This window comes from Triticum aestivum, chromosome 4D (assembly GCF_018294505.1).
Source record: "Triticum aestivum cultivar Chinese Spring chromosome 4D, IWGSC CS RefSeq v2.1, whole genome shotgun sequence".
In the NCBI taxonomy this organism is placed as follows: domain Eukaryota; kingdom Viridiplantae; phylum Streptophyta; class Magnoliopsida; order Poales; family Poaceae; genus Triticum; species Triticum aestivum.
This window is the reverse complement of record NC_057805.1, coordinates 1,198,180-1,269,124: the sequence shown is the minus strand read 5'-3', so window position 1 is coordinate 1,269,124 and position 70,945 is coordinate 1,198,180. Positions and strand designations below refer to the sequence as shown.

General features: G+C 44.7%; 6 protein-coding genes across 13 annotated transcripts; all 6 read right to left on the bottom strand.

Moving 5' to 3' along the window:
- Positions 1–14,814: 14,814 nt before the first annotated feature.
- On the bottom strand, positions 14,815–19,655 carry LOC123095560 (protein SOSEKI 3). 7 transcript variants are annotated; one of them, XM_044517061.1, is made up of 8 exons: positions 19,014–19,648; positions 17,326–17,816; positions 16,959–17,218; positions 16,789–16,858; positions 16,583–16,713; positions 15,541–16,501; positions 15,259–15,421; positions 14,815–15,169 (listed from the first exon to the last, which is right to left on the bottom strand). In XM_044517061.1, the coding sequence occupies exons 2-7, from the start codon at positions 17,553–17,555 to the stop codon at positions 15,295–15,297; spliced, it is 1,779 nt and encodes a 592-aa protein (XP_044372996.1). In that variant the 5' UTR covers positions 17,556–17,816; positions 19,014–19,648; the 3' UTR covers positions 14,815–15,169; positions 15,259–15,294. The 7 variants fall into 7 exon arrangements, with proteins under 7 accessions (XP_044372996.1, XP_044372994.1, XP_044372998.1 ...); XM_044517059.1 differs by having other exon boundaries at positions 15,271–15,421; positions 19,014–19,646; XM_044517063.1 differs by having other exon boundaries at positions 14,815–15,421; positions 17,326–17,463; positions 17,545–17,816; positions 19,014–19,644.
- Positions 19,656–26,355: 6,700 nt separating this feature from the next.
- On the bottom strand, positions 26,356–29,316 carry LOC123099285 (uncharacterized protein At1g76660). Its single transcript, XM_044521469.1, has 2 exons — positions 28,866–29,316; positions 26,356–27,325 (listed from the first exon to the last, which is right to left on the bottom strand). Exons 1-2 carry the CDS (start codon positions 29,040–29,042, stop codon positions 26,516–26,518), a joined length of 987 nt encoding a protein of 328 aa, XP_044377404.1. The 5' UTR covers positions 29,043–29,316; the 3' UTR covers positions 26,356–26,515.
- Positions 29,317–31,072: 1,756 nt separating this feature from the next.
- On the bottom strand, positions 31,073–33,293 carry LOC123095559 (ATG8-interacting protein 2). Its single transcript, XM_044517056.1, has 3 exons — positions 33,114–33,293; positions 32,250–32,999; positions 31,073–31,462 (listed from the first exon to the last, which is right to left on the bottom strand). The coding sequence occupies exons 2-3, from the start codon at positions 32,976–32,978 to the stop codon at positions 31,376–31,378; spliced, it is 816 nt and encodes a 271-aa protein (XP_044372991.1). The 5' UTR covers positions 32,979–32,999; positions 33,114–33,293; the 3' UTR covers positions 31,073–31,375.
- Positions 33,294–34,053: 760 nt separating this feature from the next.
- On the bottom strand, positions 34,054–35,895 carry LOC123095558 (spidroin-2). Its single transcript, XM_044517055.1, has one exon. It carries the CDS (start codon positions 35,467–35,469, stop codon positions 34,426–34,428), a length of 1,044 nt encoding a protein of 347 aa, XP_044372990.1. The 5' UTR covers positions 35,470–35,895; the 3' UTR covers positions 34,054–34,425.
- Positions 35,896–42,604: 6,709 nt separating this feature from the next.
- LOC123095556 (AT-hook motif nuclear-localized protein 20) lies at positions 42,605–44,323 on the bottom strand. Of its 2 annotated transcripts, none has more exons than XM_044517053.1 (2): positions 44,109–44,323; positions 42,605–43,835 (listed from the first exon to the last, which is right to left on the bottom strand). In XM_044517053.1, exon 2 carries the CDS (start codon positions 43,718–43,720, stop codon positions 42,863–42,865), a length of 858 nt encoding a protein of 285 aa, XP_044372988.1. In that variant the 5' UTR covers positions 43,721–43,835; positions 44,109–44,323; the 3' UTR covers positions 42,605–42,862. The 2 variants fall into 2 exon arrangements, with proteins under 2 accessions (XP_044372988.1, XP_044372989.1); XM_044517054.1 differs by lacking the exon at positions 44,109–44,323 and adding an exon at positions 43,924–44,084.
- A 23,440-nt stretch (positions 44,324–67,763) lies between these two features.
- Positions 67,764–68,735, bottom strand: LOC123095554 (LOB domain-containing protein 14). Its single transcript, XM_044517051.1, has 2 exons — positions 68,432–68,735; positions 67,764–68,295 (listed from the first exon to the last, which is right to left on the bottom strand). The coding sequence occupies exons 1-2, from the start codon at positions 68,708–68,710 to the stop codon at positions 67,921–67,923; spliced, it is 654 nt and encodes a 217-aa protein (XP_044372986.1). The 5' UTR covers positions 68,711–68,735; the 3' UTR covers positions 67,764–67,920.
- Positions 68,736–70,945: the final 2,210 nt, after the last annotated feature.

Below are 70,945 nucleotides of genomic sequence, written 5' to 3'. Positions count from 1 at the left end.
CTAAGAGTGCTAACAAAGTATGCAAGCTCCAGCGCTCAATTTATGGGCTGGTGCAAGCATCTCGGAGTTGGAACATTCGCTTTGATGAGATGATCAAAGCGTTTGGGTTTACACAGACTTATGGAGAAGCCTGTGTTTACAAGAAAGTGAGTGGGAGCTCTGTAGCATTTCTCTTATTATATGTGGATGACATATTATTGATGGGAAATGATATAGAATTCTTGGAAAGTATAAAGGCCTATTTGAATAAGTGTTTTTCAATGAAGGACCTTGGAGAAGCTGCTTATATATTAGGCATCAAGATCTATAGAGATAGATCAAGACGCCTCATTGGTCTTTCACAAAGTACATACCTTGAAAAGATATTGAAGAAGTTCAATATGGATCAGTCCAAGAAGGGGTTCTTGACTGTATTGCAAGGTGTGCAGTTGAGCACGGCTCAATGCCCGACCACGGCAGAAGATAGAGAAAAGATGAGTGTCATCCCCTATGCCTCGGCCATAGGGTCTATTATGTATGCCATGCTGTGTACCAGACCTGATGTAAACCTTGTCGTAAGTTTGGTAGGAAGGTACCAAAGTAATCCCGGCATGGAACACTGGACAGCGGTCAAGAACATCCTAAAGTACCTGAAGAGGACTAAGGATATGTTTCTCGTTTATGGAGGTGACGAAGAGCTCGTCGTAAAGGGTTACGTCGATGCTAGCTTCGACACAGATCTGGATGACTCGAAGTCACAAACCGGATATGTGTATATTTTGAATGGAGGAGCAGTAAGCTGGTGCAGTTGCAAGCAAAGCGTCGTGGCGGGATCTACATGTGAAGCGGAATACATGGCAGCCTCGGAGGCAGCACAGGAAGCAGTCTGGATGAAGGAGTTCATTACCGACCTAGGGGTGATTCCCAATGCGTCGGGCCCGATGACTCTCTTCTGTGACAACACTGGAGCTATTGCCCTTGCGAAGGAGCCCAGGTTTCACAGGAAGACCAGGCATATCAAGCGTCGCTTCAACTCCATTCGTGAAAGTGTTCAAAATGGAGACATAGATATTTGTAAAGTACATACGGACCTGAAAGTAGCAGATCCGTTGACTAAACCTCTCCCTAGGGAAAAACATGATCAACACCAGGACGCAATGGGTGTTCGATTCATCACAATGTAACTAGATTATTGACTCTAGTGCAAGTGGGAGACTGTTGGAAATATGCCCTAGAGGCAATAATAAATGGTTATTATTATATTTCTTTGTTCATGGTAATTGTCTATTGTTCATGCTATAACTGTATTGTCCGGAAATCGTAATACATGTGTGAATACATAGACCACAACGTGTCCCTAGTAAGCCTCTAGTTGACTAGCTCGTTGATCAACAGATAGTCATGGTTTCCTGACTATGGACATTGGATGTCATTGATAACGGGATCACATCATTAGGAGAATGATGTGATGGACAAGACCCAATCCTAAGCATAGCATAAAAGATCGTGTAGTTTCGTTTGCTAGAGCTTTTCCAATGTCAAGTATCTTTTCCTTAGACCATGAGATCGTGCAACTCCCGGATACCGTAGGAGTGCTTTGGGTGTGCCAAACGTCACAACGTAACTGGGTGACTATAAAGGTGCACTACGGGTATCTCCGAAAGTGTCTGTTGGGTTGGCACGGATCGAGATTGGGATTCAATGTGACTAAGGCGTTAGTCACGGGATCATGCATTGCGGTACGAGTAAAGAGACTTGCCGGTAACGAGATTGAACAAGGTATTGGGATACCGATGATCGAATCTCGGGCAAGTAACATACCGATTGACAAAGGGAATTGCATACGGGATTGATTGAATCCTCGACACCGTGGTTCATCCGATGAGATCATCGTGGAACATGTGGGAGCCAACATGGGTATCCAGATCCCGCTGTTGGTTATTGACCGGAGAGGCGTCTCGGTCATGTCTGCATGTCTCCCGAACCCGTAGGGTCTACACACTTAAGGTTCGGTGACGCTAGGGTTGTAGAGATATATGTATGCGGAAACCCGAAAGTTGTTCGGAGTCCCGGATGAGATCCCGGACGTCACGAGAGGTTCCGGAATGGTCCGGAGGTGAAGAATTATATATAGGAAGTCCAGTTTCGGCCACCGGGAAAGTTTCGGGGGTTACCGGTATTGTACCGGGACCACCGGAAGGGTCCCGGGGGTCCACCGGGTGGGGCCACCTATCCTGAAGGGCCCCGTGGGCTGAAAGTGGAAGGGAACCAGCCCCTAGTGGGCTGGGCACCCCCCATGGGCCTCCCCCCATGCGCCTAGGGTTGGGAACCCTAGGGTGGGGGGGGGCTTCCCCCTTGCCTTGGGGGGCAAGGCAACCCTTTCCCCCCTTTGGCCGCCGCCCCCCCTTGAGATCCCATCTCCAGGGGCTGGCGCCCCCCCAGGGGGCCTATATAAAGGGGGGGAGGGAGGGCAGCAACACACAGCCTTGGGCGCCTCCCTCCTCCCCTGCAACACCTCTCTCTCTCTCGCAGAAGCTCGGCGAAGCCCTGTCGGAGACCCGCTACATCCACCACCACGCCGTCGTGCTGCTGGATCTCCATCAACCTCTCCTTCCCCCTTGCTGGATCAAGAAGGAGGAGACGTCTCTGCACCGTACGTGTGTTGAACGCGGAGGTGCCGTCCGTTCGGCACTCGGTGATCGGTGATTTGGATCACGGCGAGTACGACTCCGTCATCCACGTTCATTGGAACGCTTCCGCTCGCGATCTACAAGGGTATGTAGATGCACTCCTTTCCCCTCGTTGCTAGTAGACTCCATAGATGCATCTTGGTGAGCGTAGGAAAATTTTAAATTATGCTACGATTCCCAACAGAGAAGTGTCTTGGCAGTAAAACCAAGTCTGGTTCCAGTCTTTGGGATGACTGGGAAGCTTGGCCGTAGGGAAAACTGCATCTCTTCGACGCCGAATAGAAATCCCACCAAGTTCTAGGCTGGGACCATCTGTGAACTCATTCTGGCGGTTCAAATAAAAATACTCTCTGAAGAGGTCAACGTTGGGTTCTTCTTGAAGGTACGCTTCACAAAAAACTTGGAAATTGCAGATGTTAGACACAAATTGGGTCCAATGTCTTGAGGATGGAGCTGAAGGAAATGTAACACATCGCGGAAGAATTTTGACCCAGGCAGGGAGAAGCCCCGATTTATATGGTCAGCAAATACTATGACCTCATTTTCCTTAGGTTGAGGTTTGGCTACGCCCGGTTCTGGGGCACGCCAGTGGATGACCTCTTTGGCGGCTAAGATGCCAGTGTCAACATACTCCATAAGTGTCTGCTCCGTTACAATGGAAGGAACCCAGTTGCAGGAGGTGATAGTATTGGTCATTTTTGGCCTAAAAAAGATATAACGGCGAATGATAAGCCGCCCAGTTCAGATGAAGAATTATTATGAAAGTTAAGAAAGCATTTTAAGACGGCAAGGTGTGGCCGGGTCTCGATAACATTGATGAACATTGGCGGTTTAAAAAATTCAGATTTAAGCCGGTGTAAATCTTGCGGGTTACGTATTACTACTTAAACCGTCGTGGAGGGCTAATGGTTATGAGCCTATGAGTAAATTTTTGCTAAGTGTTGGACAAACAGGTTTTACAGATTAGTTCTATTGCTTTGGATCTACAACAGTTAAGAAAAATAAAATAAATGGTAAACCTAACGTTGCGACAGCAGAAAGGATTCAGGTGATGAGCCTATGAGTAAATTTTTGCTAAGTGTTGGACAAACAGGTTTTACAGATTAGTTCTATTGCTTTGGATCTACAGCAGTTCAGAAAAATAAAATAAATGGTAAACCTAACGTTGCGACAGCAGAAAGGATTCAGGTGCTCAGATGGGATCTTGTACATAGAAGGTGTTTACTATGATTGAAAAGGGGCTAGAAACTACTACCGCATAATGACAGTACCATATTCAGATCAAGTTACACGATTTGGGAGAGGAAGATGAAGAGAAGTGATGAACTTCAACGAACTAGGGCAAACCCTAATGGAGATCTGACACAAGAGGAGTTGGAGTACTTACTGATGTTGTTGAACGAGCGGAGAAGCGCAGCAATTTCTGGTCGGTTCAGGTTGATGCAGCGGCCGGAGTTGAGGCAGTCGACGAAGGACGGCGGTGGCGGAGCTCGGGCACGTGAGGGTGTTGCGAGGAGGAAGACAAAGACGAGGAGGCAAGGGGGGAAACTGAAAAGGACCCATGTCCTATTTATAAGGAGATGGATAAAAGCATGCGCGGGAATCGAGGAGGCTGAAAAATGATTATGTGGTTGCACGGATGCCTTGATTTTTGGGAGGTCCATTAAAGATGAAGATATAGTGAGATGATTGGGCTTCGTGTGAGATTAATGCGAGATGACGTCATGGCGGGTTAATACAATTCTGCGAGCTGACGTCATGGCGGGTTATAAGATTTCTTAAAGATTGATGATGGAGGATTTTTCTAAATCAGGTACTGAAGATTGATATGAACAATTTCAAATCAACCTGGGGCCTAATGTTAGGGATATAACTATTAGGTATGACCCGCCCAAGAGGGGCCGGGTCATACACTCACGACTCATGATGAGAAGGCCCAAGAAGATGTTAAAGATGGCGGTTGTTAAAGCAAGCTTACTAAAGGCCCAAGACCTGGAGGTGACTTGAGGCCCATGGGTATAAACAGCCATATGTTTAACTTGTATGTTAAGGCAAGCTTAGTTTGGTCATCGAGCCGGACACGTTGTGTATGAGCCGGCCGGGACTCTGTAAGCCGTCGGGTGTCAACCTATGTATATAAAGGGGTGATCCGGCGGCGGGTCAACTCAAGAAACAACAGATCGAGAACTAGGTCAAGGGTATTCGTTCCCTAGTAATCGAAACCCAAGCAATACAATCTAAAGTAGGAGTAAACTTTTACCTCGTTGAGAGGGGCCGAACCTGGGTAAAACTCTCTGTGTCCTTTGTCCCGTTTTAACCCCTTCAAGTTAACCTAGCGGTGACGGCTCCACACCTAAGTCCTCTTGCTAGGGCATCTGCTATGTTAAGTCCACGACAGTCTTTCCTCCTACATATGGCATGCACAATACTTTCCACAGGTGAGAGTGACATGGGGTGCAGTATGTACCGTGTATATATTGCAAAGCGGCGATGGGGACTGAAGACTGTAGCTCGGCTTTGTCCCCGGTAAGTAAGCAAACACGTGCCACAACACAACAAGTCAAGCGCAAAGTGAAGAGAGAGGTTGAAAAAACAGGCAACCCAAAAGATCCACATCGCTGTCTGCCTTGATCTCTTTTTATGGTGGTGGTGGCATTTCTTAAATTTACCACTAGTAGTTGTGAGAGTACCACGTACAAGAAAAATGAGCCCCATCCATTTGGTACAAACAATTGAGCGGTCCATTTGGTATCAGTCCATATCTGTGTCCCTATCAGTCGGGTTGGGATGCTCTGCGGTAACGTATCGTGTAATACGGTTGTTGTATGGATCGAAACCTATGTGTCGTTGACATTACAACACCGTACAATACTATAGAGGATCTCAACCCGTCCCTGTCACAGAGGCACCACACGTCGTTGTCGTCGGATCCATGGTTCGATTGCTCCAAGGGTGTGGGTGTGGGTGTGGCGATCAAATCCCAACTACACACATGTACTGCTACTACCTCATCTTTATATTTTACATTTTGTCACCCATTTCATGATCATGTTTAATTTAGCTGACTCTTTTTACTAATCCCTCCGTTCCAAAATATTAGATCATTTTTAAGCTATATTAGCTTGAGAAACGATCTTATATTGTGTGTGTGTGTGTGTGGGTGGGGGGGGGGGGAGTATCATCCATGAGTTACATACATAATATAGAGACAGACCAGCAGCTCAGCCAAGCCAGGTTTTATTTATTTGTCCAGGAGCCAGTGGCCAGTTTTTGTTCTATCTGCAATTAACCATGCAATCATTCTGTTGTCTTCTCATTGTAAGGATGAAGGACACAAACAATACAATCGTTGTTTTTTAATCATTGCAAAAGGGATCCAAAGGGTATATTTTTATAGACAAATTAAAGAGCGGAGAAGCAAATTCAGAGCCACTGTATTTCATCCTCCATAATATTTTGCGTACTTGAATATGTACCGTGTGTAGCCTCCTTTCTGCCAAATAATCAAACACGTGACACACCGGCCCACACGACAACAAGTCAAGCAGTAGATCACAAGCCGTCCTTCTTCTCCATTTTAGGTTGAAAAATCAAACCACCATTGCAGTGCAATGCACAGTGCCCCCAAACCAAGTCTATCATATGAAAATTCACATTGCTGTCTGCCTTTGATTTGTGCTGCTTTTTATTTTTATATGCTGGGGGTGGTTGCATTTCTTAATTTTACCACTAGTACTAGTACTGCTACTACTTGTACCACCATGTACTTTTTTTATATATAATTCTAGCTAACGTCCACCCAGCCACGATGTACAAACAATTGAAGTCCGTCTATTTGGTATCCATCTAATCTAATCCATGTCCTTGTCTCGAGCGTCGTGGATACTTCTCCCTCCATGGATCCCTCCATGGCCGCGCGTGTGTGGCGACCTAATCCGAACTACACATGCCGCTCTACGTCATCTTCTAACGTTATGTTTCGTCATCATCATATGAGTTTCTTTTTTGTGAAAATGACTCTTATTTATTTTAAAAAGCTCACCAAAAACATAAAATAAAATTTAAAAATAACATCATCAAACGACCACTTATACAAGGGCTACTAACAGCTAGCTGGTTTATTTTATCAAGGAACCGACCACCAGTTTTGTCCGGGCAACAATTAGCAAAGAAGAAGATCGACAGGGCAGTGAGTGAGTGAGCGAGTGAGAAAACACGGAAGAGACATATACAGTGAGTGAGTGAGTGAGTGAGTGATGAAATACTCCACTGGTTGAGTAGAGCAGTGAGTGAGTGAGCGAGTGATGGCTGTCAGATCTGAATCTCAGCTACCATTCCGTGTATTTGGATACATACACCACCAAAGTCCAAAGAGTAACCACTTATTAGCTACCAGGAGTAGCTAACTAACTAAATACACGACCAAAGAATAACTCACTTTGCCTCACTTGCTTCCTTCATCTCAAAGCGATCTTCTCTTGTTACTACCCCTGCACAACATTGTCATAATTTTTATTATCTTCACAACCAAGGTACTGCATTCTGTAACAACCAACTACATAACTACAAATCAATCAAGGACATGTGGTTATTTCCGCCGCACTAAATTGGCAGCTGAGTCACAAAAGGAACCCCGCCAAGTTTCATAGCACTATCACCCAAACAAGGTACTGAGTTTCTTGGAGCAACTCATAAGCTGGTCTGTGGTGCTAGTTCATGATGAACTATGCAAACGTGTACAGAGATACACAAAAGATTTAATCTTATACTCCATCCGTAAAAAAAATATAAGAGTGTTTAGATCACTAAAGTAGGGAGTACCATTTATGCAATCCAATTCAGAACAGTAACACCATAAAAAAACTCATTTTTTTTCTTGAAAGATGTTTGAGTGCAGGATGTGCGTAGAAAATTTCATCTCATTTGAACATCTGTGGAGCTCGTGGCAAAAAAAAAAGAAAAACGGCCAAAACAGTGCGTGAACAGTGATCTTACTTAGAGAGCCGAACAGTGCGTGAATAGATACTATTCCCTCCATTGGGCATGGGTAGACCCTGTTAGGAATAAGCAACTTGTATTCCCATGAGGCCATAGGCCGATATATATACATGTACAGGTGTGGGACATATGCAGGAAACCCCTTATACAACGGGATAAATACAAAGGGGTACATGACTTATAGTATAACTCTAACACCCCCCCTCAAACTCATGATGGAGGAACAACACTGAGTTTGGAGAGATAAAAACCATGTTGTGCTCTAGTCTGGGCCTTCGTCAGGAAATCCGCCAACTGTAACTCGGAAGGCACATACTGAAGAGCAATAACCTGATCCTGCACACCAGCGCGCACATAGAAAGCATCAACACCAATATGCTTGGTGAGCTCATGCTTCACTGGATCACGCGCAATGCTAATAGCACCTGTACTGTCAGATAAGAGCAGAGTCGGTGTAGTGACAGAAACACCAAAATCCTGAAGTAACCACCGTAACCAAGTCACCTCTGCCGTCAAAAGAGCCATGACTCGCAACTCAGCCTCAGCACTCGAACGGGAAACTGCAATCTGTTTCTTCGTCTTCCAGGCAATGAGAGAACCGCCAAGAAAAACACAGTAAGCAGAAAGTGAACGGCGATCAGAAGGATCACTAGCCCACGTAGCATCCGAATAGGCCTGAAGCTGTAAAGAACTAGAGCTAGGAAAGAATAGACGGTGAGAGATCGTGCCCCGAAGATATCGAAGAACACGAAGGAGATGACTATAGTGAACCGATGTGGGAGCAGAGACAAACTGACTCAGAATATGAACCGGATAAGAGATGTCCGGACGAGTGACAGCTAGATAGACAAGATTGCCAACGAGATGACGATAACGCGTCGGGTCAGGGAGAGGATCACCATCAGTAGCACGGAGGTGAACATTGAGCTCCATAGGAGTCACAATGCGCTCGTCAGTAAGAGCAGCACGAGCAAGAAGATCCTGGATATACTTTTCCTGGGATATAAAAAAACCATCAGAGGTAGAAGAGACTTCAATCCCAAGAAAGTAGCGAAGAGGTCCAAGATCAGACAGAAGAAATTGCTCACTAAGACGGGCCTTTACAAAGGCAATATACTCGGGGTCATCCCCAGTGATGATCATGTCATCAACATAGAGAAGAAGAAGAGTCCGACCACGAGGAGAAAGGTGAATAAACAATGCTGGATCATGAGCACTTGCTGAAAAACCAGCAGTAGTGACCACAGAGGCAAAACGCTCAAACCAGGCGCGAGGGGCTTGCTTAAGGCCATAGAGAGAGCGATGAAGACGACATACCATGCCATCAGGAACAGAATACCCAGGTGGTGGCTGCATGTACACCTCCTCACGCAGCTCACCATTAAGAAAGGAATTCTTAACATCAAGCTGAGATATAGACCAGTGGCGTGCAGAGGCAACGGCAAGAAGTGTACGAACAGTGGTCATATGGGCCACAGGAGCAAAAGTCTCGTCATAATCACGACCATGCTCCTGCTGAAAACCACGAGCCACAAGACGAGCTTTGCGACGCTCAAGAGAACCATCGGAGCGAGTCTTAACCTTGTAGACCCACTTACAAGTGATGGGACGGACTCCGGGAGGAAGAGAAACAAGATCCCAGGTACCAGTGCGTTCAAGAGCAGCAATCTCCTCTGCCATCGCAAACTGCCATTCAGGATGAACAACAGCCTGACGATAAGAAGTCGGCTCAAGAACAGCAGCACCAGCGGTGGGAAATCCAAAGCGATCAACAGGCGGACGAGAACGCAAGCCATAAGTAGGCTGAGAGGAAGAGGACGACTCATCCGAGGAGGCATCCACAGGTCGTGAACGACGAGTGTAATGCTGAGGAAAAGATGGAACAATAGAAGGAGGAATCGCCAAGGTAGGATCGGGGGGTGGTGACGAAGAAGTCACCGGAGATGAAGGTGTAGAATCCTGTGACATGCTAGGCGAGGAGACCGGAGAAGATGGTGGCTGCAAATCGACTAGAGGTGAAGAAGCAGAGGGAGTGGAACGAATAGGCACATGCGCGACAGGGGTGATAGGTGAGTCAGGAAAAGTGAGGAAAGAGATATCCTCCACTGAAAAAATCGAGGAAGATGGGCGTGGGTAGAAGGGACGAGACTCATCAAAAGTCACGTCTCGAGAGATACGCATCCGACGACCGATAGGATCCCAACAACGATAGCCCTTATGCTCATCACTGTAGCCTAAGAAGACACACTCAACAGACTGAGCGGTCAGTTTGGTGCGTTCGCGAGGGGCAAGAAGAGCATAGCAAACACAACCAAACAAGCGAAGCATCGAATAATCGGGAGAACGATCAAAAAGATGCTCAAAAGGAACGCCACCCTGCAAAGCAGCAGACGGCTGAAGGTTGATGAGATAGGCGGAAGTGGAGATAGCCTCGGCCCAAAAATGAGGCAGAAGAGAGGCGGCGATCATCATCGCACGAGCCGTCTCAAGAAGGTGGCGATGCTTGCTCTCAGACACGCCATTCTGAGCATGAGCACCAGGACAAGAGAACTGGGCAAGAGTACCCTGCTCAGCAAGGACACAACGCAACATCTTAGAGATATACTCGCCAGCGGAGTCAGCACGAAAAACACGAATGGTTGAAGAAAACTGAGTATGAACCATGGCAGCAAAACGCTTATAAATAGACAACACCTCACTACGAGAAGTCATGAAATAAAGCCATGTGTAACGAGAGAAATCATCTATGAAAATAATATAGTATTTATGACCACCTTTCGAAGCGAAAGGAGCAGGACCCCATACATCAGAATGGACTAAATCGAAAGGACGCTTAGACACTGACTCACTATGTGAATATGGTAACTGAATCTGCTTGCCAAGACGACAACCCTGACACTCTAAAGAGACATCTCCTGAGACAGACCCCAGAAGACCTCGACGAACTAAAGACGACAACCGAGAACCACACAGATGACCAAGTCGATGATGCCACTGCTTGAAGGAACCAGTAACAGAGGCAACAGAAGCGGAGGAACTGGCGATGGTGGTGGCAGCGGAAGGAACATGAAGCCAGTCCAACTCCCAAAGACCCTGAGAATCACGGCGAGGGCCAGCCCCAACCAGAGTGTGCGTGCGACGGTCCTGGACAGAACAAGAGTCAACGTCAAGGATGACACGACAACCAGAATCAGTAAGTTGACCAGCAGAAAACAGATTCATGGTAAGTCGAGGAACATGAGCAACATCAGGAACAGAATAAGAAGGAGTGGAAAGATTGCCTCTACTAGCAACAGAAAGTGGAGTACCATCAGCAGTGAAGACATGAACAGGAGAATCCAGCGATCGAAGAGAGGACAAAGTGGAAGAATGAGAAGACATATGAAAAGAAGCTCCAGAATCCAGAACCCATGGGGATGTACCTGACTGTGTAGAGGGCGGTTGCTCAGTGCGGGAAGCATCAGTCACAGAACCAGCAGTACCCGTCGAGGAAGAACCTGAAGCCGCGAGCAGACGCTTAAGTCTCAGAATATCCTGCTCAGTCAAAGCAATGGCTGAAGCTGTCGAGGGAGATGACGAAGTCCCTGAGGATGATGATCGCGCCTTGCGCAGGTGTTTCCGCTTTGTGTAGCACTGGGACTCAATATGACCATCATTGTTGCAGTAGTCACAATGTGGACGGGGGCGACCTGAGCCTCCAGAAGGAGTGGGCAAGAGCGGCGGAGTACTCGAGCGAGAGGGGGTCGGTGCAGCAGGTGGAGTGGAAGAAGCCCGAGTAGCGAGCACAGAGGGAACCTCCAGCAAACCAGCACCACGTAAGCGAGTCTCCTCAGCACGAATCTCTGAAAGCGCCTCCATGAGAGAAATACGGCCACGAGCAAACAACTGAGCACGCCGGGGCTCAAACTCCTTACGGAGCCGAGACAGGAACTCGTAGACGCGATGAAACTCCAAATTGGCCTGGACAGCCTGGCAATAGGGGCAAGTACGACAACCAGCACTGTGGAGAGAATCAAGCTGGCGCCAGATAGCAGAACTCTGTGCATAGAAGTCATCAACAGTAGAGTCACCCTGCTGAAGAGCATGCTCCTGACGAACCACAGAAAGGTATAAGGCATCACCAGAGGGCTCATAGCGCTGACGAAGACAGGTCCACATCTGAAAGACAGTAGGAAGACCCAGAAACTCAGAAGCAAACTGAGGCAGAACACTAGCAGTGAGAACAGCTGCAGCACGAGCATCATCATCAAGCCACTGGGTGTAAACAGACAGAGCACCATGATACGTCTGAAGAGCCTCCTCATAAGCCAAAACCCGCTCATCATAAGCACGATCAGCAGCCTCATCAGCAAGCTTAGCCGCATCCTTGGCGGCCTGATTAGCATCCGTAGGAAGAACCAGTGGAGTCGGCGGAGTAGGGGCAACCGGAGGAACCGGACGTGACGGACAACAGACCTCGCCAGAAAGAACACCCCAGAGACGGATGCCACGCATGTGAATGCGCATAAAGCCAGTGAACTCGGTGTAATTAGTACCATCAAAGATCACCGGACAACGAGGAACTGCGACATAGCCCGTAGATGTAGACATAGTACCCTTTTTTTTAACGGAAACAGACGGAAAACTGAACAGCCAACGCACACGCACAGGTAGCAGAAGTGGAGACCAAGTCCACGCGGGCAAACACTACTTCCAGCACCAACGATGCAGCAAGGGCGAGCAGCGGAGACCAAGTCCACGCGGGCGAAGACCACTTCTAGTACCAACGATGCAGCGAAGACCAAAACGGGTGGCGACTGCAGAGGAAGTCTCGATCGGAAGCAGAGGACGATCCAGAAATCGGCGGCAGCGCGCGACCTTCTCTGCTCGATCTGGGCAGGGAAATCGATCGAGGCGGTCGGGCCGAGCGATCAGGGGCGACGGCGGGAGTCTTCGATCGGGGATGGCAGCTATCAGGCGGCGGCGGGCTTCGAGCGGGAGCAGCTTCGGTCCGATCGGGAGATCGGGGCTTTGAGCGGGAGCAGCTTCGAGCGAGAGGAAGACGAGCCGGACTCGATCGATCAGATCGGGAGACTCCGGGAGATCGAGGCCGACGCCTTCGATCGGGGAGGAGAGACGGATCAATAGCACGAGTTGCAGCGTGCAAAAAATTGACCTAGCTCTAATACCATGTTAGGAATAAGCAACTTGTATTCCCATGAGGCCATAGGCCGATATATATACATGTACAGGTGTGGAACATATGCAGGAAACCCCTTATACAACGGGATAAATACAAAGGGGTACATGACTTATAGTATAACTCTAACAGACCCCATCCTGGGCCCGTGTGTGCCGATCAAATCCGAATTACACATGTCGTGCTACGTTATCCTCTAACCTCGCGTTTCGTCATCATCATCATCATATTTAATTTGCTGTTTGTTTTTGTCATCATCGATGAGTTACATATACATACAGGGAGGTTGCTAACAGATAACAACTATGTTTATTTTAGGGCAATGCTGTTCAGTGAACCGTTCACGGGGAAATGATGGCAAAACAAACATTTTTCACGGCAGTTGTATTGTCTAGAGCATGGCAATTTTTTCAAGCGAACATGGCAAATTTTACAACAAATCCTTGTTTTGCCATAAATTACCATGTGTTTCTGAAGAACTTGCCCTTCTCCCACAATGTAATTCGCCATAAAAAAATATCCGTAAATGCCATGCCTCCCAGCGAACGTTTGATTGCTATTGTGATCATCCTTATCTTATCAAGGAACCAAGACAAACAGTATGCCCGTTCATGAAGATGTTGATGAAGAAGATAGAGAGCTCCAAAAGTGAGGGCTCACTGGCAATGATCTCGCGGCTGCTTTGGTAAGCCACCAGATTCAACCTCGGTACTCAGGGAACAATGATCCAACCCGAGTGACGCCAACAATATACCGTCCATGGCAAAACCTGGATGGAGATTGGCAGCAGCCTTTGTGTTGTGCCAATAATCAAACACGTGCCACACACACAAGTCAAGCAGTGGTAAAGGAGATCACGAGCTCTCATGCTTCTCCATTCCATTTTAGGCTGAAAAATCAACCAAGCATATGTATGGTCCAGTCCAGTGCAGTGCAGTGCCACCAACTCCAACTCCATCAGTACATAGGAATGAAGATCCACGTGACATTGCTGTCTGCCTTTGATTTTGTGCTGCTTTTTTGTTCTGTTTATGGGGTGGTGGCATTTCTAAAATTTATCACTAGTTTGTTTTTTGAGGTGAAAATTTACCACTAACTAGCTAGGAGAGAGGCCAGAAGCATCCACCCATTCGGTATGTTACAACCAAGATTGCCCGTGTGTTGTTCATCAGCATGATACGGTAACATACCCTTCATTTTTGGCCCCACCCGCCCTCCGTTTCATAAAGCGGTGCATATTTTGCTTTCTGAATGAAAATCAACCATACACATGTTTTACCAAGTTTTAAAGAGAGCATATATATACCAATACTTATATAAAATACAAAAATCAATATCACTAGATTCATCATGCAGTTTACTTTTATAATTTTATTTATTTATTTATTAGCGTTTTAGATGTCGATAGTTTGTCATATAAAATGTGCAGTTCCATACAGTATGGAACGGAAGGAGTAGATAGATAGATAGATACGGGCTGCTAACAGATGAGATTATTTTACCAAAGGTAGCAACCAACAGCCAATTTTGTCCCAGCAACAATTAACAAAGGTAGCAACATGTTTATTTTTACAGACAATGGTACAGACTCACCAGCTGGCTAATACTGTATGCCCATCAATCGTATACGTACCGACCTAGTTGGTAGTAGTACATGTGCACGTATGCAATGTACCTACCCTGCTGAGGTGAAATACTAGCTACTAATGGTAGCGGTGGAGTAGAGAAGAGTACTGCTCTCTGCTCTAATACAGTGAGTGAGTTGAGTGAGTGGCAGCAGCTGCCAGATCTGAATCTCAGCTTGCATTTTGCTCCGTATGTAGTCCATCTAGTGGAATCTCTAAAAGACTTATATTTAGGAACGGAGGGATTATTAGCCAAGGAGTTAGGAATAGTAACTAACTAGACGACCAAATTTCAGTACCTGCTTCCTTCCTTCCTTCCTCTCAAAGCAAACTTCATTACTACTAGTACAACAACAACAACATTTTCATTATTATTTTCACAACAAGTTACCACCAACATATATACCTAGTACTACCTGCCACATTCTGTAACAACTAACTGCCAACATATATAGCTAGCCACTCCCTCCGTTCCATAATTCTTGTCGCGCTTCAAACCATGACAAGAATTATGGAACGAGGGAGTAGTAATCTCCCGATCAACAACATCTTGCAGTGTTTATTACCTACGCACAGCCAAGCAAGAAAAAAAGAAGATGGCCAAGAAGAAGAAGAAGAACCAAACCGAAACAGATGGTACTGCTGAGTTTCTTGAAGCAATTCATTATGCAGTGGATGAGCTCCTGAAGCGTTCCTTCCTGCGGTGCTTCATCATCAGTTGGTTGCATTGCAATTGCATACATCCTCAAATATGGACTAACACAGATGCTAAAACAGAGTACCACACCACTTTCTATACCATATTTTCTTCCATCTTCATCGCCTACTCGTCCCGGAACGACACCGCCTTTGAACAAGAGGCCGTCCTCCCCGACGGCGGATCGCTCGTCCTCTTCGGCAGGTTGTTGTTAAACCCCTTCGGCCACGCTTCTTCTTCTTCGCAAGTAACTCTGCAATTGTGTTGCATGCTTCAGGATCGATATATTGAGAAAAGGCAGGCAGGCATGAACATGTACAAACAGATAATTATGTCCAAGGCGGCGATCGATCGACATTATTACGTGCGTACCCTTCCTGGTGACTGCGCGACGAAGAAGAAGAGCGTTTAAGTGCGCCGTCGAGCAGGCGCCCGCTGCAATTTTCTGCAGGCTTGAGCGCGCCGAGAGGAGACAGCTCCGGAGACGACGGGTACTCGAGCTGCGGGAAACACGGCTTGTACGACGACGAGGTCTGCACCAAGCCGAAGCCGCCGGGGTGGCTCGGCCCGCAGGCCATGAGGCGCATCAGCAGGTTGGCCGGCTTCAGCCTGCCGCTGACGGAGCCGCCCGTGGCAGCAGCAGCCCTGTCGTCCTCCACCGGCAGAGGAAGGCACCTCCTCCTGCCGGCCGCCTCCGCCCGTATCAGAGACTGCAGGGTCCCGCTCCTCCTGCTGCGAGGCTGGTCCTCCCCTGCCGGCGCACGCGAGCAACGGGATTCTTCCTCGTCCACGACGATCTCTGGCCCTTCCAGCGATGATGATGATGATGCTCTTGCTGTTCCCTGTCTGTGTTGCAGCTTCACGTCGTCCCACCGCGCTTTATCATCCGTCTGTGTGGCCGCGTCGCTCCCTGCCGCTGCGGGTTTGGGGGGGCTGGGTGAGCTTGTGTCTGAGGAAGCCATGCTTGTCTTGGGCGACGAGTTGCTCGAGGAGCCTGAATGCGGTGGTATTCTGCATTGCTCTTCGTCCCCAATGGTGGAGGCAGACGGTGTGGACGGCGAGACCAGCTGGGGAAGTCGCGGTGGCACTGCGACATCTTTCATGGCTGGAACAACAGCAGCACGAGTTGTTGCTGTTGGTGGCCGTGGTGACGGCGGCGGCGGTGGTACTTCCTCTTTGATGACTGGAACTGCAGGGTAAGTTGTAGGAGTAGGAGACGGAGACTTGGAAGTCCACCCTTGGTTTGACGATCCAGGAGAAGGAGGCGAGTCTTGTTGTCGAGCCGGCTTGCAGGGCTGAACCTTTGCACATACTGCATTGTTCTGCTGATGATCTGAAACAGTAGTATATATGACTAGGTCGCAGTTCAAAAAAGAAACAAATTACAGTTGCTCATGGTTCATGGAATTAATACCCGGCATTGGCAGAGGCTTTGAGTGGTCGAATGGGAGCTCGGAGCCCTTGAGGACGTACTCTGTTCCTTGCGTGGGCAGCAGCAGATCATCCGCGGAAAGGTCGTGCCACACGAATCCAGTCTTGTAGCTCCTGCATTGCATCGTTGCCTTATGAATAAACACAATGTTTGTTGGGTAACAGACGGGTCTCAATATCAATAGGTACCTCTTGCAGGACCAGGAATACTTGGCGGCCATGCCCTTCCCTCTCAGGGCGTCCAGCCGGCCAATCACATCTGAACAAACAAGTTGCAATCATTCATGGTAAGGCATCATTCTATTTTCAACACTCGCTAACAACACCGGTAAGGCGTGAGTTGCAGCTTACTAACTAACCTCGCAGGTAGAGGCCTTGTGGGGAGGCGAGTGGCACCTCCATGAAGTGCGGGTGCTCCAGGTGGTGGTTCCGGCACAGGTAGTAGACCACCGCCACCCTCGTCCCTGGCTGGTGCCTCCTGGTGGGTTGTGGCTCCGGCTCCACCCTGACTGCCTTGGTGCGCATCCCGGACGGGCTGGCGCGCCTCCTCGCCCTCCCCTCCATCGCGCTCCGTGGATCCTCCAACGACATGTATGGTTGTGTGTACAGTCTGATCAACCTACACTGCAGTCATGATCAGAAAAATAGCAGAGTCGGAGACCAAGACAAGGCAGGCAAGTAACAAGAAGGTAGAAACAGAATGGGGGCAGAGATCGCAGATCAGACCTTCTTCTGCTGCTGCTTCTGGAAAGATTATCACTCACTATCAGGTATTGCTGTGCTTGGTCTTCCCTGGCTAGCTCTGGGTTGAGAAGAGACCAAGCCCTTTTGTATATGAGGCCCTGCCTGCTGCCTGCTGCCTGCCTGGTAGGAGGAGGAGTGTTGGGTAAGAAAGAATGAAAGAGATACGGGGACGAGTAGTTGTTTGGTGTAGTTGCTGCGCACATGGGGCACATGTAGGATGACCACAGTACAGTTGGACTTGGCTCTGCTCTGCTCTGTTGGGTGATGGTGTGTGAGTGAGATTTGCTTAGTTGGTTTCACTTTTACTCCATGCAACAGCCATGCCACCTTTCTCCTTTCCTGAGAGCTTTGCTTTGCCTTTGCATCTCCAGCTTTTTCCACATACCGATGCTTGCTTCCAGTGCAGCCCTGCCTAGTGAGTGGAGCGCCTCTTGGGCCTTCTTGCCCTCCCTCTTTGATTTGATTCCCATGACCTGGAGGTGATACAATACAAGTAAGGAAATTCCTTTCACACACAGCACTACTGAAGTAACGGATAAATTTTCCAATTAAGTGAGAAATCTGGATGCACAGTGGACCGATAAAAGTATGAAATTTCCTTTGGTATTAATTAAGCATTACTAAAGTCAAGTTCAAATTTTATCCCTGGTCCTAGAATAGAATAGTACTACCAATTTCCAATAGTGGCTACCTGCTAGCATCTCGTATTTATCCCTGGTCCTAGAATGCCTGCAAAGCTATCAGGTCAGGTGCTAACCACTCTAGCAGCAGAGCAGACATGAGCAACTTACTTAGATGACAATCTTTACTAAAAAGCATCATCATGTTGTACAAAGAGCAATCCAGTGAGAAGTACTACTTGCTGAGTTTGGTAGTATAACACTTTTCAGGATTCCTCCTAAAAAGGGCAGAATTATTGTTGGTTAAGCCACTTTGTCCTTTTGGCTGAATCGAATGTCAACTAATCAGCACGTCTAATCAACCAAATGCATGTCTGCCATACGACTCAGAAATCACAATCCTACTTATGTGCGCCATTTAAAGAGTAGCTACAGAGAACACCTATTTAGATGATACAACAAAAAATTGTGTACCAGTCATATGTTGAAATGTGCTGGAGAGACGCAAAGTCATGAAAGAACTAAATAGCCAGGAAGGATATGACAATTTGAAATCAGTAGTAGGACATTTCCTTGCAAGGAAACAGGCAGCTGTCAGTAAGGCTAAGAAATTAAGTGGTTGAATGGAAAATGTACTATTAGCAGCACCAACAACAGTGCACATTGACGGCTGCCAGGATTTCGTTGAAAGTGATGCCGACTGAACCGGCTGTTGATAAAATCAAGACATGGTCGTACTTGTGTGCGTGTCGAAATGAAATAAATCGGAATAGATGCCGAGAGCACGTACGTAGATGATAAATCAAGTCGTGGAATGAACTAAATGGGCAAAAGGATGTGAATTAACACAATCATTCCTTACAGGAAATTTGCAGCGGCTAGTGCTAGGAAACTAATCGAAAGTACTCTTTGCAAAACTGCGGCGCTGAGCTATACATACATTGTTGTGCTGGTTACCGAGATTTCCTTGAGAGTGATGCTGACTGACTGAATCATCTATTATGTGAAACTGACAACAAAATTCAGACATGATGTATGTATATACAACACCTTATGCCGGAAAATGGATCAGCGGAGCACCTCGGCCTTCTTCTTCTTCTTCCTCCCCTTGAGGAAGAGCACCAGCTCGCGCATGGAGCCATCAAACTCCACGCCTCTTCATCTCATCTCCAAGAAAGAAACAGTTGTTGCCTTTGTTCCACAGCCCCTGAAACTCATTCAGGGAATGCAGGCTGCTGTACTTTGCCTAGAGCTTCTCCACCTCTCCTTCAACATACACCTGCCTGCCTGCCTCTTGATCTCGATGGCGCTGCGCAGGAGGCGGACGGCGTCGATGGCGCTGCGCATCTGGAGGTGGAAGAGGTCGCCGGAGGACTCAGTATTGGTCTTCATGGTCTGCTGCTGCAGGTGGTGATAGGATGTGGGTGTAGATGGGATGTGGGTGAGGAGGAGGAAGGCGATGATGATGACGGCGGCGGCGGAGGAAGAGAGGAGCGGCGACGGCGATGGACGGGACGGCGGCGAGATCTGGTTGGGCCAACCGGCCGAGACACGACCTCCTAGTCCTATGGGAGACCAGCGCCCTCATGGGCCAGCCTCATTGCCAACTGTGGAAAACATATTCGTGAATTCAAAAGATGATACTACTTATTTGAAAAAATGTTCAAGAAATGACAAATGTCCACGGATTAAAAAAGTTTGCGATTTCAAGAATAATATCCATGTATTAAAATGTGTTCAAGAATTTTTAGAACATGTTCAAAATATTCCAAAAAAGTACGAAATTCAAAACAATGTTCGTGAAATTCGGAAAAAATCACCAATTTGTAAAAAAAATCGTGAGTTTAAATAATATTCACGGTCTCAAAAATATGTTCATGAATTTTAAAACTATTCAAGATTTAAAAAAAATCACGGTTCCAAAAAAAATGTCCATGATTTATAAAAATGTTCATTAATACAAAAAATGCAGAGGATTTAGAAAAATGTTGATGGATTTATTTAAAAAAACATGCTTGTCATCTGAGCACAACATAAGTGCAGTAAGGGCATGTCCAGCAAATCTGATATCTTAAACATCTTAATAGGATCGATTTCCTACAAACAATAAACAGCAATTCGATAACTACAATAAATCACTTCTAAACCATAGGAAAACAAGTAGTTCAATCAATGACATTTTGTAGCATGCTTCCAGATGTAACATTTATACTAAACATTTTTAGTTATTCATAACTCTAAATAAATATCATAAAATTGTTTCATTTATACAACTTATATCAAATAGGTTTATCTCTTGTTTGTTATTTTACTCAATAACACAAACTATATATTGGTGCTAAAGTATTTTTTGAATTTTATAATGACTAAATCTTGTAGTAAAATATTTTACTGAACTAAAATCTTGTAAACATAGGCAGGCATCAAGATATTAATTTGACATTAATTTAGAAATATTTTGCACCAGCTAAGTGTTTCATAATGTGTTTTTATATATGGTTATGTCTTTTTTATAAGTATGTATAATATATGGGTCTAATGAATATACTCATAAATAAAAAAAATACAATTGTATACCTTGGTAATAACTAATAGAAAACTCTAGAGTGTGAGAGAAGAAAAGCGGCAAGCTGCCAACGAATTTCTCTCACTAGTTGACATTCACTATTTTCCGTTCTTTTTGTCAAATCTTTAATTTATGTCCTTCGCATTCTATTATTGTTTAGCGAGCCTGCATGGTCGACCCATTTTGTAATGTTTTACCATGTCTTCACATATATTGAAGACGAAGCAAACATGGGTGGCCACCGTCGGCGTGGTGCACAATCTTCACGACACAGAGAGATCATGGAGAGAACAACTTGGAAAAAATCATCACCTGTATCGTGTGTGTGTGTGCGCGGAGAAGCAACGGCAGGACACACCAAAAATGCAAGTCGAGTTTGGTACGCCACGCTAAGCCCTGCCAAATCCCACTATAAACCATCTCTTATCAGTGAACAGCTCACCACACAAACAAAACCTATCGATCGATCACCTCCACAACCACAACAGCAGGATGGCTACCACCACCAGCTCCGCCGCCCTCCTCATCGCCCTCGTCGTCCTGGCCGGCCTCGCCGACCTGCATGTTGTCTCAGCCGACCCGAGGCCCGTTCACACCGCGGAACTCTCGGTGCCGGCATGGGCGACCGGGCAGCCAATGACGGCCCCGGAGCTGGAAGGGATGATGGAGTGCATGATGGGGTGCTGGACGACGGTGATGGGCTGCGTATTCGGGTGCGTGGCCAAGCCCCCCGCCGACATGCCGCTCTGCTGGTTCGCCTGCGACCAGACCTACGTTATGGGCATGGTCAAATGCGCCTTCACGCCCTCGCCGCCGGCACCGGCGCCCCCCAAGCCACCTGCCCCGCCCGCCCGGCCATAACACCGTACCGATCGAGACCTCCACCTCTAGACGCCGACAATCACCATGCATGCATGCATGCTTGATACCAGTGATATGCTATACGGATTGATCAACTAAAAACAAGACACATGAATATATCATATGAGCGACATGATATGCTCTATCCATAACTCATCATAACCGTGTGATTGTGTTATGCACGTTAATTAGACCGATCGACCACTTACGTTGATCTTCCAACTTCATGTAATCCGATCGATGATGGGTTGTGAGTTTCACATGTATCTGCAATGAAATTTTATATGTGTATATGTGATTTTATATCTTCCTTTCTTTCGGTAATTCAACACTCAAGTGACCTAGCCTTGATACTTCTCTCCTTTTTACGTATTTTGCTGTAATATGCATATTATAGCGAGGTGTTGAAGTCCATATTGCACGATTATAACAAAACATCGAGCCATTTGAGAAACAGATGTTTTAGATGTGTATTTCCACTGGATGTGCCTATAAAAAAAACTAACCAATATGCACTAGCATATGTGGTATTTTTATTTAGGAGAACTACTGAGCACCATTGGGCGTTCAGGATTTGAACCTGGCTGTAACAATTTTCCATCGTCCGGGAGTAGGTGCGAAACGAGTGGATGACTCATCCATAAGCATACGTCATGAAAAGGTAAATCATGTCTTCTCTGCTTATATTGAAAGTATCACCTTTACCATTTCATCAAACGAAAAGAAAACATGTGTGGTACAACCATTCTCTAAAAATACGGTAAACCTAAGAAAGCCAGATAAGCTGTTCTACAAATGCATATAACAGGTAAACACAAGTCGATTGATGCAACTTTTACCATGCTATTGTCTATAGTAGTTATTTACTCAACATTAAATCGTATGTTACAGATGAGTTTTTTTAATTCATTCAATTAAATGATCAATAGCTGCTTACAGTTTGGAAACTTCTCCAGAAGTTAAATCAGTGGGAAATTATAGATGCATGTTTTTGTTTTTGCGGAAAACGCCCCGGATCTATTAATAAGGACAGACGGTGATACAAAGCACCCCCACAAAGATAAGACATTGGGCATCTGGAAGGCCTATGAAGCAAGAATTGTTTTGGAAGTTCCTCCATAAAGAGAGGAAGAGACATCTTCTCTATAGTTGCAATGGATAGCGGGATGACTATGTTGCTGCGGTGGAACTCATCGCCATTCTAGATCAGGAGGATAAGATCCCCTCTTCTTCTTTTTTCCCAAGGGAGCTAGGAAATGAATTGTATGGGGTGAGATTTGCATGGTTAATGGACTGACCCTTCTCCCCTCGCGACCCCCCCCCCCCCCCCAACACCACCACCACCACCCCAAGCACGCAAATTTTAGGGTGGTCCCTGCTTCATCCTAATTACAAATAAAAAAATGAGTCACCTCAACCCGGCCCCTAAAGTTCCTGTAAATCCTCGGTAGCTGTAGCATTGCTCCTTGGACACAGTGAAAAGGCATGCTCCAGGGATCAAGAGACCGGGGCACATCACTATACGTCATCCCACGGTTGCGGACTGATCTTAGGGAAAGCGGACGGACATGTTTTGAAGATGATGAGAATTAACATAGAGGATTCAATGATGCCTTCTCCAATTAGTATAGTACTATAAAATAAGAAAGATGTACTGGTATTGTCCAGCGAACGAACTGTTATTTGCTACATATTTCTTGGTTCACACATATTTCATGCATCCATATATTATACGTTAATCATCGCCATGCCGTGTGTGTGCGCGTGCGCGAGTGTGTGGAAAAGCAACAATAGAACGAACACACACAAAATGCAAGTCGAGTTTGATATGCTAAACCCAGCCCTATATAAACTATCTTACGAGTGAAGAGCTCACTACTGCACAAACCACAACACACGGGCCAGCGAGCATGGCTACCACCACCAGCTCTGCCGTCCTCCTCATCGCCCTGGTCGCCCTGGCTGGCCTCGCCGACGTCCTCGCCGTTCATGCTCACACGGCGTTGGCGGTAAAGACGACGACGGAGCGCCCAACAATGGAGCTGGATGGGAAGATGCAGTGCATGATGGGGTGCTTCACGACGGTGATGTTCTGCGCATTCAAGTGCATGATCCCCTGCGTGGTCGTGTGCCCCACCCTGCCGCTCTGCATCACCAACTGCGACCTCAAGACCCTTGGCTGCATGCTCCGCTGCGGCATGATGCCCTCACCCAAGCCCAAACCCAAACCCAAGCCCAAGCCCAAGCCCAAGCCCAAGCCACCTGCCCCGCCGGCGCCGGGCCTGCACCTAGACGCCCACAAAATTACCAGCAGGCATGATTGATCGGTACATTGTCTCAAAAACACAAGATTGGTTAGTACCAGTGATATGAGTGGTATTCTTACTAAAAAGAAGGCACACATGCATACATATATATATATATATATATATATATATATAGACCAATTTGTGTAATCCGATGATGTATTGGTTGTGCATTTGACAATGGATATTTAGATGTGTACGTAATTCTAGAATTAAAACTTGTTGTACCAAGCATATATCCATCTTCTAGCGCTAATTTTTTTAAATAATACATTTTTTTAATTAATTTTCATAAATATTACGCTGGATAAAAAAATTCAAAAATAATATTTCAAAAATATTACGCTGGATAAAAATGTATCATCGGATTTATTTTTGAAATTTTTTTACCCAGCGTAATATTTATGAAAATTAATAAAAAATGTATTATTTAAAAAAAATTAGCTCTTCTAGCAGCTCAAGTAGCTTGGCATGTGGGCCAGCCGTCTGTTAGGCCCACATGTCACTGACCCAACTGCAGGTGCAGTTATGGCAATGAAGCTCAGTCCGATTCGTGCTAATGGTACGGGCCTGGCAGCCCTTGAAAAGGAACCGTACCATTAGCATTTTGTTCCTGCAGCCAATGTCCTGGCTCATTCCTTGGCAGCTGCTGCTCTTGCTAGTGTGATGCTATCTGTTAAAATTATTGCATTTAAAATATTCAACCTGCATAGAACCATTGTGGCTTCCAAGAAGCATCCGTAAAAATTATATTCTCTTCCGATAGTTTGGAGATCAAAACTACTACACGTATGAACATGACTTGTCCGATTTGGTACGATGCAACATCCAGCCGTTGCTGGACTTAGAGTCCAACTGATATACGGGTTGATCTGCTCCATCGGATATAATTCGTATGTGAATTGTCGTACGTATAGCATGGTTCTTTGGAGATATCAATTGTATTCCCTTGCATATAGTTGTTTCCTTCATATGAGCTAGCTCTCTCATGATACACTTGCATTTCCTTGTTCACCTTTGTTTGGGTTTCTATTTCCAAACTGTTAATTATTGCTTGGGCTGCATGAAAAACCTGTATAGTAGACTGATTAAGGGTCTGCATCTTGTAAATATAACGTGCACGGGCATCTTACGGCTTAATTGATATAGCAAAATTTTAACTATTATTGCCATGGCAATTTTTACCTTAATTGATATAGCAAATTTACCTAAATCGCCATGCAATTTTTAACCTATTACTGCCAATGTATCATCATCTAAACTACTCGGTTCAATGACTTGTATCAATCAACAGGAGACTATGAACTGCCGCCGACGGAGCCCGAGTACCGCACCGCCGCCACCGACGGAGTCGGCGTACGGCATCGAGTCGCCGACGGAGCCGCAGTTCGGCACCGCGCCGCTGCCGCCCCTCCATCAACACTACAACAGCACGGCACCGCCTCCTACTAGTTTAAATCTATGAACCATGAATGAATTGTTATGTTAGAATTATTGGGCATGGCCCATTTATATACTAGGGGGCCTATGCCCCCCCCCCCCCCCCCAAGTGATATCTGCTTGGCCCATTTATATATTTGACTCTATCAACCAGTCGGCGTGCACGCCCCACGTATTTTTTCCCATGGGCCTGGAAAATTGTCAAATGAAGGACCAAAGAAGGCAGTTATTGCGCCCCACATAATTTTCTCGCTTGTGCTAATGTTTCGTCTTCTTATTTTGTTGTTGCTTAGTCAATTTTTTAATCTTTAGATATTCTCTTTGTGTAAGTCGTGACGACTTGTTGTAATTATGAGACTGCTTGTTGTAATTATGTGACTGCTTAGTTTGTGAACTTTTTTAAAAATTGCAAACATTTTTTGAATCCATAAACATTTTTCTAAACTCACGAATATTGTTTCCTAAGTCGTGAACATTTTTCAAACTGACAAACATTTTATGAAAACTCATGGACACTTTTTTGAATTCTTGAAAATATTTTAGTGCATAAACACATTTTTAAAAATTCATGTACATTTTTCAAACCCGCAAACAATTTTTTAAATTAGTGAAAAAAATTAGCTTCATGAATATTTTTGGAATTCCAAGACATTTTCGAAAGTTGTGGACATTTCTGAAACTCATGGACAATTTTTAATATACTTTTTTAGAATTATTTTTTTAATTCGTGAACAAATGTTGATAATTTTTTAAGGTTTTTGATGGGATTTCTCAAGGGTTTTCAGTTGTACACATCCATAGACCGGATGTAGTTTTAAAATAATATCAAATTGATTTTTATTAGCAAGACAAAACAGTTACACAATATTAAAGGTTGCACTATGAATTACCTATGTACTATTTATTATTTTTTGAATGAAGTTATGTGGAGAAACATACTCTACTCATTTCTATCAGTATTTGCGTTGCTCGCGTGCATTTTCTTGGACACGGCGACCACTATCGATGAGAGCGGAAAGGAGGTTAAGAGGTGAGATAGGTGGGCGTCGTGTTAAAAACGAGGGTGCGGACCTACGGAGGCCTTGAGCCATACTTTTTGGAATACACACATGCGATTCGTTTTTCTCCCGTTGCAACACACAGGCATTTTTTTGCTAGTAATTAGAAACAAAATGTACTTCCTCCGACCCCACAATATATGTAAGACGTTTTTGCAAGGTACACCAACAGTAGTTAGCTTCTTGTCACGGAAAGAAATTGTGTACAGTACTGGGGAGACTGTTTTGCTGAAACAAGGGTGATGAACAACAGTGTCAGTCTGTCAGGCTCGCTTGTTAGTTCTTCAGTCTAGCGGATGAAATTCAGAGACAGAGCAACGCTTAGATCTTAGCGTGCTGCTCACCCGTGGCCATGGGGAAGAAATGCCAGTTCTTGCCGTCTATGTCCTCCTCCGGCGCGGCGCCACGGTCGTCGGCATGGCCGAACACGAACTCCCCGGCGCTATCGGGCACCTCGTCCTCCTCCTCCTCATCGTCTACGTCCCTGGCGTCGGCGCCCTCACGCGAGGAGGCGACGGGGACGTGGCCGTCGAGAAGCGAGCCCTGCTGGCTGCGCCGGTGCAGCTTCCGGAACAGCCTCGGCGACGAAGGGGACCCCGGCTCCGGCGAGACGAGGGGTCTCCCCTGCTGCCGCAGCTGGTACGCGGCGTGGTGGAACAGCAGCTCGTGCCCGCCGTCGTCGACGAAGCGCGCGAAGGGGACCTCGGGGGAGGAGGGGCCCGTGGTGGCCGGGGGCGTGCGCGGCGCGGTGGAGGGCTCGGTGGTGAGCGCGGAGTAGAGCACGGGGGGCGACACCAGCTGCTGCGGCCCGCGCGCGTAGGGCCCCACGGCGAACATGCCGGGCGAGCTGCCGGCGGTGCCGTGGAGGTCGAGGAGGACCGGTGATGGCGCCTCCGACTGGAAGAGCGAGGAGGCCGGCGACGAGGGCGGCGCGGCGAAGGCGAAGACCGGGTGGGCAGGCGGGGCCTGGTGGACGTAAGCCGATGCTGATGCCGTGTGGGATGCTGCGGCGAGCGGGCGTGGCGGCGTGTCTCCGTCTGCGTAGGCATCGGCGATGACGCGGCGCGGGTGGGCGTGGAAGTGCGGGCGGAAGCAGAGCGTGGACGACAGCCGCGACCACCACCGTTTCTTCTGCAAAGCAAAACATCCCTGTTAGTCACTTGAATATTCTTCCAAATAAATTGACACAGTAAGTGAACAAGACGCTCGATCAGTGTGTTGGCACGAGCGAATTGAATCGATTTGCCGTGTAACTAATTTCTACAGTGCCTAATCATCGCTTCGAGAGCAAGGAAACCCGTCGTACCAAGTTGAAGTTGGTACTGGTTCGCCCAAGCCGCTCTCGCGGGCGGCAGGGCGAAGCCCTAGCCGCCGCCCGCAGCGCCTCTTCCCCGCCTCCCTTCCTCCTCGCCGCCTCGCCCGGCCAGCATCGGATCGAGCGATGACGATGCTTTTGCGTCGTAGTCCCTCTTAAGGGCATCGCCTTTGGAGTTTGCTCAGGTTGAAGGAACCAGTGACGCCGGCGGCGCACGCCCTGGTGGTGCGACTGCCGATGAAAATCGCGCTGACTTCGTTCATGGCAGACGATGGCGGCGTCTCCGATGCCGTTTCCCTGTTGAGGCATCGGCGTTGCAGTTTGCGTTATCAGGCTCGGGATGCTTTGTGGAAAACCCTAGATCTGGGTCTCCCGGATCGGACGATGACGGCGCCGTTGGTGTCGTTTTCCCTCCTGGGGCATTGTCTTGGAGCAAGTGCTGTATGAAGAGGACTATAGGAGGAGCGGCATTCCATCTACCGCAAGGCTGACGGCGGATCCTGGCGGCATGGCGCTGCGGAGGTTCGGCGACGGGCGCAGGCAGATGGATACATGCAGGATGGTGGCACTGTCTGGCACCGTGGTGGCATTGACGGCAGGCCTGGCAAGGTCGGTGCGTCGGTAACTGCCCTGGAGATGGATCGGTGGAAAACGGCGGCGACGGCTTCTAAGAGTGCGCCGAGCCGGTGTGTGACACAGTCCTGGTATCTGGCTGGGCTGGGTCATCCGGCTTTAGATGTTAGGCTTTGGTGCGATGTTCGTTTGGTGTATTCGGCTCGGATATTCGGCACCCCTTCATCAAGGGAATAGGAGTAGCGACATGTGTTGCCGAGATGGTTGCTTCAGACTTAATGATGTATTATTTTGCAAGGTCTTTATGAATAATTAATAAAATGGCTGCATGCATCACTTAGATGCAGAGGCCGGGGTTATATCCTCCTTTCAAAAAAAAAAATGGCATTGGCAATTGACATGCGTGCGTATTTGAGATGAGTGGTGGAGGTAAGAGTGAGTGACTTTTCGCGCCATGTATCAAAGGTCAAAGTAAACTGTGGGTGGATGGATGGATGAGTACATGAGAGATTTGTAACAAGACATGACCAGGCAGTTTCTTTCATTCAGCACGTGCGGCTAAGCTAAGACAGGCCAAGCCAAGCCAACACACAACCGTACGTAGGAGTACGTACGTTAGGCTGACATGGATGGATTGATGGTAGGCACTGACCCACCAGACCAGACGCTTCTGCTACTACTAGTTGCTAACGCGCACTAGCAAGATGAAGGAAGCAAGCTGGAGAATACATCTTGTTGTGAAGGGGAAGGGATCGAACCAAGCAAGCAGGACGAGGTACGTACCGTAGCGGCGGCGGAGGGGTCGTGGTCGTGGCCGTGGAGATGGTGGTGGTGGAGCTGGGGGCGCAGGCCGTCGCTGCTCCGCGCGGCGGCGGCCAGAACGACGGCGGCTGCGTTCACCGTGTGCGCGCTGCTGCTGCTGCTGCTGTCCTCCCCTGCCGCTGCCCTTGCCTGTTGCATCCTAGCTATCTGGTCCTAATCTTTTCTGTGGTGGATGGATCTGTATGGGAGCCAACTAAGTATATAGCTAATCAGTTTGTGATGCACGCACGGCAACAGAGGCCTGCTGGAGGAGGAGGAAGAAGAAGAAGAAGAGCTTGCTAGCTATTGACAATGAAGTGAGTAAAGTAGCTCCCTCACCTAAATGGTGAAGGAAGAAAGAAAGAAAGGAAAAGATATATAAAGAGATGAATCAAGGTGGAAGGAACGCGTTCTCTTCTTCTTCTTCTTCTTCTTTCTCGTCCCCATTTCGACGTGTGGAGCGGGGCAGCCATCGCCATCGCCATCGACAGAGACAGAGACGGTTTGTTTGATCGAGTCAATCAATTGGCAAAGGTAGAGGAGCCAAGCGCGCACGCTCGTGCACCATGACAATGACGCACACATATTGCTTATCTACCTATCTCACGCACCATCCACTACTCCTATGCACTTGCATTGCCATTGCCCTGTCTAGTCTATGTATCTATGCTTCCAACCCACTCCGCATGTCTTATGTGCTCCCAAAAATTAGCACAATAGCCGGTCTGCACCACAAATCGCAAAAACACTAGTACCATCCTTCACTATTGCACTTAGGGGTGCGCCCGATTTCCATTGGCAACTGAGGAGGACGAGGACGAGATCGGCGACGAGAATGAACGGAGACGAGCAGATATATACAAATATAGAGATGCACGGGATTTTGTCCCACAAGAGCTGGGTGGTCTCGAAGGAAACGGCAGTATATATATAGAGAGAGATTACTGTGCTGCGAGAACAATGTCCAAGATATATCTTTTTTACAGGAGAATAGTGTGGATTGTCTCAGAGGAAGAGCGCTAGAGAGAAAACAATGTTGCTCACGAAAACAAGTGTGTAATAACCGTTGTGTATGTTATGAGCTATCCAGGGCTGCATGTTCCCCCTCTGATTCATTGGCTAGCTAGCACCGGCCGCGCCCTAATTGTGTGAACGTCAGTTGGATTGGGAACAATGAACCCCGGCCCTCCCTCCTCCTCCCAGATCCACCCCCTTGGCTCCATAGTCGATCTCATCTGGCTATATGACATTCTTCCTAGAGGCAAACTTATAGGTATTATATATTGTCAAATTTTTAATCTAAATAATAAAAACTATATTTGTGGACGGACAAATTTAAAAAATGTGCACATTCATTTCATACCGTAAATGTCATTTGTTTTATGATTTGGATCATGGATGGATGATGCGTTGTGCACTTGATCCATCCATCTGTTGACCCGTTCTAGTGGCATACTAGTGTGCTGACCTGGTCATGCATGCATGCATGACCAAGTCAAACTTTCTGGCCCAGGTGCCTTTTTGACTTGCGCTCATCTTCAACAGTCAGCCGGATACAGAAATGAACATACTACTAGTATGTTTCACTGTCTACATACCCTTCAATTAAGGGCATTCAACATACAAACATACTACTTGAGATCACCATTTTGTATGTCTAGACACATAATACATACACTGATGGATAACAACATGATGTCCATGAACATATTAGGACCTAGTGCCATAATTGATGCTAGTATTTAATTGTCCACAAACAATATAATTCATTAACAAAGTAGTAGACTATAGCTCTATATGTTTTGATGCTGACGGGTACCCAACTCAACTCAACAACAATCTATCTGTACAGTGTACACCAACCTCTTGCCTCCTACTCCCTCCGTAAACTAATATAAGAGCGTTTAGATCATTATTTTAGTGATCTAAACGCTCTTATAATAGTTTACAGAGGGAGTACTTATCTCACATCACCTGCGCGGCAAACAAAGTCAACAACAAACCCCACCCATATCCTATACCCCCTCCGTTCCTAAATATAAGTCTTTTTAGAGATTCCAATATGGACTACATACGAAGTAAAATGAGTGAATCTACACTCTAAACTGCGTGTATATACATCCGTATGTAGTCCATATTGAAATATCTTATATTTAGGAATGGATGAAGTAGTATCAGTCTCTGCTTAATGATCTTCTAACAAGAAATATATTTTTTTCAAGCACCACACTCATACTAGCTAGCAAGATGGAATTAACGAGTACCACTGCTCACCCATACATACATGTTCATACTCCATTGCCTAGCTACTAATTAAGTAATACCACTCCACTTACATGGATCAGAGTAAGTAGAAAGTATTCACCACACCATTTTCGTCATCATCATCGATCCAAGTCATCATCAACTTCTTAGCTACCATACTAGTACTAATTTGTTCGCCATCATCATCATCATCAGCAGCAGCATGCTATGCAGCCTGTGTAGTTAATTTACCCCTGCTGAGCAACAGGGCTTCCTCCACCAAGCATGCTGCCTTTCACCTGACCAAGTGGCTCAGTCACCACGCAGCTTATCTTCTGAAACAAACAATTGTCCACAGCAAAAAGAAACAAAAACTCTATGTTATTATAGGTTCTGAGAATCCATAACGCGGGCATGGCATTCGCAAATTGCAACAAGCGAAGATTGTGCACCAAGTAAAAGTAATTCCCCGGGTTATTCACTAGCAAGCAAGCATATGCGTACAACGGTATGATGCACAAGACATAGACACATAACAGGACTAGCCGCCACTTAGCAACAGTTAGTTTACTCTTTGCTGTCAGGTCATTTCATTTCAATGGAAACTCTTGGTTGCAGATGTATTATTGCTCTAGTTCTAGTACTGATCATCAGCAACAGTAGAGTACTTGGACATCATAATTAGACATGGCAAGTGTAGTGTTGAGATGATTAGTACTAGAGCATGTACAGTCTATTGTGTTGTGTACCAACATTTGTATGTATACTAATCATCATATGTGGTCAATCCATAAACATCGTAACCAACATTGTGCATCAGAACTGTACTGACCAACATCAGAAGCTGACAAGTGTACTGTTGAGATGATATGTACTTATGTTGAAGATGTAGTACAGTATATGAGGTGTCAATCCATAAACATGAGAACCAAGCAACATCTATCCAATACAGCTACACAATGATACATTGATACTAATATACTTACATTATGTTCACTGGAGTAGTACGGTCTATTTGACTAGCCAGCACACTTGCAGAAAACACAGTTTTTTTTTCTCTCTGGAATGGAATACAGTTGCAGAAACAGAGCTTGTCTAAAACAGAGGGGAGTTTTCAGGTACCTGGGTTTGGCCGTGGACGCCGACGAATTCAGGGACAGTGCTGAGGTGGTCTTGTTCCTGAAGCTGCAGTTTGCCGGCGACGAAGACGAAGCGGAAGGCGAGGAGGGGCTGTGTGCCGCCATTCCCATTCCCATTCCCACCTTGACGCGGGAAGGAGAAGGTCTTCTCCCACCACGCCTGAGCCTGAGCCTGAGCCTGAGCCTGAGCCTGAGCGGCATTGCAACTTTTGCGAGGGACGACTCCGCCGGAAGGAGCAGCCACCGTCTGCGTGGCGGCAGGAGCAGGAGCAGGCAGGGTAGCAGCAGTGGCATCAGCAGCAGCATCTGCACCTGCAGTAGCGTCAGCAAGGGAGCAGAGCATGGTGGTTCGCTGCAGTTCCTCTCCTCCTCCTCCTTCCACCTGCAGATCATCCCTCCCGCTGTCGCGGTAGTTTTCTGGGCAGATGGGCATGTTGAGATGGTCGGCATCGCCGTCCGCCATGGCAGGGTCGGATTCTAATTCTTGGCCTCCGCTATTATTCTCAAGATGGGTACCGAAAAGCGGTGGCAGATTGAAGTGCTGGGACATGAAGAAATGTGCAGGGGGAGCGGGAGGATTTGGGAGGAGAAGAAGAGGCGACTCTGCTTTGTCAGCGGTGTCGTGGATGGGCGAGATTGGTCCTGGGGCGGCGGCGTAGGTGGAGGCCGTGAGCGACACCACCTCCCAGTCGCTGCCGCCGCTGTCCGCCATTTTCTTTCTCTCTCCTTCTTCCTGCAGTCAGATTATACAGAGGAACGGAGGCGCTCCCTGTCAGATAGGAGTACTCCATCGATGGATCCATGAGCGAGCACAAAAAACAAGAGTACAAGAATGGAGGACACCTACCTGCGGGTAGCGGAGAGTCGTCGCCGGCGAGAGGAAGGAGAGAAGCGATGGATGGCTTGGCAGCGAAGCAAAGCAGAGCGGAGCGGAAGAGGATGAAGAGGAGAAAGAAGTGGATGGATGGATAGGGACGGACGGTTTGCTTGCTTCCTTGCGTGGCGTGGGTGGGCAGTTGATTGTGTGAAACAAAGAAATCCCAAACTTATTACACACACCAACCTCTCACACCGCGGATGGATGGATGGATATTTTCTCGGTCAAATAAAATAAATTAGTCATCCCATTACTGCCAAGTGGGCCCACCACCCGTCGGTTATTCCTTCTCTTCTAAGAGCATCTACAGCCGGACTTGACAAATTTGACCCCCCCATACGTCCCTGGACATGCCCAGTCATGCCCACGGACGATCCTCATATTTCGCTCCCGGCATCCACATATCTCAAATTCGAACTCTCGAATCCATGCACGTCGATTGTACAAGTCAATGTCACACGTAAATAACAAATGTTGGCAACGAACAAAAATAGTGTTTACATAAAATTTATTTTAAATGCACAACTCAAACATAAGCTCTTTCGTTTCAATTTGTGGGTCCATATTTGCTCCACAAGATCATTTGAGTTCCTGCCCTGTGGTTTGGATATGGTCTTCACAGACGCCGCTCACTGAGGATAGATGCCATCGGCAAGATAGTTCTCATGTTGTAGTCTCGGGTGTTGGCGGTCTAGTTGCACGGCGGTGATTCCCCATTGCAAAGCCTCCTGAACACCGGAAATCGTTGAAGTAGAGTACAGGAGTGTTGTGTCGCTCGGAATGACTATGCGCGGCGGCGGAGCTGCGAGACGGACGACGCGGAGAAGGAAGAAGAGAGGAGAGAGCAAATGGATCCGATAGGCATGAAGGACTCGATTGCTTTTTTAGAAAACTTATAAGGGTTATTCTATAAAAATAAGGACATATACTATTTACTCCTAGTATCTATCTGTCGGCTTCCACCACAAGTCACGTCTCACCAAAGAATGGAATGCAAGCAAGCAAGAAACAAACAAACAAACAAGAGACTTTAATTTGTGGTGGAAGGAAGCCGCCATTGCAAGTTGCACCAAAAAGAAATTCATTCAACCCGATTCTCGTCCACATGCATGCATGCATGGATGGAGATTAACAAAACTAGATGTATGCAAGATCAACGATCTAAGTTTCATCTCTTGATGATACGCACAAGAGAATAACCTCTCTTCTTCTCAACTCTCCGGTCCGGTCCGGTCCGATTCATGCATGGCCCCGGGAACGACGATCCATGGTTGCTCTAGTACTAGTAGTCGTCGTCGCCGCCGTAGTCGTCGTACCCACCGCCGCGGTACATGTCCTCCTCCACGCGCTCCGTCACGTGGTCCTCGATCTTGTGCTCCACGTAGCTCGCCCCGCCCGCCAGCGCCAGCCCGCCCAGCACGCCCGCCGCCGCGCCCACCGCCAGCCCGCCAGCCATCCCCATCCCCTTCTTCTTCGTCTTCCCGCCGCTCTGGTCCAGGCCCACGCCCGTCGTGCCACCGTACCCCGCCGCCTGACCCGGCTGCGCGCCGCCGTACGCCGGCTGAGCAGAGGAGCCGTACCCGCCCGCTCCCTGGGTCGGGGGCGCGGCGCCGTATGCCGGCTGAACAGAGGAGCCGTACCCGCCCGCTCCCTGGGTCGGGGGCGCGGCGCCGTAGGGCGGTGGAGCGGCGCCGTACGGTGCTGCGGCAGCCTGGGGAGGCGGCGCGGTGGAGCCGTAGCCCGGGTACCCCGACGGAGGCGCCGCGGCCGCGTATGCGCCGTAGCCTCCAGCCCCAGCAGCAGCGCCGTACGCGCCAGCTCCGGCACCATACCCACCACCGTACGCATCCCGGGAGGAGCCGTAGCCGGCGGGCGCCGGGTAGCCACCAGGGACGTTGGAGTCGTAGTACCTGGCCGGCTCCTTGACGGCGACGCGGACGTCAAGCTTCCCCTGGGGCCGCCCGGAGGGCCGCTTCAGCCTCAAATTCCTCGACACCTTGCCCCCGACGCCGGCGTCGTCGACGACGTCGCGGAGAGGCAGCCGTGCCGAGCCGACGAGCGGCTTGACACCCTCGGCGGCGTTGGCGTGGACGACGTCGATGTAGAGCACGGCGTCCTCCAGGCGGCTGGCGGGGGGCAGCGGGACGACGACCTTCTCGTCCCAGCTGGGGTTGTCGCCGTTGTCGAGGTCGACGCGGGTGGAGCAGCGCGCGCCGGCGTCGATCCAGAGCACGGCGTAGGGCTTGAGGCCGCCGTTGCGCCAGTTGACGTTCTTCAGGTCGCGGGCGGAGCCCACGGTCACCTCCACCTCGTACCGCGAGCCCATCTTGGTCTTGGTGGTGGCGGTGGTTGTACTCCGGCGAGGCGAGGCGGCGGTGGAAGGCCGGTGAGGATGTGGTTGTGGTGGGTGGATGGAAGCCGGTGGGCGGTGGCGCCGGCATAAATAGGCGAGCGGAGAGGGAGAGTGCGCGGGGCGGCTCGGGCTGGGGATGGTGCGGCGCAGCCCGTCGTCATGTTTGACTGGAAAGTGGGCCCGGCGTCTTTGGTTTTGGTAGGATGTTTGAAGTATTCAATGCATTTTCTAGGTGAGGATGCATGCACGGTTGGGTCAATGGTCTTATTTTCTCTGTATTTTTCTTGGGACGGCGACGACGAGTAGGGAGTACATTGTCATGACAATATTGGCATATCCTATCTCTATCTCTATCTCTATCTATCTTTGGACTATCTACAAGAATTATTATTACTTAGCAGCCAAGGGATGGCACAAGATTTATTTAGGATATGCCAATAATCCAATGCAAAAATCTAAAACAGTGATTCATTTCTAGAATCTCCTCAAACCTAAGTACTACTCCCTCCGCCACAGTTTACACGGCGCGCTTCAATTATTAGTATTACTTAGCATCGAAGGGATTGAACGAGATTTAGTTACGAGGTGGCATGCACAAATTAAGGAGCAGAGTTAATGAGTAGCAGCCCGATTTGGATCCTCCAAATTAACACTAAACACACATACTACTACTGCCATATCCTATCTTTGTTTCTAAAATTATTATTACTTAGGCTCGAAGGGATTGCGCAAGATTTAATTAGGATATGATATAAGAATCCAATGCAGAAATTAAAAGAGTTATTCATCTCTAGAATCTCTTCCAACCTGAGTAATAATCCCTCTGTTCCTAAATATATGGTGTCTTGGTAGTTCAGGGAATACATAATAATTATGAATTTACTAGCGCATGCAGAAAGTAAAACAGTACTACAACTACTAGAATGAATGAATCAGTAGCTACTTGACGAATTAGATTCTTCCAAATTCGCAAAAAAAGAAGCATTCTTCCAAATTAAGTCTAGTTGGAGGGGTGGACAGTGTCCAACTTTGAAAAAAAAGGGGTCCATCAAATGAAGCATTACCTCAAAAAAATATGAAAGCATTGCATTGCATGACCATTTCATTTCCCCTTTTTCGAAAACTTGCATTGACAATGCCCATTACTGGAGTCAATCTTGATGACCAACTGGGCTGGGCCATGCCCACTAAAGTGGTGTGGGGACTTTGATGCGACAACAGGCCGAACACATGTCGAACAAGTTGACCGCCATACCTATCTTGGTTGGGTCGGTTCACATGTAGACCCACATATCTAAAGCACGACACCACAAAGACGCCACATTTGCGCGCGCTCTCTCTCTCTCTCTCTCTATATATATATATATATATATATATATATATATATATATATATATATATATATATATATATATATATGACAAATGTTTCCTACAAGCAGTGGTAGTTACCACCACTTGCGTTTTGTATGTTGTATGTAGTATCTGTCGAAATCGAGAGTATGTACGTGCAGTATGTAGTATATAACAATGATTAGGTAGTATATATATATATTAACTTTTAGGTAGTATGTACCATGTTTTGAGTATGCTCTTTTTTAGTACAAATATGTACGTATTTCATAAATATAACAAAAACCATGGGCTCATATGCAATTTTTTCATGTAACTTGTTTTGAAATATCTTAGATATAGTATATGAAAATATTTAAAATAATAAAATATCTTAGATATAGGATTGACTATTCGTCACCCTGGGTGAGAAATAGTTATTCTTCACCCCCCCCCCCCCCCCTCTAATTTACCACCAATGCACCGTAATTTTACGTTCCGTAAGTTTTGTCTTATTTCTGATGTGAAAAGAGACCGCAAGAAAATATATAATCGCCGTAAAAAAATCTTATGTTACGTAAAATTACAAACGTAAAAACATAGTGTAAAATGAACATAAATTGCAAATTTTCATGTCTTATGACCTATATTTTTATTTTTTTTATACCAAATTTTACGTACTGAATCAATAGGAATGTAACTATTTGAATTCCAAATATAATTTAATTATGAAGTGATCGTAAGATTACCTCGGGTGAAGAATAACTTATTCTGCACCCTAGGTGATGAATAGCATCACTATATATATATAGGGAAAATCCATCCTACCACCCGGTGGTAGCTAGTTACCCCACATGTCTCATATACTACCATGTGGTACTATATATACTACTTTATCATTATAAGTATGTTCATGTATTATATATAACATATTCCAAAATGAGTTACATGAGAAAATTACAAGTTGGCCCATGATTTTAATTATATTTGTAAAATACATATATATTTATATGTAAAAAGGAGCATACTTAAAATACGATACATACTAACTAAAAAATAGTATATATACTACCTAAACATTCTTATATACTACATACTACGCGTACATACTCTTCAATTTGGTACATACTACATACAACATACAAAACACAAGTGGTGGTAACTACCACCGCTTGTAGGAAACATTTGTGCTATATATATGTGTGATAGTAAGTAACACACATGCAATCGGATAATACACATGCAATCGGATAATACACATGCAATCGGATAAGACATTCGAAGTCGCGTACCCATGAAACATAAGATGTAAGTTTAAGTCCCATCACTCATTCCATTAAATATCAAATTATGACTACCGAATATTCTACCACACCAAAGTTGTGTGAAGTATATAAGAATGGCCAAGTGCTCCATCCGCAAAGACCACATGTTCTATAGGCGAGGACGTAGTCGTTGAACTTCTTTGGAAGATGCATGTACCATGTTGGATATGAGCGCTCGATCGGAGATGGTCACGCCACAATCTTGGAGTGTGTCCGCCAGCATCTTGGAGTTGGTGCAGTACGCGGGTGAACAAAATTTAAATTCAATGAACATTTTCTTTTTGAATTTATGAACCAATTTTGAATTCAAGAACATTTTCTGATGATAAACATGTTTCGAATGTGAGGATTTTTTTAAAGATCATGAACATTATTTGAGTTCGATGAACATTTTTCAATAACTTAAAAGTTTCATGAAAATTTTCAATAACCGATCACCCTAAACCATCTTATATTTGAAAAATCTTAATCAATATTTAAAAATGTGTATAGAAAAACTGTCAACCATGCATTAAAAATGTTAAACGTGTATAAGAAAATTGTTGTCGACAGATAGAAAAAATTAAGAATGAAAACCAAAAGAAACAAAAAAAGCAAAAAAATAAAACCAGAAACTAAACAAAATAAAACAAATAAAAGAACCGAAGAAAAGAATGAAAACCAAAGAAGAAAGAAGAAAAGAAATAAACAAAAAAGGAAATATAAATAAAGAACCAAAGAAAACGAAAAAGAAGGAAAGAAAAAACCAAATGAAAGCAGAGAAAAACCTGTGAAAAAAAACAAAAAGAAGGAAAAACGGAGAAGGAACAATGGAAAACGCAGCTCATTTCAACTTAAGTGAACCCGTCCTAATACTAAATCACGAAACCGAGCCTAGTCCTCAACCGGGAGACCATGGTTCGAATCCCGTTCGCGCTTCCTTTTCTCCTTTCGTTTTACTATATTTATTGTGCACGAATGGGCCCGGCTTATTACTGTAGACCCCTTCAGCGAGAGAATCTTCGGTCTCGCTTAATGCGAGCGCTCGCGCACGACCTACCCGCTGAATAGGAGAACCCATTGATATCTATCCTTGACTAGCCGCTTCAAGGGGGGGGGGGGGGGGCACTTATCTAAGCACTACACACAACATAGGCACATTGGCCCTAAATTTATATATACTAATGTCTTTATTATATTGTTTTCCTCAAGAACCTTATTTCCACATTGCATAAAAAACAGTGTGCATATAAAAGTTACATAAAATCGGTGTGAAATTTCATAACAATATATGTTTATATGTGGCATACACAAAAAATGACGGATACGTATATCAATTGGTCTTTTTTTGGGAGGGAAATTTGGGTTTTGCCGATCACCATATTATTTAATGAAAGTTTACATATATGTACTAAACATGTATACATTTTCAAAGAAAAATATTTGAATTTGTTTGAAAGTTTAAATATCATTTTTGATTGTCAAAATACCGGGTTCCATGGAGCCTTGGAGCCAAAAAAAATCCGCGCTCCTATATATACCCTACTAGCGAGTTGCCCGTGAGCTGTGTGAGATATTGTTATAACACAATATAGACACACCATGACTTTACATATACACAGGGAGTGTACGATACAATTATGTTGCGACTGGTAGTTGAATTAATTGAAAAACAGATGTAAATCGTACCTGCATAGCGCTCCAAATATGTGGACATAACAAATTATATGTGTGTGTGGACCAGGCAACAACACTTGCAAATATCGCTAAGAAAAAACATACAAATAATTGAAATATAATAGTAATAATGGTTGCACCCGTTTGTTAATCATTCAAATAACAAATCCAGGGTATCTCCAGACATGCCTTTTGGAGCTACACAAAAAGGACAAGTTGGTGATTTTGAACATGGTGAACAGTACAACACTGATCACTACATAAAACCAACATTTTTCACTTTCTTGTGTAGTACGCAAATCAATGTATTTTCTCATGAAATTTTACACACATGTAGCATACATCCATATGTCAATGTGGAATTATTTTCAGAATTTTCTAAAACTTTGAATTGTGAATTTTTTTTTGAATGCTCCATTAGCCCAAGCACCAAAAACGCTGCACTCGGGTATCTCTCTCTGCATGTATATATATGCATGAATCGTACGCGCAAGTTGTATACTACTCCCTCCGTTTCTAAATATAAGTTTTTGAAGAGATTTCACTATGGACCACATACGGAGCAAAATGAGTGAATTTATACTCTAAAATGCATCTAGATACATTTGTATGTGGTCCATAGTGCAATCTCTACAAAGACTTATATTTAGGAACGGGGGAAGTAGAATAATGGAAGCATACATCTGAGTTCAAAGTACGGACATGCACCTCTAGTAACCGGCCAGCATCTAGATCGGTCCCCTAGCTAAGCTAACTAGCTATTCCATTCAGCAAAATCAACACCAATGTGCACTACAATCAATTTGCTTTTGGATTTAAATTTAAAATCTAAGGAGACAGCTACTAGCCTTTTTCATATCGATCTGTCCGTTGCAAGCACGCGAGGGGAGACGAACGAATATTGGACCACGCCATTGTATATATACTCTCCTGATCACAAGTCTCATACCACTATGTTGACTCGCTCGTCGCCTTTGCACAGCAAATTTTAGACTGATGGGATCGAAACGGAGCACTATACCTTCTGTTGAACTTTGACTATCCAAATTAATGCTTTGACCAATAATTAGTCTAGCAATATATAATCTATGTCTTTTTTTTGCGGGTGAATATATAATCATGTCACATGAAATAGCCACCATCAAGCAAGCATTTCAAAATACTTCCGTATGATTATAATTCTGCAACTCCTGACTACACATTATATGGGAGATTCATGGTCGAAACATGAATTTGGACACTCAAACTACGCCTTATGTTTTGGAAGGGATGGGGTACTAGACTGCTCTTCTGGTTGTTACCTGAGTAATTCCGATTGCAAATGGTCAATCAAACTTTCAAAGTTTTGCTACAGATATCGTCTGTCCCATAAGTTCAGCATATACAAATTAAACTACACAATATGGTTAGTTATTAAGCTATATATATTGTATTGCCAAACCATGAAAGTAGATGTGTCCCTAAACTTTGAACTCAGCTTGTTTTCACTCTTGTTGTAATTTCCTTGTAAATGTCAGTTCGACAAATCACAAAGCAAAACTTTTATCAAGTTAAACATGTTCTGAATTTTCTTCCTAAACAAGAAAGCCATATAGTGAATGCACTTTAATCCCTAAAACAAAACAAAAAAAAAATCATTTCTTGGTGCTACAACCATACAAACACTACTAATGTTTTCAAAAAAGGAGGATAGCATGCTTGGCCTCTGCATTAGTTGATGCACACAACCATATACTCCCTCCATTCATAAATATAAGTCTTTTTTAGAGATTTCGATATGAACTACGTACGGATGTATGTAGATGTATTTTAGAGTGTAATACTCCCTCCATTCATAAATATAAGTCTTTTTTAGAGATTTCGATATGAACTACCCGTATGTAGATGTATTTTAGAGTGTAATACTCCCTCCATGCATAAATATAAGTCTTTTTTAGAGATTTCGATATGAACTACATATGGATGTATGTAGATGTATTTTAGAGTGTAGATTCACTCATTTTGCTCCGTATATAGTCCGCATTGGAATCTCTAAAAAGACTTATATTTAGAAATGGAGGGAGTATTATTGAATATTTAACGATACCAAGCGAAGCTTAACAGCAATGTTGGGCGAACCGTCTTACAAAAAAGGCAATCCAATAAAGGATCTTCCTCACGACAAAGATATCCACAAAACCACCACAAACCCCGTGCCATGTGACGGAATTATGCGTTTTGCTATACATTCATGTATAAAAAAAACATGTAATTGTACCTAGTTCTCATGTATTAATTCTGTATTGCTATGTTTGGGGGATCATGCGAATCAAAAAGGACCGTAAACCTGATGAAATGACCACACGTGGCCACCTCATGCACTCATGGCAATATCAACTTGTCAAAACTGTGCTAGAAATGTGGGAAGAAATTCATGTAACCCTAGGATGAGCAATGTCGATCGAGTAAAATTTGCTAAAAAAGTGACTCGAGTAAAGTTTAGTTTAAGTAGACATAAGATTAAATTTCATAAGTATCTTGTATACATTGATCTATCGGCCCAAGCAAAACTGGTTAATCTTGTAACATCATTGCGAGAAATGTGGAATTCATTTATCAATATTTCTCAGCAATGTCAGGCTCTTGTGCTCACTGAAATGCAATTGCGTGAAACAAACTATTTATATATATTCACCATTCCTTCTTCCCCTGAATATCTAGTTAGGTTGAAGGAACTTTGTGAACTATGTAGGATATATATGCACACAATAATCTGAGAGATGGAGTATATAAGAGTCATACAATCACTAACATATCTGCAGGCAGTAAAAGGAGCTAATTTATAATTCCTCATACATTTGTAACTCCAGATGATTTTTCACAGATAATAAGCAAAGCAAATTAAGCAGAGATTCTAGTTAATTAATTACCAGCTGCTAGATGTATATGCAATGCAAGTTCTCTAGTTATTGGTAGGATGGATTTTGTTGAAGATCTGATCTTGATGATGCTCGGAGAGGTCGACACATGGACGACTCCTGAAGTCCTGACTGATTGATGCTAGCAGGTAGGTAGCTAGTAGGGCGGCCGTACATGCGCCGCCCATTCCGGCGCCGCGTGCCCGCCACCTCCCGGCATCAGGTTCGGCGGCACGCCGTACATCGGCATCCCCGCGGCGGAGGGGTCGCCGGCCATCATCGGAGGAAGTGGAGCACCAGCGCCGGGGGCGCCGTGCCTGCGGGTGGCGTCGAGCTGATGGTGATCCTCCTCGGCGTCGTCCAGCGGCAGCCGCTCGTACGTGGCGTTGGCGAAGGTGGACGCGATCACCATGACGGGCCCGGCGGCGGTGAGCGCGCCCACGACGCTGCCCCCGACCACCTGCCCCTGTCCGCCTGCGAGGTAGACGGTGAGGCCCGTGGACCCGGGCGGCGAGGGCCCGGGGAGGAAGGTGCCGGTGAGGGAGAGTATCTCGAAGCGGCCGCGGAGCGCGACGACGGCGCCGGGGGCGGAGGGCTGGCGCAGGGCGACGTCGGCGACGGTGCCGGCGCCGCTGAGCACGCAGACGCCGCGCTGCCTGCGGCGGGAGAAGTGCGCGATGGACTCGGCGACGTCGGCGCCGCCGGCCACCTCCATGACGTGGCTGCGCAGCGCGTTGGGGCTGTCGCGCGTGACGAAGATGGGCGGCTTGGGTTTGTTCTTGGAGCCCGGGGGGCGGCCGCGCGGGCGCCGGTTGGCCGGCACCACCACCGCGCCCTCCTTGGGCTCGTCGTCCTGCTCCTGCCCGCTCCCTCCGCCGCTGTGGTTGCTCTCCCCGTCCACCTTGGGAGCCGCCATGGCGTCCTCCAGCTGCTGCTGGTGGTTGTGGTTGCCGGCGAGGCCTGATGAAGGCGGCGCCTCCGTCAGCCGGCCTTCGTCCCACCACCTGTTGGCCATCTCCACCTAACCTAACTGATCTGTGCTTCCTTTCTTGATCTTCTCTTCTTCTTCTTGGTGGCTAGCAAAGCTTTCTTGATTAATTAGTTGTCTTCTTCACCATGATGCCGTGGATCTGCATACAAATGAAATGAAGATCAGAGAAGCTTCATGTCAACACAAAATTAAGAGATCAAATGGAAGAAAACTAGCAGCAACCATACATGCATGTGATAGATACTTGTTTACAGAATTAAGAATATGATGTGTGTGGGGATTGGGAAACAGCTCTCCTTGTTATCTTTTGATTTCATGAGCAAGAAGAGGATGCATGGAACTAAAGGGGCCGGGATCGATGAACCTGAGATCTAGTATCTAGGAGATGGAGAGGAAATATATGATCGAGTACCTTGTGCGCCATGAAATTGCAACCAATCAAACCAGGAAGATCTAGAATTAGCTAGATCTAGTATGAGGTTTTGGCTGCTCCTTCTTTTTGCTGGTGTGTGTTGTATATATGGGGGATCGAGAAAGCTAGCTAGCTAGAGGGTAGAAGAGGGGTAGGAAGACTTGCTTGCTGCAAGCTGAGTAAGCAGGATTTGTCATGGAGGGATGCATGAGGTGTGTTAGCGTTGATGGGTACCTTCTAGTTGTACTTGTTCCACACCTGCCCCCAAGCTAATTCACTTCACTACAGTTATCAAAATATTAACTTCACTATAGATCGATCGATACGTATGTATACTAGTACTATATCAGTATGTGTACATGGCATTTGTTCTTCTTACATACAGAAAATTAAGGCTAAGTGTGCACCCCTTTAACTTGGTTTACCTATATTTTACAGTGGGTAACGTGGTGGGGAGTACAACTCCCACATACAAAAAATACTTTGTATGATTGCATGGACCACTATTGGTACCATTTTTTTAGCTGCCTCTAAGTATGTATACTTAAAAATGAGTCACCCTGCTGCCATCAAATGTGGATTGGCATATATTACCAGCCCCACCAACCGGTTTATTCATGTTAAATTAATGTAAGGTATACTTTTCAACGCCGTGATTTTGAATACGTAGGCTTACACCGAATTTTATATAAAAATGAAAATGACCGTCGATCCAAGTAGAAAATAAAATCTATGCATGGTGTATACACAAAGATCTACTATGGGGTTATTCAAGATCTTCTATGGGGTGATTTTGAATACGTTGCCTCCACTGATTTGTATAAGAAAAAATGACAATGACTGTTGATCGAACTAGAAATATCTACGGTATATACACAAAGATCTACGGTGGGTCTTGTCAAGATCTTCTACGTAACAAGTATGTGGGCTCTAATGCACTCTCGCCAGGCAGTGGAAACTTGATGACTCGCGCTTCTCGTCTGGTTGGATGAAGAGAGGTAATTTTTCTTTCGTTTTGCAACCTTATATAAAATATCCCACTTCGTGAGCGGTTCCATTGGGGTTTTCATGTTGTATGTATAAGCATGTTACAATTGCGAAATTCTTATGTATTCCACCGGCAGATGTGGCATTTAGGCTCTATCAAACTGGCCCATGGCTAGTAGAACAGTTCCATTCTTAGATCAAGGTATCTTATAGCTACCGCTAAGTATATACTTCAAAATAAACCATCCTACCATCACGCTAAGTATATACTTCAAAATAAACCATCCTACCATCAAATGTGGATTGACATATATTACCAACCCAACCAACCGCTTTATTTATGTAACATAGAACATATACTTCTCAATGTCGTGATATATATTCTGATTTGTATAGAAAAATGGAAATAGTCATCAATCCAAGTAAATGATAGAATGGAAGCGGATTAGGAGTACTCAGGTACCCCCCCCCCCCCCCCGGCCCCGGTGGTATATTCAAAAATAATTTAGTAATTCAAAAAAGGTCAAAAAAATCCTGGAACTATTTTGGAATCAAATATGACCATGTATTATACTCGTATAAAAAGTTTGGCCGAGGAAGACCATTATTTGGTGTGGTGTTGGTGGGAATGATTATACTATATATATATATATATATATATATATATATATATATATATATATATATATATGTGTATTTATAGTTTACAATGGGACGAGTGCATTTAGGCTGGGTAGGAGGGAGTATGTTGGAGATTAGGGCTCCTTGCAAGAACGCATGCACGCTCTACATTTATTTTTCGTTGCATGCCTGCTGGCGTAGGTAGGTATACGTAGCTTGATTTATCCTCTTCCACCTATCTGGGCTCTGTGCGAATGGACAGCTGTCACTTATTTGCTAGGTTCAAAATACCAGCGTTTTCCAATTACAAATACTATTGTAGATGTGTGTCAAAGATATTTGAACTGGTTAATGTACTTTACATAAAACCATGCATTTCTTTCTTTTGACTTCCCATGTTCATGTGTAACATGTTTTTTTTAGAAACACTGTACAAACACAGACACTCACATACATGCATCTACAAACATTCCTATGAGCACTTTTGAGAGACTGAACCAGCAAATTTTGAGATTGACGAAGTGGCCAGAGGCACCTCGTAGTTGGCAAGAACATCATCTTGTGCATCGCCAGAATGCCTGAAATAAACTTAGCAAAATGTGATCACCCATGCCAAGTCCAGGACTTCAACTCGGTGGTTCCTCCACAAGAAACATAACCATCTGAGCTACACTCAATTCGATGCATACTGATGTAAGCTCATGTTGATGACTATCCGTATACAGATGCGTAAGTCCTTAAAAGGGGTTTTCAATAAGTTATATTTATTTATTAACTTAAAATATCACATCAAGGAGACATGATCGAAAAGAGTTACACGTGCATAACTAGAAATAATACTACTACTAATATATATATATATATATATATATATATATATATATATATATATATATATATAGTAGAAGTAACTTGCATTATGCTTTTGTTATGTCAAAATAATCATGTGGTCGTATGATTTACTGTTGTTGATTAAATCGCTCGGACACTTCCAAAGTCTGTCCTATTTGTTAATTAAATAAACTAATCCCCTGATTAGACTAAGTACGGTTCCCAACAGCTAGGGCTGATCCTCTGTACATTATGGCTACCATACTGTCGTGTACCAGTACCACCCACATGGATGTTTCTTGTCAACCATTCAAGATCACTTTTAGTTGGGAAAAAAAATCAAAATCACCTATCGACGTCACTCACCAATTCGACTGACGACTCTGTGACGACAGGTGTCAAGAGATGTCTAAATTTGTGTCTCTTGGAGCAGGTTACGTTCATTGAGAATTTACTCATTGTTAAAGATACACTTATTATTGGTTGTAATTGTTTTGCTTTCTCTTGCATGAGTTTTATGTTACCATTCATTCGAACTCCTCTGCTTCTCCTCTAGTACTGTCGTTGCATCTTGATCATGCCATCGTTGCACCGTTCACTTTTATCCTTGGCAAATACAGAGTAAACCTATGATCAACCTATATATTACACATTATTATTGCCATCAACTTGAACTGTAGCTAGAGTTACATCAACACAATCATTCGCCCTCTGTTCCGTAGTAATAACCCTCGATCTTGCAAGTAGTGGCCATCCTTAGGATCTAGAGGGGGGAGCAGAATCAACTGATGTTACTATACCAACATGGTCTTGAGTTTCTCTCCAGTAATTAATTAATATTATACTAAATATAATCTAAAATGCAAATCTCTGTAGAAGTTTCCAGTCAAACGTTTTTAATTTGACGACATAGTAAAAAGGAAAAACTAGTAGCATCTAAAACACCAAATTAATGGTACTAAACTCATCACGAAATATGCTTTTACAATTATTTTTATGTGATCTACATGTTTGGAGACTACAATACACTACCCTGGAAAACTTGCATTTTAGAGAGAACAAACATAAATCTCAGAGTAGCTAGGGCTTTCAAAGAACAAACCAAAATCCAGGTTCCATGCTAGACACCTAACACGATCGATGATATAGAGTTTAATAATAAGAATTGGCGGGCACGGCAATAAAGAAAAGAAATATGAATTAGCTAGTATATATCTACTAATGGCATGGGGGTTTGGGCTCTAGTGATGTTACATGAACATGCAAGTCTCAATTAGCTTTGATCCCCGGTTAATTTAAAGTACTGAGAAGTAGTGACGAGATTCCATTTGGCTCTATTAGTGGTGGTCCTAAGCACAAGTTGCCAAGTAACACTACTAGCAACTACTAATCAAAGATCGATGATCCTGGCCATCATCGTCATGCATGGTTTGTTTATGTAATCAATCTTGCTGCTTGGTTAATTTAGAGTAAGCTTTGCTCCTTAACTCGACACGTGTACCCGATCATGCTAAAAGCAGCACAACTTGCTAGAGGAACAGCTTACCCATCCTCTCTTTTTTCTTCTGTTGCGGGTTACCCATTCTCCTTTTAACACGTTCTAGAACAGGTAGACGACATATGTATGGGTAGATGGAAGGAGAAAAATATGTTTTGGTCTCTCAATTATTGCCAAAGTTTAAATTAATTTCATTGCGGGAAATCTCTGGTCTCTCTTTTTGATTTGAAAAGGCAAAGGCCATATATTAAGTAGCACAGACCGTGACAACAACACCCTTACAGAAATTCTAAAATACATTCATGTTTTTGGGGTGCCCAAGTATTCCTCCTCCTGCATCCATTTGCAGCGCGCCCTGAGCAAAGCTCGTTGCCATTTCGGGGCCTCGGTCTCAATAAGGCAAACTTTCGCAAACTCATTTTTTTAGGGTAACTTTCATAAACTCATGAGCTTGTAGAAGCGGCGGTTGGGAAATTGCCGATGCAAACCAGAAGATGCATGTCAGCAAGCCTACAGAAGAAAATGCCAAAGAAGGCATTTAGAACGCCCTAGGGCCGGTCATACGAAGTCAGGAACACACACACACACACACACACACACACACACACACATATCGAAAAGGCCAAGGTTGGCCAACCTTCGTCGGTTTAAACTGGAGACGGAGGACCAAGACACATGACCACATTGTCTGCTACACAGGATTGCCCCATTGACACAAATTTGTAAATGAAGAAAACAAACCTTGAGAATATGAAGAACCACCACGGACACAATGGAAAGACATGAAGATCTTATTCCACATCGACGTTGACGCCATCTTCTTGCCACCACCGATCGAAGACATAACCTAACTTTACTCCTAACTCTACCACCAAGGGACTGAAGCTTTGGGGTCCTTGCCCACTTCCGTCGCCAGAGGTACAGACGAAGGGAGAGGGGGCCGTGGTCTCGCAAGGGTGGAGGATAGATCGCCCGCCGCCCTTGATCACCCAGGTCACAGGAGTAGGGGAGGGAAAGAAAACCTCTGGTCTCTCGATAGTGCCAAAACCATATAGATTATTTTAAAAAATAAGGGGACCCAAAAAATATGATTGCGAATTCAGATTCATGCCTAGGAGGATTTGAATCTAGATAGTGCAACTACACACCCTCCCCCCCCCCCCCAATTGAGCCAGGCTCTCTCTCTACAATAAAAAAAGACCTAGACTCCCACTTCTTAAAAGCATCAAGATTTAGCTAGTCTTCTTCCTTGCATAAGCGATCATGAAAAAACTAAGGTAAATAAAACTAACATATGAAAAACAAAAAGCTAAAGTTTTTCTATATTTTTTAAAATAAACTAGCTAAATAACAGGGGGAAAACATAATATTTTTTTTTGGAAAAACTATAATAAAATACGGGAGAACCACAAAGGTAGAAGTTTACAAAAGGCAAAGAAACCGAGAAAAGAAAATGAGGAAATTTGAGGGGAAATAGCACACTAGTAGAAAACAGGGCTTTGGTTCGGCCAGAAAAGAGCATTAATCCCGGTTGCATTACGAACCGGGACGATTGTGAGCATTAGTCCCGGTTCGAGCGGCTAGGGCACCGTACATGCATTAGTCCCGGTTCAAATGGGACCTTTAGTCCCGGTTGGTGCCACGAACCGGGACTAAAGGGTGTGATGCCCATTAGTACCGGTTCGTGGCACCAACCGGGACTAAAGGTAACCTTTAGTCCCGGTTCGAGCCACCAACCAGTACTAATGGGTTTTGAGGCATTAGTACCGGTTCGTGGCACGAACCGGTACTAAAGGTCCCATTTTCAAACTCTACCCCCCCCCCCCCCCGGATCGCCTTTTCAGTTTTGTAAAAGCTAAAAAAAATGATAAAAACTTCAAAAATTAAAATCCTTCCAGATGTAGTTATGTTACTACATGTACTAGTTAGGAAAATTTAAAAACTTAAATTTGGACATGTTTTGCAAAAAGTGTAGGGAAAATGTAAAACAGCTATAACTTTTGCATACGATGTCAGAAAAAAACCGTATAATATATCAAAATGTTCAGCACAAAAATCCGCATCCGATTTTGATGGCCTACGGCCTGTTTGCAAATTTTTAGAATCCTCAAATTCTAAAAGGAAAAAAAGTTAAGCTCAAATTTCAAAAAAAAATTAAATTTTGGTTAAATCAGGTCAAACTTTGGTCAAACTACTTATTCAAGAAGTATTAGTGTTACTAAATAATTATTCAATAATATTAGTGTTACTAAATAATTATTATAGTTTTTTAGAATTTTGGTCAAATCTGGTCAAACTATGGTCAAACTACTTATTCAAGAAATATTAGTGTTACTACATAATTATTCAAGAATATTAGTGTTACTAAATAATTATTTCATTTTTTGAATTTTGGCCAAATCTGGTCAAACTATGGTCAAACTACTTATTGAAGAAATATTAGTGTTACTAAATAATTATTGTTTTTTAGAATAATAGTTTCAAACTCAAACAGTGAAACATGTGACTTCATGCTCAAGCTAAACTCCTGAGGGTTAATAGGATTGACATCTTTCTATTGTCAGGTAAACAACAAGTGCAGACTTGGAAACAAGGCAGAATAGAACCCGAAAGTTAAGCGTGCTCAGGCTGGAGTAGTCAGAGGATGGGTGACGGCCGGGAAGTTAGATGATTTGGAATGATGATGGGTGATTAGAGATTAGAGGTTAAATTGAGCAGTGATGAGGGGTGATTAGAGATTAAATTGGAAAATAATTCAAAAATTTGAAAATCAAAATTTTTTTTAAAAAAAATTCAATTTTTTCCCGTAAAAATACCTTTTACCAACCGGGACTAAAGGTGGAGCTCCAGACAGCGGCCACGTGGGCCTTTAGTCCCGGTTCGTGTAAAATGGCTAATAATTAGGCGAAATTGTCCATGGTTTCACGGTACATCGGTCGTCGCCGAGGTCACGGGAGCAGGGAATGGAAATAAAACTTATGGTCTCTCGATAGTGCCAAAACCATATAGATAATTTTTTATTTTTATAAGAGAATTCATGAAAATACGATTGTGATTCAGATTCATGCCTAGGGCTTGAACCTAGATGGTAGAATTATACACTCTCTTCCCCCACTAAGTGAGCTAGGTTCTCTTCCCGCAAAAAACAAAATGTATATAGACTCTCACTTCTTAAAACCAACAAGATTTAGTATTTGTTCCTACATAAAAATCATGATAAAACTGGGGTAAATAGAAAACTACATATATGGAAAACAAAATGGTGAAGTTTTTGTATTATTTTTAAAATAAACTGGCTAAAAGAAAACATGGGAAAAAGGAATAAAAATACGGGAAAACCACGAAAGTAGTACTTTACGAGACATAAAGAAACCTAGAAAAGAAAATGAGAAAAAAACAAGGGGGTGGGAGAACTATTAATTAGGTGAAATTACGAGTATTCATGGTTAATTTTCTTGAATATGTTTTATCGTGTTCAAAGTTTTTTCTTGAATTTTGTGGCTGAGTTCCAAAATTTTCTAGAGTATTACAACTGTTATGAATTTTATATTCCTGCAATCTTGCTGCGTTTGAAACTGTGCAGTGTAACCATAAGAAAACAACTTTACGTGGAGTTATAGGCCAAATGTAGACTGTTCTGACAGTCAGGGGACCAACGTTTTTTGGTATTAGAGTTGAGGGGCTGAACTAGTTGAGAAAGTATGAATGTTGATTAGCATATTGAATGTAATAGGGTCTTATATTATGAGACGGAGGAAGTAGTTAGTAAATATTGACTCCTCTGGAGTTAAAGTAAAACGGTGGGAACATCACTTTTTCTTTGTACTCCCTCCGTTCCTAAATATAACTCTTTTTTAGATATTTCAATATGGACTACATACGGACGTAGGAGGGAGTAGAAGGAAAATGTTCAGAGTTATAGTAAGCCTTTTTCTATTTCACTTCTCATGGCAGGGGGGTCGGTTGAATCCCGCCTCCGGCGATCGATCGCCGGCGTCCGGGCCTTAGATGTCGGTGACCGGTTGATTGGGCACGAAATGCCTTCCTGGTCTGCCAGCACTATGAGTTGGACGGAATGCCCCCTCCTAATCCACAAAAACATGGCCGCCATCTTGCTAAGTAGGGTTTGCATACCACACCTCCTAATTAAAGTAAATCTATTATAACAGGAGACTTGCCTTGTGCCTTTTGACCAGTGGCATGACCCTAACTAGTTACTTCCTCCGTATTGGTTTGCTACAGAGGTAGCATTTGGTTGATTTACACTGACTGAATCAGATATTAAACTTCGTATTGGTTTGGAATGTGTGAAATGAACTTCCATTTCAGATAGTATTAAACTTGCACAGAACTTGTTTCTCGCTTGCACTAAATCAAATGCCTGGCTTGCAGAGCGAATGTGTGCGCGACGCAACCATATACCAGGTCATGTAGCCTGGCCTGTGCCTCATAGGAGATAATGGTGACCGCAGCCTCACGGCCCTGAAAAGATTGATCGATCCATCATGCATTGTCAGGCAAAAAATACATTATGCCTTTGATCACCTACTGTATATCATACGATACGGTTCGCATAAGGTAACAGGCACCGCAAAATCGCGGATTGGTTGGCACCGGCTCTGTCTGGCATCATCTTCATTCTTCTTGATCTTTGCTTCCGAGCATCTGTCACCTCTTCTACTTAACTGTCATCTTGGAGCATCGGTCAGACGGTAGGAACTCCTTCACTTTCTGAGCTTTCAGACAATGTGGCCTCTTCAGAAAGAACACATACTCTGCTCCTGACATCACTTTTGTGGGTGCTCCAAGATGCTGCTGCCTCTGGCTTAACATCATCTGCACCCATTTCTGAAGATTCTCCTTCCTTCATCACGCCGTCTTAATCAGAGCCATCAAAGAAATATCATGGTTTTATTTCATCATGGCCTAACTTAAAGGACAGACCCAGTGCTAGAATTAATTAGCACGGCCAAACTATTAATGCAAAGTGTAGCAGTAAATGGAGGAGGCCAGTTTTCTGCACAAGCCAGCACCATGTAACAAGTGAAATGTCATGAATCATTTTTTTTTCGAGAAAACGCAAAGGACCTTTGCATTTCATTTCATGGAAAAGGTAGAACAACCTCCTAGGAGGTGAGCAGTACAAATGTGATGAATCGTAAACAGCTCATGTAACAAGTGGATGCAATAGGACAGCTGGTTTGACCACTCAAGCAATAGGAAATAAGGATCATTTGTACAGGGGCAAAAGGTAAGAAAACCTTTACTCCCTCTGTTCCAAAATAAGTGTCATGGTTTTAGTTAGTTCAAATTTAATTTGAACTAAAACCACTGCACTTAATTGGAATGGAGGGAGTAGAATAGTAATTTCATTGGTCTAGATGGTCAGCATAAACCTTCTTCTTTCTTCTTCTTCTTTCTTTTTTTTTTTCATCATCATCATCATCTTCTTCTTCTTCTTCTTCTTCTTCTTCTTCTTCTTCTTCTTCTTCTTCTTAAAACTAAACTAAAACTAAAATAATCCTAAACTAAACTAAACTAAACTAAACATAAAACTAAAGTAAAGTAAACATAAACCTAAAAGTAAAAGTAAAAAAACAGAAAAAGGGTGAGGAGCTCACCGCAGGGGAGGGGGCAGCCGGTGGTGGTGGAGGGCGGCCCGGTGGAGTAGGTCCGCTGCAGGGGAGGGGCGGCGCTCGGGCAGCCGCCGCAGGGGAGGGGGGCGGGGCGGCCTGGGCAGGGCGGCGGGACGTCCGTGGGGTGGCCGGGCGGCGGGACAGCGGGGGCGCGGTGGCCGCGGCGGTTAATTGGGGTCGGGTGCAGGGGGTCGGGGAGGGGAGGGAGAGAGAGAGAAGAGAGAGAGAGAGGAGGGGGCGGGACGGCCATTACATAGTCAATTCTTTGCCGTCTGCCAGACGACAAAGATTCTTTGTCGTCAGCTAGCGGACGGCAATGAGGTGGGCTGGTGGGCCGTTAGGGTTTAGGCCTCCACTGGACCCCACCACCTCTTTGATTCTTTGCCGTCCGCTAGCAGACGGCAAAGAATTTGCTGATGGCAACTAGGCTCTTTGCCTTTAGCCAAGTCTTTGTTGTCCGTTTTTTATAAGCAGACAGCAAAGGCCTTCTTTGCCGTCCGCTAGCAGACGGGAAAGAGCTGACTGATGGCAAATTCTTTGTTTCCAGTAGTGAGTTAGTATTCTTGCCGGTGCCCCTTTGGAGGAGGTGTCACCAGAACGAATAGATGTGGTGTCGCTCCATCCCCTTTGGGGCGTGGTCTTCCGACACTTCATCGGGGAGGTTTCATCTGTTTGTGCTCGTGGATCTCCAGATCAGGTGAGTTCTTCGTTCCTCCGGGAGGTCGGCATGGCGATGACGGTGGCCGCTCTTTGTGGGGATTATGTCCTTCAGCTCCTTCGTTGATGCACCAGTGTTGTCAAGGAGGTGGTTGCCTAGTGGCATGTGGGATGGCAGCAGTGGTGACCCCGGCAACGGTGGCATCGACAGTTCATTGTTCTTCGTGGGATGAGGCGCCAATCTCGACAATGACTTCTTCTTCAGGGCGGCCCTTCTGGCCAAGCAGAGTGACTTCCCATCTGCGTGGATGGTCGGCTCGAAATACAAAGCAGACGAGGGGCGGTGGCGGTGCGCCACCAGCAAGTTCTGGATGTCGAGGTCATGAGGCTACCAAGGGACCTGGCTGTAATTTCCTATTCTATTTGGGTTGCCTTGTAATGCTAAGGTTTCTATTATAAATATATATCTACCTTCAAAACAAAGGACCTAAAAAAGCTCTTGGCTTTAGGCCAACTCCAACGCGTCCCAGGGCATGTATAATGGTTGATAAAATAGTCTTAGCTTAAGCCGTGTATGTAATTTAGAGATCATAATAAAAGCACGTCTACGATGCTTATCTCTTAGCCTTATCTTCAGTGACTAGCTATTCCTAAAAATGTGGTGAGACATATTATGCTAAGAGATCATCTCTTGAATAAGAGTAGACAAGAAAATTTATGATTTCCCTCTCCTCCATCTCAACATTTATTCTATGTGGCACTTTAAACATAGCACCATCGTACGTAGCCTCACACAAACGAGCATGGAATTGGTCTGCTTTTTGTCTGTTTGGGCCGGATGTGGGGGTGCCATCCGCCCTTATTTGTGTAAATCTTGCGAGTGGGTCCAACCGGCTGATCCATTGGGTCCGCCTTACCGGATTTTCCCCAACAATCATATTTGCATCATCAAACACATCTATTTAGATTGCGCAAATGAAGCTAGAATTCATGCGACATTGGCCAGCATACAAAATAAACACCTCTCAGCCATAGTTCATGCCGGCATAATGCCAACATACAAAAATCACCTCTCGATCATAGTCCATGCATCTCGGCCGTAGTCCATGTATATCGGCCATAGTTCATGCATCTAGCTCGAGCGTATCCTTTTGTTTCTCCTCGAGCCAAAACCTTTTCTTGGGGACACCTTGCTCGTGATGGCCGCAGCCGCGGCGGCGAGAAGGGTCGGTGATACGTCTCCGTCGTATCTATAATTTTTGATTGTTCCATGCCAATATTATACAACTTTCATATACTTTTGGCAACTTTTTATATTATTTTTGGGACTAACATATTGATCCAATGCCCAGTGTCAGTTCCTGTTTGTTGCATGTTTTATGTTTCGCAGAAACCCAATATCAAACGTAGTCCAAACGGGATAAAAATGGACGGAGAATTATTTTGGAATATTTATGATTTTTGGGAAGTAAAATCAACGCGAGACGGTGCCCGAGGGGGCCACGAGGCAGGGGGCGCGCCCTGGACCCTCGTGGGCACCCCGTAAGGCGGTTGACGTTCTTCTTCGGCCGCAAGAAAGCTAATTTTTGGAAAAAAGATCTGGGCGAAGGTTTTCAATCCAATCGGAGTTACGGATCTCCATGTATACACGAAACGGTGAAAGGGCAGCAGATGAGAACGCAGAAACAGAGAGAGACAGAGAGATAGATCCAATCTCGGAGGGGCTCTCGCCCCTCCCATGCCATGGAGACCATGGACCAGAGGGGAAACCCTTCTCCCATCTAGGGAGAAGGTCAAGGAAGAAGAAGAAGGAGGGGGGCTCTCTCCCACTCGCTTCCGGTGGCGCCGGAACGCCGCCGGGGGCCATCATCATCACCGCGATCTTCACCAGCACCTCCGCCATCTTCACCAACATCTCCATCACCTTCCCCCCTCTATCTACAGCAGTTCACTCTCCCGCAACCTGCTGTACCCTCTACTTGAACATGGTGATTTATGCTTCATATTATTTTCCAATGATGTGTTGCCATCCTATGATGTCTGAGTAGATTTTTGAAGGAAATATGCCCTAGAGGCAATAATAAAGTATTATATATTTCCTTATATCATGATAAATGTTTATTATTCATGCTAGAATTGTATTAACCGGAAACATAATACATGTGTGAATACATAGACAAACAGAGTGTCACTAGTATGCCTCTACTTGACTAGCTCGTTAATCAAAGATGGTTATGTTTCCTAGCCATAGACATGAGTTGTCATTTGATTAACGGGATCACCTCATTAGGAGAATGACGTGATTGACTTGACCCATTTCGTTAGCTTAGCACCCGATCGTTTAGTATGTTGCTATTGCTTTCTTCATGACTTATACATGTTCCTATGACTATGAGATTATGCAACTCCCGTTTACCAGAGGAACACTTTGTGTGCTACCAAACGTCACAACGTAACTGGGTGATTATAAAGGTGCTCTACAGGTGTCTCCAAAGGTACTTGTTGGGTTGGCGTATTTCGAGATTAGGATTTGTCACTCCGATTGTCGGAGAGGTATCTCTGGGCCCACTCGGTAATGCACATCACTATAAGCTTTGCAAGCATTGTGACTAATGAGTTAGTTGCGGGATGATGTATTACGGAACGAGTAAAGAGACTTGCCGGTAACGAGATTGAACTAGGTATCGAGATACCGACGATCGAATCTCGGGCAAGTAACATACCGATGACAAAGGGAACAACGTATGTTGTTATGCGGTCTGGCCGATAAAGATCTTCGTAGAATATGTGGGAGCCAATCTGGGCATCCAGGTCCCTCTATTGGTTATTGACCGGAGAGGTGTCTCGGTCATGTCTACATAGTTCTCGAACCCAAAGGGTCCGCACGCTTAAAGTTACGATGACAATTTTATTATGAGTTTATGTATGTTAATGTACCGAAGGAGTTCGGAGTCCCGGATGAGATTGGGGACATGACGAGGAGTCTCAAAATGGTCGAGACGTAAAGATCGATATATTGGACGACTATATTCGGACTTCGGAAAGGTTCCGAGTGATTCGGGTATTTTTCGGAGTACCGGAGAGTTACGGGAATACGTATTGGGTCTTATTGAGCCATACGGGAAAGAAGGAAAAGGGCCTCAAGGGTGGCCGCACCCCTCCCCTTGGTCTGGTCCGAATTGGACTAGGGAAGGGGGGCGCCCCCTTCCTTCCTTCTCCTTTTCCCTTCCTCTTTTCCTATTCCATATGGGAGGTGGAATCCTACTAGGACTAGGGAGTCCTAGTAGGACTCCACACTTGGTGCGCCCCCTCCTAGGGCCGGCCTCCTCCTCCCTTGCTCCTTTATATACGGGGGCAGGGGGCACCTCTCTACACACTTGATATATGATATTTTAGCCGTGTGTGGTGCCCCCCTCCACCAGATTACACCTTGATAATACCGTCGCGGAGCTTAGGCGAAGCCCTGCGTCAGTGGAACATCATCATCGTCACCACACCGTCGTGCTGACGAAACTCTCCCTCGACACTCGGCTGGATCGGAGTTCGAGGGACGTCATCGAGCTGAACGTGTGTAGAACTTCGGAGGTGCCGTGCGTTCGGTACTTGATCGGTCGGATCGTGGAGACGTACGACTACATCAACCGCGTTGTGATAACGCTTCCGCTGTCGGTCTACGAGGGTACGTGGACAACACTTTCCCCTCTCGTTGCTATGCATCACCATGATCTTGCGTGTGTGTAGATTTTTTTTTGAAATTACTACGTTCCCCAACAGTGGCATCCGAGCCTGGTTTTATGCGTTGATGCTATGCACGAGTAGAACACAAGTGAGTTGTGGGCGATATAAGTCATACTGCTTACCAGCATGTCATACTTTGGTTCAGCGGTATTGTGAGATGAAGCGGCCCGGACCGACATTACGCGTACGCTTACGCGAGACTGGTTTCACCGTTGCGAGCACTCGTTGCTTAAAGGTGACCGGCGGGTGTCTGTCTCTCTCACTTTAGTTGAACCGAGTGTGGCTACGCCCGGTCCTTGCGAAGGTTAAAACAGCACCAACTTGACAAACTATCGTTGTAGTTTTGATGCGTAGGTAAGAACGGTTCTTGCTAAGCCCGTAGCAGCCACGTAAAACTTGCAACAACAAAGTAGAGGACGTCTAACTTGTTTTTGCAGGGCATGTTGTGATGTGATATGGTCAAGACATGATGTGATATAATGTGTTGTATGAGATGATCATGTTTTGTAACCGAGTTATCGGCAACTGGCAGGAGCCATATGGTTGTCGCTTTATTGTATGAGATGCAATCGCCATGTAATAGTTTTACTTTATCACTAAGCGGTAGCGATAGTCGTAAAAGCAATAAGTTGGCAAGACGACAACCATACTATGATGGAGATCAAGGTGTCGAGCCGGTGACGATGGTGATCATGATGGTGCTTCGGAGATGGAGATCACGAGCACGGTGCTTCAGAGATGGAGATCACAAGCACAAGATGATGATGGCCATATCATATCACTTATATTGATTGCATGTGATGTTAATCCTTTATGCATCTTATCTTGCTTTGATTGACGGTAGCATTATAAGATGATCTCTCACTAAAATTTCAAGATAAAAGTGTTCTCCCTGAGTATGCACCGTTGTAAAAGTTCTTCGTGCTGAGACACCACGTGTTAATCGGGGGTGATAGGCTCTACGTTCAAATACAACGGGTGCAAAACAGTTGCACACGCGGAATACTCAGGTTAAACTTGACGAGCCTAGCATATACAGATATGGCCTGGGAACATAGAGACCGAAAGGTCGAGCGTGAATCATATAGTAGATATGATCAACATAGTGATGTTCACCATTGAAACTACTCCATCTCACGTGTTAATCGGACATGGTTTAGTTGCTTTGGATCACGTAATCACTTAGATGATTAGAGAGATGTCTATCTAAGTGGGAGTTCTTAAGTAATATGATTAATTGAACTTAAATTTATCATGAACTTAGTCCTGATAGTATTTTGCAAATTATGTTGTAGATCAATAGCTCGCGTTGTTGCTTCCCTGTGTTTATTTTTGATATGTTCCTAGAGAAATTATGTTGAAAGATGTTAGTAGCAAAGATGCGGATTGGAACCGTGATCTGAGGATTATATTCATTGCTGCACAGAAAAAATTATGTCCTTGATGCACCGCTAGGTGACAGACCTATTGCAGGAGCAGATGCAGACGTTATGAACGTTTGGCTAGCTCAATATGATGACTACTTGATAGTTTAGTGCACCATGCTTAACGGCTTAGAATCGGGACTTCAAAGACGTTTTGAACGTCATGGACCATATAAGATGTTCCAGGAGTTGAAGTTAATATTTCAAGCAAATACCCGAGTTGAGAGATATGAAGTCTCCAACAAGTTCTATAGCTAAAAGATGGAGGAGAATCGCTCAACTAGTGAGCATGTGCTCAGATTGTCTGGGTACTACAATCGCTTGAATCAAGTGGGAGTTAATCTTCCAGATAAAATAAGTGATTGACAGAATTCTCTAGTCACCATCACCAAGTTAGTAGAACTTCGTGATGAACTATAGTATGCAAGGGATGACGAAAGTAATTCCCGAGCTCTTCGTGATGCTGAAATCGACGAAGGTAGAAATCAAGAAAAACATCAAGTGTTGATGGTTGACGAGACCACTAGTTTCAAGAAAAGGGCAAAGGGAAGAAGGGGAACTTCAAAAAGAACGGCAAGCAAGTTGCTACTCAAGTGAAGAAGCCCAAGTCTGTACCTAAGCCTGAGACTGAGTGCTTCTACTGCAAAGGGACTGGTCACTGGAGGCGAAACTGCCCCAAGTATTTGGTGGATAAGAAGGATGGCAAAGTGAACAAAGGTATATTGATATACATGTTATTGATGTGTACTTACTAGTGTTTATAGCAACCCCTCAGTATTTGATACTGGTTCAGTTGCTAAAGAGTAGTAACTCAAAAACGGGAGTTGCAGAATAAACAGAGACTAGTAAAAGGCGAGGTGACGATGTGTGTTGGAAGTAGTTCCAAGATTGATATGATCATCATCGCACACTCCCTATACTTTCGGGATTAGTGTTGAAACTAAATAAGTGTTATTTGGTGTTTGCGTTGAGCATGAATATGATTTGATCATGTTTATTGCAATACGGTTATTCATTTAAGTTAGAGAACAATTGTTGTTCTGTTTACATGAATAAAAAACCTTCTATGGTCATACACACCAACGAAAATGGTTTGTTGGATCTCGATCGTAGTGATACACATAATCATAATAATGAAGCCAAAAGATGCAAAGTTAATAATGATAGTGCAACTTATTTGTGGCACTGCCGTTTAGGTCATATTGGTGTAAAGCGCATGAAGAAACTCCATACTGATGGAATTTTGGAATCACTTGATTATGAATCACTTGATGCTTGCGAACCGTGCCTCATGGGCAAGATGACTAAAACGCTGTTCTCCGAAACTATGGAGAGAGCAACAGATTTGTTGGAAATTATACATACAGATGTATGTGGTCCGATGAATATTGAGGCTCGTAGCAGGTATCATTATTTTCTGACCTTCACAGATGATTTGAGCAGATATGGGTATATCTACTTAATGAAACAGAAGTCTGAAACATTTGAAAAGTTCATATAATTTCAGAGTGAAGCGAAAATCATCGTAACAAGAAAATAAAGTTTCTACGATTTGATCGTGGAGAAGAGTATTTTGGTTACGAGTTTGGCCTTCAGTTAAAACAATGTGAAATAGTTTTCACTACTCACGCCACCTGGAACACCACAGTGTAATGGTGTGTCCGAACATCGTAACCGTACTTTATTAGATATGGTGCAATATATGATGTCTCTTACCGATCTACCACTATCGTTTTGGGGTTATGCATCAGAGACAGCTACATTCACGTTAAATAGGGCACCATCAAAATCCGTTGAGACGGCGCCTTATGAACTGTGGTTTGGCAAGAAACCAAAGTTGCCGTTTCTTAAAGTTTGGGGTTGCGATGCTTATGTGAAAAAGTTTCATCCTGATAAGCTCAAACCCAAATCGGAGAAATGTGTCTTCATCGGATACCCAAAGGAGACAGTTGGGTACACCTTCTATCACAGATCCGTAGGCAAGACATTCGTTGCTTAGTATGGATCCTTTCTAGAGAAGGAGTTTCTCTCGAAAGAAGTGAGTGGGAGGAAAGTAGAACTTGATAAGGTAACTGTACCTGCTCCCTTATTGGAAAGTAGTTCATCACAAGAAACGGTTCCTGTGACGTCTATACCAATGAGTGAGGAAGTTAATGATGATGATCATGAAACTTCAGATCAAGTTGTTACTAAACCTTGTAGGTCAACCAGAGTAAGATTCGCACCAGAGTGGTATGGTAATCCTGTCTGGAGGTTATGTTACTAGACCATGACAAACCTACAAACTATGAAGAAGCGATGGTGAGCCCAGATTCCGCAAAATGGCTTGAAACCATGAAATCTGAGATGAGATCCATGTATGAGAACAAAGTATGGACTTTGGTTGACTTGCCCGATGATCGGCAAGCAATTGAGAATAGATGGATCGTCAAGAGGAAGACGGACGCTGATAGTAGTATCACTATCTACAAAGCTAGAATTGTCGCAAAAAGGTTTTCGACAAGTTCAAGATGTTGACTATGATGAGAGTTTCTCACTCGTATCTATGCTTAAGTCTGTCTGAATCATGTTAGCAATTGCCGCATTTTATGAAATATGGCAAATGGATAAACAAAACTGCATTCCTTAATGGATTTATTAAAGAAGAGTTGTATATGATGCAACCAGGAGGTTTTGTTAATCCTAAAGGTGCTAACAAAATATGCAAGCTCCAGCGATCCATCTATGGACTGGTGCAAGCATCTCGGAGTTGGAATATACACTTTGATAAGTTGATCAAAGGATATAGTTTTATACAGACTTGCAATGAAGCCTGTATTTACAAGAAAGTGAGTGGGAGCACTACAACATTTCTGATAAGTATATGTGAATGACATATTGTTGATCGGAAATAATGTAGAATTATTCTGCAAAGCATAAAGGAGTGTTTGAAAGGAGTTTTTCAAAGAAAGACCTCGGTGAAGCTGCTTACATATTGAGCATCAAGATCTATAGAGATAGATCAAAACGCTTGATAAGTTTTTTCAATGAGTACATACCTTAACAAGATTTTGAAGTAGTTCAAAATAGAACAGTCAAAGAAAGAGTTCTTGCCTGTGTTACAAGGTGTGAAATTGAGTAAGACTCAAAGCCCGACCACGGCAGAAGATAGAAAGAGAATGAAAGTCATTCCCTATGCCTTGGACATAGGTTCTATAAAGTATGCCATGCTGTGTACCAGATCTATTGTATACCCTACACTAATTTTGGCAAGGGAGTACAATAGTGATCTAGGAGTAGATCACTGGACAGCGGTCAAAATTATCCTTAGTGGAATAAGGACATGTTTCTCGATTATGGAAGTGACAAAAGGTTCGTCGTAAAGGGTTACGTCGATGCAAGTTTTGACACTAATCTAAATGACTCTAAGTCTCGGTCTAGATACATATTGAAAGTGGGAGCAATTAGCTAGAGTAGCTTCGCGCAGAGCATTGCAGACATAGAGATTTGCAATACTTACGGATCTGAATGTGACAGACCCGTTGACTAAAATTATCTCACAATCAAAACATGATCACACCTTAGTACTCTTTGGGTGTTAATCACATAACGATGTGAACTAGATTATTGACTCTAGTAAACCCTTTGAGTGTTGGTCACATAGAGATGTGAACTATGGGTGTTAATCACATGGTGATGTGAATTATTGATGTTAAATCACATGGCGATGTGAACTATATTATTGACTCTAGTGCAAGTGGGAGACTGAAGGAAATATGCCCTAGAGGCAATAACAAAGTATTATATATTTCCTTATATCATGATAAATGTTTATTATTCATGCTAGAATTGTATTAACCGGAAACATAATACATGTGTGAATACATAGACAAACAGAGTGTCACTAGTATGCCTCTACTTGACTAGCTCGTTAATCAAAGATGGTTATGTTTCCTAGCCATAGACATGAGTTGTCATTTGATTAACGGGATCACCTCATTAGGAGAATGACGTGATTGACTTGACCCATTTCGTTAGCTTAGCACCCGATCGTTTAGTATGTTGCTATTGCTTTCTTCATGACTTATACATGTTCCTATGACTATGAGATTATGCAACTCCCGTTTACCAGAGGAACACTTTGTGTGCTACCAAACGTCACAACGTAACTGGGTGATTATAAAGGTGCTCTACAGGTGTCTCCAAAGGTACTTGTTGGGTTGGCGTATTTCGAGATTAGGATTTGTCACTCCGATTGTCGGAGAGGTATCTCTGGCCCCACTTGGTAATGCACATCACTATAAGCTTTGCAAGCATTGTGACTAATGAGTTAGTTGCGGGATAATGTATTACGAGTAAAGAGACTTGCCGGTAACGAGATTGAACTAGGTATCGAGATACCGACGATCGAATCTCGGGCAAGTAACATACCGATGACAAAGGGAACAACGTATGTTGTTATGCGGTCTGACCGATAAAGATCTTCGTAGAATATGTGGGAGCCAATATGGGCATCCAGGTCCCGCTATTGGTTATTGACCGGAGAGGTGTCTCGGTCATGTCTACATAGTTCTCGAACCCAAAGGGTCCGCACGCTTAAAGTTACGATGACAGTTTTATTATGAGTTTATGTATGTTAATGTACCGAAGGAGTTCGGAGTCCCGGATGAGATTGGGGACATGACGAGGAGTCTCGAAATGGTCGAGACGTAAAGATCGATATATTGGACGACTATATTCGGACTTCGGAAAGGTTCCGAGTGATTCGGGTATTTTTCGGAGTACCGGAGAGTTACGGGAATGCGTATTGGGCCTTATTGGGCCATACGGGAAAGAAGGAAAAGGGCCTCAAGGGTGGCCACACCCCTCCCCTTGGTCTGGTCCGAATTGGACTAGGGAAGGGGGGCGCCCCCTTCCTTCCTTCTCTTTTTCCCTTCCTCTTTTCCTATTCCATATGGGAGGTGGAATCCTACTAGGACTAGGGAGTCCTAGTAGGACTCCACACTTGGTGCGCCCCCTCCTAGGGCCGGCCTCCTCCTCCCTTGCTCCTTTATATACGGGGGCAGGGGGCACCTCTCTACACACTTGATATACGATATTTTAGCCGTGTGCGGCGCCCCCCTCCACCAGATTACACCTCGATAATACCGTCGCGGAGCTTAGGCGAAGCCCTGCGTCGGTGGAACATCATCATCGTCACCACACCGTCGTGCTGACGAAACTCTCCCTCGACACTCGGCTGGATCAGAGTTCGAGGGACGTCATCGAGCTGAACGTGTGTAGAACTTCGGAGGTGCCGTGCGTTCGGTACTTGATCGATCAGATCGTGGAGACGTACGACTACATCAACCGCGTTGTGATAACACTTCCGCTGTCGGTCTACGAGGGTACGTGGACAACACTCTCCCCTCTCGTTGCTATGCATCACCATGATCTTGCGTGTGCGTAGGGATTTTTTTGAAATTACTACGTTCCCCAACAATTTTCGTTGTCCTATCGGTTGTTGATGAATTGCTATGATTGATTTAATTTGCTTGTGGTTATGTTTCTGTCCTTTGGTGCCCATCATATGAGCGCGCGCGTGGATCACACCATAGGGTTAGTTGTATGTTGATAGGACTATGTATTGGAGGGCAAGAGTGACAGAAGCTTCAACCTAGCATAGAAATTGATGCATACGGGATTGAAGGGGGACCAATATATCTTAATGCTATGGTTGGGTTTTACCTTAATGAACGTTAGTAGTTGCGGACGCTTGCTAATAGTTCCAATGTTAAGTGCATAGAATTCCAAGTCAGGGATGACATGCTAGCAGTGGCCTCTCCCACATAATACTTGCTATCGGTCTAGTAACGTAGTGAATTGCTTAGGGACAATTTCGCAACTCCTACCACCACTTTTCCACACTCGCTATATTTACTTTATTGCTTCTTTATCTAAACATCTCCTAACTTTTATTTACGTGCTCTTTATTATCTTGCAAACCTATCCAACACCACCTACAAAGTACTTATAGTTTCATACTTGTTCTAGGTAAAGCGAACGTTAAGCGTGCGTAGAGTTGTATCAGTGGTCGATAGAACTTGAGGGAATATTTATTCTACCTTTAGCTCCTCGTTGGGTTCGACACTCTTACTTGTCGAAAGAGGCTACAATTGATCCCCTATACTTGTGGGTTATCAGTCGGTTCACCACGGAACACTAGCAGGAGGAGGGCCTGTTGCGCAGGCGCGGAGACGAGGGCATCACTCTCCGCGGCGGCGGCGAGAAGGGTCGGTTCACCGCAGAACACTAGCAGGAGGAGGGCCTATTGCGCAGCCGCGGAGACGAGGGCATCACTCTCCGCGGCGGCGGGCTTGGCCTTGGTGGCTGCGGCTAGGGCGGTGGGGGCAGCGGCAGTCTTGGCCTTGGTGGCTGCGGCTGGGGCGACGGGGGCAGCGACGGTCTTGGCCTTGGTGGCTGTGGCTAGGGCGGCGGGGGCAGCGGCGGTCTTGGCCTTGGTGGCTACGGCTAGGGCGGCGGGGGCAACGGCGATCTTAGCCTTGGTGGCTGCAGCTAGGACGACAGGGGTAGTGGCGGTCTTGGCCTTGGTGGCTGCGGCTAGGGCGGCAGGGGCAGCGACGGTCTTGGCCTTGGTGGCTGTGGCTAGGGCGGCGGGGGCAGCGGCGGTCTTGGCCTTGGTGGCTACGGCTAGGGCGGCGGGGGCAACGGCGATCTTAGCCTTGGTGGCTGCAGCTAGGACGACAGGGGTAGTGGCGGTCTTGGCCTTGGTGGCTGCGGCTAGGGCGGCAGGGGCAGCGCCAACGACTTCTTTTTTCGCCTCCCCTTTCTCCTCCGGCCAGCCCTCTTCACCGTCTCGACCGCCATCTCCTCCTTGGTGCGCACCTTCTTTGGATTCTTCGAGGCCATGACACGGGCGTCCACAACGGGGATGGTGGCGACGGGCACGATGGCGGCAGAGTTGGGCGCGATGGCAAGAAGGGCCGGCTCATCGCAGAACCCTAGCATGAGGAGGGTTTGTTGCGCGGTTGTGGCGGTGAGGGCATCACTCTCCGCAGCGGCGATTTTTTCAGATATATGTTTTGATGTCTAGTTTTTCATACAAATTGTACTTTTTTATACGTATAAAAAATTATTATGCATGTTTAAGACATTTTAAGTACATGATTAAGATCGATGCAAAAAAGAAATACATATTAATTTACTCAAATACATGATTTACAAAAAAAATTGAATACGTGTTAAAAAAATTCAAGTGCACATTGATTTTTTTAATAATAGAAAAAAATTAAAACTTTGCATTCATTTTGTTACATTGTATGATTTTTCTTTAAAAAGTTTACGAACATATTTTTGAAACTCATGAACATTCTTAAATGCAACATACATTTTTTTGAATGGCATGAAACATTGTGTTTGAATTACATGACCATTTCCACATGTCATAAATATTTTAGAAAAAAATCACGTATCTTATTTCAAACATAGAATTTTTTAATGTTAGAAAAAAATTAGTGTCATCGACATTTTTTAAAGTTGTGCAAACATTTATTTAACACTACATGAACACTTTTTTGAACACAAAATGAAGTATTTTGAAATATAAGACGTTGGAGATGTTTAATTGAAACTGCCCCAACGTCTTATATATTTAGGAATGGAGGTAGTAAAACAGAGAAAAGAAAAGAAAAACCAAAAGCTCTCTAAAAGGTGAGACAGACATAGCCGCTCCCCGTAGATAGGCCCATACTACTACCACGGGTGTTGTGCCGGCCGGCCAGCCAGCCACGTTGAATCCCGCCTCCGGTGATCGCCGGCGTCGGAGCCTGAGATGGAGGCGAAATGCCTCGCCTGCCAGCACTATGAAAATGCAACCCGGCCACCGTGCAGGTTAGGTCAGGTTCGCCTACCTCACTCCCAAGTATCATCCATCATGAACTCCATCTGTTGGACGGAATGCCTCATAATGCCTCATAACCATCATAAGCTCCACCATCACATCACTGTTATGTTTTGCTTTGCTGTTTCATGTCCTTGCAGTCAGTGTCGTACGTTTTCCAGCCAGTTGATGTTGCTTCTTTCTTTTTCGATCCCTATCGTTTGGACTTTGGACACCCAGCCACACGACAAACTACAATGTTAATTGTGGTTCCCTAAGCACGGAACTTGTTTCTCGCTTGCACGAAACCAAATGCCTGGCTTGCCAAGTCACTACAGCTAAGAAAGCACGATGAAGCATTTCAGCATACTTCAGTTAGTAAAAACCATGTCTTGTACACCCTGCTTGATTCAGCATTTTAGTACAGGCTGCTCATGGAACATTTTACAATGGTTATCCATGGCTTAGAATTTGAACTACCAAAAGAGGACTGCTGGTAGTTTTGCAGTTACCAAGCACATGCATGCTGTGACACCTAGTTGAAATATGCAAAGGCAACCGACTAGTGGCCCTCAGTGTCATAATACCCACTCTCTTGCAGATATTCTTGCATATCAATGGGAAACATGGTGCTACTGTGGATACTGTCATCATTAAATGACGCCGGATAGCCGGTTGTGTATACATGTGAACTGTTGTAATCCTGAGAAGAATATTGCATGGAAGTGCAGGCCATGCCGTCATTTCCGAAGTAGCTCTCGCTCTCAATCTTTACTGAATGTCCTGGTTGTGGCATCCTAGCTTCCCCTTTCTGATAAGCCATAACCTTGGCCTTGATACTGTCTTCTTCAGGGCTTGATGCGGAACAAGTATTTGTGTGCCCTTGTACTGGTTCCTGAGCTTTGAGCGACTCCAACTGCGCTTGCAGATTTACAACCTATGAGAACACTGCATGCCATCAGTTTTGCTAATATATTATCACTGTCCATGCAATTAGCAGTTCACCAAATGAAAATTCAGAACGCAATAGAATTGTTGTTCAAGTCGGTGTGACTAATGCAGAACTCACTAACCTGCTGCTGCAGAGCAAATATGTGGGCGACGCAGCCATATACCGGATCATGTTGCCTGGCCTGTGCCTCGTAGGAGATGGTGACCGCAGCCTCGCGGCGGTCGGTCGCCGGGAGGCTCATGAGGAGCTTTGAGGCATTGCTTGCACCAAAGACCTTATGAATGGCGGCAAAATGGGCAGCCCCTTGCTCATGGCAGAAGTGCGGGGCGAAGACACACCCATTGACGCACCTCCTCCGAAGGAACTTGCATGCGCCGCATGGAGAGGAAAACCCTGTCATTGTTCCTGCTACCTGATCGATGCTGGTAGTGTACTCTTGCTCCTTTCAGCTTGTGCAGTGAATCATCAATCCTTCCAGTTTATAGAGGCTACTCTAGCACTAGCGGTGGGGTACGTGCTGGGCTTAGCTTGGGTTTGTTGAATAATTATAATCTGACATGTCTCCTTAATGGCCTGCGCAGATTCCATTATCCAAAAGCTTGGTTCCCAATTATATACCAATTTGACATTCCTTTCAGAAGGACTAAAGCGACAAAGGAGGTAACAATGGCCCACCCCATTTGTGTTTGCTTGACATACCTTATTTTAGGATTGGTTGTTGGATGAGTTTATGAGCTGTCCAACTTTTCCTTTTTTTTTCTTAACATGTCTGAAAAACATATATAGTACTGCCCTTACGGGTGACAAAATGCCGTAACTTGAGCAAATCAATGAGCTAAAAGGCAGTGAGCAAAAGGTTGAGCTTGGGGAAAGCTGGTAGAATGAACCAAAGAAAATAACTGCTGTTCAACATATACGTATATCAACCGTGCGCCTTTCTTTCTTGGTTATTATTGATTTATTGGCAAACCTCTCATGCCTCTTTTGATGTATTTTCCCTGCATCTGTGCTATTGATCCTGACGAAGAACTCATATTTGTTACTGTTTGCAACAGGGAAAAAAAATCTATCATATATGTAGATCAAACTAGTTGTTCAAAAGTGACCATGTAGAGTACTATTTAGTTGCTTACCTTTTGCAAGTTGCATAATTTTTTTTTGTTATTCTCAAATAGTTATTATAACTTAAAAAAAATAGTATTTTAACCACAGTTGGTCAGCCAAGTGCATCTTTGCTTCTAAAAGGAATTAGTAGTTAATAGACAAGTTAAAATGCATGATCTCTTGTGCACTTGGTCATCTTTCAGGAAAACAAACAGTTTGTATTATTGATATGGTTCTCTTACAACTTATGCTGTTACGCATACCTGTTTGCCGCGTAACCACCATACTGCACTTTGTTCGACACATAGAAGACATAATATGCAGCTGTGTTCAGTTGATTTCAAAAATTAATAATAAAACAGTAGAATTAGCATATAACAACAAAAGGTGTTGCTTTCCAGAGTATATATAGAAAGGAAAAGCTGAAAGGGAGTAGTCACTAGTTGCTAGTCCCACTCTGGCATCCTACAAATTAAAGTAGAACTAATGATGATGCGATGTTCCTAATGACATTTATTTTCCACTTTTGATTCTATGGTTTGACTGATCTGATTGTTGTCAGATAATAATATTATGTCAAAGAAGTAGCAGTATTGGTTTTCTCACATTTTCTATGTACATACACAGGTCCCCTGAGTTTTTTCCTGAAGAAGAATGAGATGATCGATTGTTTGTAAATATGGTCTCGCAGTCGCAGAGGCCTCCATCGTACGCCGTCTGCAAGGAAGAAAAACTGAGTGAAGTGGATAGTAGGTTAGGTTGGTACAGAAAAGTGGAGGCAACCTTACATAGCTCAGCAGCGTGTGATCATTGTAAAGTAAGCGTTTTCTGATTTTTGGTGCCTTTGTTAATAGGTGCCATCCATGCTAATTATGGTATAATATATGATAGCACTTGCACTAAATGAATGAGGCGAAATGAAGTCCCAGCTGCTAATTAATCATCTTCTGTAGATAAAAGATATGTTTCATTGATTACTGATGCAGCTCTTAGTTGGTGCAAGTGCCATGCAGTCTGTGCAAATCGCTTGCAGCCAGGTACATACATCCTTGATCTTGAATCCTTGTGTGTGTGCAAATCTATCTCCTGTTTGTACAAGTGATCTAAACACTCTTATATTAGTTTACAGAGGGAGTACGTTGTATTATTTGGTACTGCACATTGCAACTATTTTCAGAGATGAAGGAGAAAAGGGCACTTGCACTTTGTTCCACTGTGCAAAATGATTGTTGGCCACTTGTTCCAAAACCGCTGTGTCGCTTTCATGGGAAACAAAATTAGTTTTGTATTTATTTTATTTTATAAGAAATAATTTTTTAGTTACATTTTACTCCCTCCATTCCTTTATGTAAGGCGTATTATTTGCGGCACGTTGATCAAGGCACATAATTATACACATGTTAGGACATAATTATACTCCTTTATGTTAGGAGTATCATTTAATTAATTTCTTTTTTAGAAAAAAAAGGAAACTGATGGGCTCTCAGTGGAATGGGCTGGGATACTTGACACAGAACAGGGCTGTTTGGTA

Excerpts from the sequence above, each read along its gene's own strand:
- LOC123095560 (XM_044517057.1), bottom strand. The coding sequence starts at position 17,555 with ATGTGCCCCATGTGCGCAGCAACTACACCAAACAACTACTCGTCCCCG. Across the intron at positions 17,219-17,325 it reads AGAAGCAGCAGCAGAAGAAG|GTTGATCAGACTGTACACAC; the intron begins GTCTGATCTGCG and ends ACTGCAGTGTAG. Across the intron at positions 16,502-16,582 it reads AAAGCCTCTGCCAATGCCGG|ATCATCAGCAGAACAATGCA; the intron begins GTATTAATTCCA and ends CTACTGTTTCAG.
- LOC123099285 (XM_044521469.1), bottom strand. The coding sequence starts at position 29,042 with ATGCAACAGGCAAGGGCAGCGGCAGGGGAGGACAGCAGCAGCAGCAGC. Across the intron at positions 27,326-28,865 it reads ACCCCTCCGCCGCCGCTACG|AAGAAACGGTGGTGGTCGCG; the intron begins GTACGTACCTCG and ends TTTGCTTTGCAG.
- LOC123095559 (XM_044517056.1), bottom strand. The coding sequence starts at position 32,978 with ATGGCGGACAGCGGCGGCAGCGACTGGGAGGTGGTGTCGCTCACGGCC. Across the intron at positions 31,463-32,249 it reads GCGTCCACGGCCAAACCCAG|AAGATAAGCTGCGTGGTGAC; the intron begins GTACCTGAAAAC and ends TGTTTGTTTCAG.
- LOC123095558 (XM_044517055.1), bottom strand. The coding sequence starts at position 35,469 with ATGGGCTCGCGGTACGAGGTGGAGGTGACCGTGGGCTCCGCCCGCGAC.
- LOC123095556 (XM_044517053.1), bottom strand. The coding sequence starts at position 43,720 with ATGGCCAACAGGTGGTGGGACGAAGGCCGGCTGACGGAGGCGCCGCCT.
- LOC123095554 (XM_044517051.1), bottom strand. The coding sequence starts at position 68,710 with ATGACAGGGTTTTCCTCTCCATGCGGCGCATGCAAGTTCCTTCGGAGG. Across the intron at positions 68,296-68,431 it reads TATTTGCTCTGCAGCAGCAG|GTTGTAAATCTGCAAGCGCA; the intron begins GTTAGTGAGTTC and ends GTGTTCTCATAG.